At 43.3% G+C, this 72,089-nt stretch overlaps 3 pseudogenes; all 3 read left to right on the top strand.

Moving 5' to 3' along the window:
* The first annotated feature begins 58,695 nt into the window (after nt 1-58,695).
* LOC149157402 (18S ribosomal RNA) lies at nt 58,696-61,699 on the top strand (annotated as a pseudogene).
* A 2,422-nt stretch (nt 61,700-64,121) lies between these two features.
* LOC149157401 (5.8S ribosomal RNA) lies at nt 64,122-64,275 on the top strand (annotated as a pseudogene).
* A 270-nt stretch (nt 64,276-64,545) lies between these two features.
* On the top strand, nt 64,546-66,410 carry LOC149157400 (25S ribosomal RNA; annotated as a pseudogene).
* Nucleotides 66,411-72,089: the final 5,679 nt, after the last annotated feature.

Raw genomic sequence — 72,089 nt, 5'->3', positions numbered from 1 at the left:
GGTATTTTCTTGTCTCAAACCAAGTACCTCAAGCAGATCTTGAAGAAGTATGGCATGGAAGATTCAAAGCCAGTATGTAACCCCATGGTTACAGGATGCAGCATCAGTGCAAATGATGAATCAGCAGCAGTTGATCAACCAACTTATAGATCCATGATTGGGAGTTTGCTTTACTTGACAGGTACCCGACCAGATATTATGCATGCAGTAGGAATTGTTGGAAGATTTCAAGCCAACCCAAAGGAAACTCATCTTCAGGCAGTCAAAAGAATCTTCAAATATCTTCAAGGGACTCAAAACTATGGCTTATGGTATCCTAGAGATACAGATCTCACTCTTCATGCTTACACAGATGCAGATTGGGCCGGAAGTGTGGATGACAGGAAAAGCACAAGTGGTGGTGCATTCTTCATGGGTTCCAGATTAGTATCTTAGTTTAGCAAGAAACAGAGTTCGATTGCGTTATCTACAGTTGAAGTAGAATATGTGGCTGCGGCATCTTGTTGCACACAACTTCTTTGGATGATGCAGACCTTGCAGGATTTTCAAATCACTTGCACTCCACCTGTCTCTATCTTATGTGATAATACAAGTGCAATCAGCATTTCAAAGAATCCAGTCATGCATTCAAAGACCAAGCACATACCAATCAAGTATCACATCCTCCGGGAACGAGTGCTTGAACAAAAGGTCAAGTTGGAGTATGTTCCTTCTAAAGAACAAGTTGTTGATATTCTCACAAAACCACTGCCCAGGGAGACTTTTGAATATCTCAGACAAAAGTTGGGAGTAGTTGATGCTTCATCCTGCTGTTGAAGCTTGTCTGTTCTGAAGAAAAGTTTGTGTACGCGTGTTGTATAATGGATAACCGCGTGCATACGCTGATTTATGCAGGTGAGGTCACGTATATGGAGTTCTGAACAACAAGGGCAGACTCTGGTTGGAGAAGGTCTGAGATGGGTATGACAGAGATCTTCAGGCACAGTTTCAGGGGGAGCAGCTTAAAGTCTAATAAAGCATTGTTGGCATTTAGATGCTTTTGGTTCTAGTTCACAACTGTTGTTGGTTTCAGGAGAAGGAGCACAGTAGGAAATCTTGGTTGCTGATCTAAAGGCTGATTATCAGATGTTGCTGGTGACTTTCATAAGTCTTGGTCTAGATTTTTCATCTCTATGTCATGTATCTCTTTTGTGATATCTCTTTTACGGTGTCAAGGTCATGTAACGGCCTATGTTGGTTTCCCCACTATGCCTGGGATGAATGATGTAATGTAATTGGTTATTATATGTAAATTTTTGATGTATCCCCTCTTGGCTGGGAGTATGGATGTATGTATTGAGTCTTTTGGTGATAGGAAGGTCCTTTATGATGTATAAGTCTTGGTTCTTTTTTGAAGAACATCTTTTGCAGATCTTGCCTACAGTCAGGGGGAGCATGTTTAGCACAGCAAAGCAGAGATATCAGCATGTACTCAGGGGGAGCACAGCCCTTTTCCCTTGATGACAAAGGGGAAGAATGATTCTAAGGATCTTGGGGTTGCCATCAAGTCCAAAGGGGGAGATTGTTGGCATTTTGACACAGGTGTGGCGCTACGGTACAGGTGTTGTCCTTGATGGCAACTCTCTTTGATGACAGATCTCAGTCCAGACTACAAGAATGAAGAGAAATTTTATATACGCAGGTTCATTAAGCCCAAGTTGCGTATACACGCTGGTACGCTATATATTAAGTCGCGGATACGCAGGATAGCTATATACGAAGTCGCGTATACACGCAGTTTCATGAACAACAAAGAGCGTACATGTCGAGAAGATTTCTTTTGGTCCGTGGTAGTTAGTCCTCGGTACTTGAGCCTATGTTTTTGGACCAAGGTATCTCGACAGGCGTGTTGATCCCTAGTTTTGAAGTTGATGGTATTGTGTTACTATGGTTTTGGCTCGTGGTATTGTGAAGGGCCTAAGAATATTTAAGGAGAAGAAGATGAATAGGCAATAGTATCAAAAAAGTCTGGAATATCTGATAAAGAAAGAGATCTAGTATGCAGGTTCTGGGTTTCTTGATCTGAGCTAAGGAGAGATCACACCAGTTGATGGAAGACTAGATCTAAGGATAGATCGGGATCAAATGGTTTGAAATGAACTATCTTTATATAGTTGATTATGCGTATTTTTAGATCTGCATACTGACGCGATGTTATGTTCTGAGTATGACTGATGTCTGGTACAGCTGCAAAGTTTTAAGAAAATATTTTTAGATCTGTACGCAGGTTGGCTTCGGTAAAAGCGCGTGTATACGTGGGTTGGTTTCATTGAAGTAGCGTCTATCTTTTGAAGCTTAATTTTTGGGGTTGCAGTTGGGTCTGGCTGTTATTGCAGAGTTCTGTAGTCTGCTCTGTGTTCTGGTGACTGGGTGTTGACAGGGTTTCAGTGGTTCAGTGATTCAAAGATTGATGATGCTAGTATTGGTTGTCTTGTGCTTCAATGATCTGTTATGAAAATTGAATGAATCGTGGTCTTCAGATTGTAATGTTGTGCTTCAGGAGTATTCAGTCTGAAAATTGATACCTGAAGAAAAGAAGATTGTAGGCCAGCACCTACGTACTAGTATCTTAGCTAGTACAAGAGCAAAGGGGGTTGGAGCTCCCTTCAAGGAGAGTCTTGAAAATGAGAGAAGGTTGTAGCCTTCTACAAGTTGTAGCCTGCGTACTGGTATAAGGCTGCACCGGTACAAAAGATTGTAAATTGAAGTTTCTGATTAAAGAAAGATAGAGATGACTTGTAGCAGGTGGTTTTCACCCACATTGGGTTTCCACCTTATATCTTGGTGTTCATGTGTGTGGCTTTTGTGTGATGATATGTTCTGTTATACTGCACCTGTTTACTGTTAATATGGTTAATAATGTTCTGATGCATTTACTGAAAATAAGCTAACTGAATCATAAGATTTCTTGATATACGCTAGTTGCTTTAGACACAGCAGCGTGTACGCGCAGGTTAACTTAATAGAAGTAGCATATATGTTTCTGAGTTGAAAAAGTTTTTAATTGATCTGATAATACTGATTCACCCCCCCCCCCTCTCAGTATTATTTCCAGCACCTTATTATCCCCAAGAGACACAACCCTTGGGTGAAAGGATGCGTATAAGTAAGGAGGATGGCGTTCAATGAAGGGACATTGAACTCATACTTCCACATCGCAGAACAAGTGCGAAGGAAGTAGTTGGGAAAAAAAAGAAGGAAGAGAAGGACGTGGGTAAGAGGGCCACATCGGTGATCAGATTAAAGCGAGCGGGTCAGACTTGGTACTGTGGACAGGAAGTGTAGGGTGGGTTACCGACCGGGTAGGCAGACCACACTGCGTGCAGGCCATGCGCCCTCACCATGGACTGCAATGATAGGTAGAGTTTTAGTGCCATAGAACGAAAAGTTAGGGAGACAGGTTCACAGTTAAGGTGTGGAGTTGTGTCGTGCAGGGCGTGGGAAGTGCAGCACAACCGCAGAACACGATGGGTTAAAAGAATAATTGAAGAAGATAAATTGATGGTAAGTTATTTTCGTTGCATTGTTAAGAACACTTATTGGAAAATTGACTAAGTGTTGAAGTAGGCGCAGACCATGTACTCAAGTATTGGTAAAATGAAAAAGTACGGTGGTGCCACACCCACTTATGTGTGGTTGAAATACTACCACTAGGATAGGAGCGTGACATGGGGTCTCCTAGTCCCTCCTCGAAAAAAGTCACCAAATTGTGGGGAACCTGGGGATTCCGTGTCCCGCCTTGTCAAAGGCATCCCAAGTGCAGGAAATTTGGGGCTTCCATGTCTCGTCGTGATGGAAATCACCCCAGGTGTAGTAAAATTGGTGTACATCGAGTCTGTAACATCACATCAAGAAAAAGGCTCGATTGGTCAATAGAATGAAGGTTTCTACTTTGGTAAAGGATCTCACTAAGGATCAAAGGTTGGAGTCTCTTCTAGAGCTAGTCCACCAAGGACTATCAAAAGTTGAAAGAAGGACACAGTGCCAGGGAACAAAGTGCTGAAGAAACAAAGTGCAGAGAGGAGGAAGGACTTGACTTGTGCTTGGATGATATTCTTGTCAAGGGTCTAGGGCTTCGCAATGACCAATGAGAAGATTCAATAAGAGAAATTTATGAAAGGGTTTTCCTCTCTGAGAGAGAGAGGTTTTGCCCTAGCAAAGAGCCAACATCTTGTATTCTTGTTCTTATGTTTTTGGCACCAGTTTGATGAAGTAAACACACATGCATTAACAAAAAGAGAAGAATATTAAGATAAAAAAATAAATTGTGAAAGAGCTTCACAAATTTTTATCCAGTCTAGAAGAATCCTGATATACCCGATTGCCCCAAATTCTTCAACGTAGTATTAGAGCTAAGGTGACACATCAAGGAAAGGGAATCTCAAGAACATCTGTAAGGTTGAAGCATCAAGCCAAGAAGTCTCAATCACATCAAGGAAAAGAAGGTCTACCATCTATCATTCATCATGGAAGACTACAAAGCAAGAAAAAACGCCTTGTATAAAGACACCTACAAGAAGAGAAAATCAAAGAGGGACCTACATCAAGCTACACCATCTTGAAAAATGAAAGGCACTACAAGTCAAGTCATCAAGCAAGTCCATTTGAAGAAAGCAACTTGAAGAACATCAATATCTAAGGAAGGCAAGCCATCAAGTCTTCAAGAACAAAGCAAGTTCACTACATCTCAAACTCTATCAAGTAAGTATATATCCCCTTTTGAGCATACATCAATGTCCTTTTGCAAGGAAAGTAACAAATTGGTTGGCACCACTACATGTCCAAAGTCCAATGTTTGGATGCCAAGAATATGGACGCTACAAAAGGGATTGTCCTAAACTTAACAAGGACAACAACAACAAGAGTAAAAGGGAAGAAGCTCATGTAACTCAAGAAGTGAAAGAAGATGACAAGAAGCAAAATAAGGAAGATCCTCCCATGACTAAGTCAACCTCTTTGCTTAAATTCTTCTTTCAAAGTTTTGAGTAGTATAGGAGCATATATAAATAAAACAGATTGCATGGTTAAAGTTATCTTCAAGAATATAGGAGAATCACGTAGATATAGCTCAAGATATTCACATAGAAGGTGCATACCTATTATAGGGTCTCATCCACAATGAAAAATGATTGATCATGATCAAAATTCTTATAAGGCCTCCATCATCAAAGTAAGAAACATTTGCAAGGTAAGGGTCTTCAAGATCCTCTGATAGAATCTTCAAATAAGGTTTGTACATAAGGGGGTATATGTCTCATTGGGAGTCCCATTTATGGGATTGAAGAAAGGATGATATACAAGCGAGAGCAAATGAAGCAAGAAAGGCTACACCAATTAAGGAGGACTATAAAATAAAGCTGAGATGAGAAAAGCATAATCAAGATGAGGTATGTAAGCATCAAAGTTTAAGTTATGTCATCATATATACTGGGTCGTGGGAAAAGTTCTAAATTAATGATCAAGAATAAAAGGATCTCTTTCACCAATGATATGCTAGGAGGCATGTACTATAATGGAGTAAAGGTCAACATGAAGAAGTGCTCTCATAAGGAGTATAAGGTGGTTGACTAATCAATCCAACAAGAGGCAAATGAAGAAAGAGATCAAGCATGTGAAGAACATCATGGTCACAAAGAATAACTATTTGATAAGATTCCTCAACATATCTCAAAAGAAGGCAAGGCAACTCTGACAAAGGAAGAAAAAGATCAAAGGACCCTGACACCTATGAAGGCCTTGGATATAGTAAGGTGCAAATAACTGATTCAACTCTACAAATATGTCATGATGAAGAGGCCATCCAACAAAAGCACTATTTGATGTTGAAGAAATATCACGATGAATTCGTGAATGACCACTAAATCAAAGTATGGGAACAAGCAATTACAACTAAGCATCCATGTGATAAGTATTATGAAGGATAGACAAGATGGAAAAGGAGTAGCTAGATGAGAAAAAGGACCTGATATATATCAAGAAGGCCACTTTCCATGAAGGGAGCAATGACATGACAAATGAGGAGGGAAAGTGATTGATGGTCGGCACCCTTCCAAGAAGAAGTTCAAACAAAGACTTCATGACATCGAGGGAAAGAAGGGGATCAAGTAGCTAAAGGACTCATGAAGAAGACTTTTTGATGAATGGATAAGTCCCTAGCTAAGAGGGAGTTCTAACAAGTTCCCAACTAGAAAGGAGCTTGGGAAAGTTCCTTGTCAGAGGAAACTTGGGCATGTGTTCCTCAATCAAGGGGAAGAGATAGACACAACATTCTTGTCTTCACTTGGCAAGAAAGAATGGGAGGATTGGGTAATCATCTAGTATATTATGCTCTTTGAGGATTTGTAGGGCATCCAAGACAAGAGTAGGCAAGAGGAGCGATATTCTTTGAGGACTGGGAACCCAAGACAAGAATTGTCCTAGAAGGTCATACTCAGGGAACACCTGGGTGGGTATATACCTTGAGAGACAATGACTAAGGTGTCTATAAGCCATTGGCCTCGCCAACATTGTGCTCTGATCTTATGAGAGTTAAAGTTGTTAGTCAAGGCCTTATTATGAACAATGTTGGCTAATGTGATGCTATAACAGATGGGTTGCCAATCCAGTTTCTCTTATGTGAATTATTCAAGATTGAAAAATAGACAAACACCTTGTAATGATTTATGAATACCTCCCTAGTTAAGAGGGGGTGTTGAAGAAAGTGTAACTGGGTTTGGCCTTCATAAATGTACTTTTGATATTTGTATTTATTCAAGAAAAGAAATATATATATATATATATATATATATATATATATATATATATATATGATATATATGATATTTATCATTGAGTTTTATGCTCATTGAAATAGGCCTAGCACATGTTATAGTGTTATACGTGAGTCGAAAAGTCAAAAGAAAATGTTGAAGACCTTAAGGGCATGTTACACCAGGTATATTTATGTATTAGAGATAAAGATATTCCTACACTCGTGCCTTCGTTCGGGTTGTGCACCATTCAAACCCTAGATTTCATTCGAGCGGGCTGGTTCGTGCTGTGTCGTGCCATGTGTGGGTGCCTGGGAACACGTGGTCGTGTAGAAAATACTAAATCGTGACCGCCCATCTATCTTCTGAATGTTCATGTGGCACGTTTTCCCAATGCTCCCTCATGCCTTTGTTCGGGTCGTGTGCCCATGGAAACCCCAAATTTCATTCGAGCAGGTCGGGTCGACTCGCCTAGGGTGGGTCGGGTCGTGTCGTGCTATGTGTGGGTGCCCGGGCACATGTGGCCATGCGAAAAATTCTATGTCGTCACCTCCCATGTGTCTTCTACAAGTTTGGGAGGCTCGTTTTCCTAAAACTCCCTCGTGCCTTCGCTTGATTCATGCACCCATGGAAACTCCAAATTTCGTTCGGGTCATGCACACATGGAAACCCCAAATTTCATTCAAGCGGGTCGGGTCATGTCGTGTGTGGGTGCCCATGCAAATGCGGCTGGGCAAGTCGGGTTGGGTTGTGTTGTTCTGTGTGTGGGTGCTCGAGAACATGTGGCTGTGAAAAAAATGCTAAGATGTGACTGCCTATGTGCCTTCTGCATGTTCGTGCGATCCGTTTGCCCAACATTCACTCGTGCCTTCATTCGGGTCGTGCACCCATAGAAACCCCAAATTTTGTTCGGGCGGGTCGGGTCGTGCCATGCGTGGGTGCTCGGGCACACGTGGCAGTGCCAAAAATGCTAAGTAATGACCCCCTTATGCCTTCTACATGTTCGTGCAGCCCGTTTTCCCAACGCTCCCTTGTGCCTTCATTCAAGTCATTCACCCATGGAAACCACAAATTTTGTTCAGGTTGTGCACCCATCGAAACCCCAAATTTTGTTCAAGTCGGGTCATGTCATGCCATGTGTGGGTTCCCGCGCAAACGCATTTGGGCGGGTCGGGTTGGCTCACCTAGGGCTGGTCGAGTTGTGTCGTATCATGTGTGGGTGCGTGGGCACACGTGACCGTGCCAAATATGCTAAGTCATGACCGCCCGTGTGTCTTCTGCACGTTCGTGTGGCCCATTTTCCCAATGCTCCCTTATGCCTTCGTTCAGGTTGTGCACCCATGGAAACACCAAATTTCATTTGGGTCATGTACCCATGGAAACCCCAAATTTCATTCGAGTGGGTCAAGGCGCATCGTGTGTGGGTGCCTGTGAAAACGCGTTGGGGCGGGTCGGGTTAGGTCGGGTCATGTCATGTCGTGTGAGAGCACATAGGGCACACGTGGCCATATCAAAAATGCTAAGTTGTGACAGGGGGTGGGCTTTGTGCACGTTCATGCGGCGCATTTTCCTGACTCTCCCTTCTACCTTCGTTTCGGTCGTGTGTTGCAACCCATGTAAACTCGTTCGGGTGGGTCATTTGCCATGTAAAATCATTTGGGCAAGTCATTTTCTCGTGTAAACTCATTCAGGCGGGTCGTTTACCCATGTAAACTCGTTCAGGAGTGTTATTTGTTGTGTAAACTTGTTCAGGTGGGTCATTTAAGGGCACTCGTGTAAACTCGTTCAGGCGAGTCGTTTGATATGTAAAATTGTTCAGGCGGGTCATTTGAGGTAACCCATGTAAACTCGTTCGGGAGGGTCATTTTCCATGTAAAACCATTCAGGTGCGTCGATTGAGGGTCATTTTCTGTGTAAACTTGTTCGGGTGGGTCATTTTTCATGTAAAATCATTTGGGCAGGTCGTTTGAGGGCACCCATGTAAACTCATTCAGGAAGGTCATTTTCCATGTAAACTTGTTTGGGTGGGTCATTTGAGGGTGGCCATCTAAACTCGTTTCGGCAGGTTGTTTAAGGGTGGCCATGTAAACTCATTCGGGCGGGTCATTTGAGGGCGCCCACGTAAAATCCTTCAGGCGGGTCATTTGAGGGCCGCTGTGTAAACTCATTCAGGTGGGTCGTTTGAGGGTGGCCATGTAAACTTGTTTGAGTGGGTCGTTTGAGGGCGGGTATGTAAACTCGTTCGGGTGAGTCATTTTCCATGTAAACTCATTTAGGCAGGTCGTTTGCAATGTAAAATCGTTCGAGAGGGTCATTTGAGGGCACCTACATAAACTCTTTCGGTCATGTTGTTTAGTGTGAGGGCGTACTCGGACACACAAGCCATATCAAAAATGCTAAGTTGTGACCTAGGGTGGGCTTTGTGCACGTTCGTGCAACTCATTTGCTCAGCTCTCCCTTGTGCCTTCATTTCAGTAGTGTGGATGCCCATGTAACTCGATTAGGTGGGTTGTTTGAGGGTGTCCATGTAAACTCATTCAGGCGGGTCATTTGAGGGCATCCATGTAAACTTGTTCAGGCAGGTCGTTCGACGGAAATCGTGTAAACTCATTCGGGTAGGTTGTTTGAGGGCGTCTATGTAAACTCGTTCGAGCAGGTCATTTGGGCGGGTTGTTTGAGGGAATCCGTGTCAACTCATTCGGGTGGGTCGTTCGGGTGGGTCGTTTGAGGGGATCCATGTCAACTCGTTCTGGTGGGTTGTTTGAGGGTGTCTATGTAAACTCGTTCGGGCAGGTCGTTCGAGTGGGTCGAGTGAGGGTGTCCGTGTAAACTCGTTTGGGCAAGTCAGGTGGGTCGAGCGAGGGCGTTCGTGTAAACTTGTTTTGGTAGGTCGTTTAGTGTGATGGTGCACCTAGGCACATGAGCTCGTATAAAAAAATGTTAAGTTGTGACCTGGCATGGGCTTTGTACACGTTCGTGTAGCTCGTTTACCCAGCTCTCCCTTGTGCCTTCATTTCGGTCGTGTGGGTTCCCATGTAAACTCATTCGGGCAGGTCGTTTGAGGGCGTCCGTGTCAAATCATTTGGGTGGGTCGTTCGGGCAGGTCATTTGAGGGCTTCCGTGTAAACTCGTTTGGGCTAGTTTTTCAGGTGGGTCATTCGGGCAGGTCATTTGAGGATGTCCATGTAAACTCGTTTGGGCGGGTCATTCGGGCGGGTCGTTTGAGGGCATCCGTGTAAACTCGTTTGAGCAGGTCAGGCGAGGGCATCCGTGTAAACTTGTTCGATCGGGTTGTTCAGTGTGAGGGCATACCCGGGCACATGGGCCCATATCAAAAATGATAAGTTGTGACCAGGGATGGGCTTTGTGCACATTCATGTAGCTCATTTTCTTGGCCTCCCTTGTCCCTTCATTTCGGTCATGTGGGCACCCATGTAAACTTGTTCAAGCAGGTCATTTGAGGGCATCCATGTCAACTCGCTCGGGCAGGTCGTTTGAGGGCATCCGTGTAAACTCGTTCGGGCAGGTCGTTTCAGGGCATCCGTGTAAACTCATTTGGTCAGGTCATTTGAGGGCATCCTTGTAAACTCGTTAAGGTAGGTTGTTTGGGTTAGGTGAGGGCGTTCGTGTAAACTCGTTTTGGCGGGCCATTCAGGTGGATCGGGTGAGGGCATCTGCGTAAACTCGTTCGAGCGGGTCAAGCGAGGGTGTCCGTGTAAACTCATTCGGTTGGGTCGTTCAGTGTGAGGGCGCGCTTGGGAACATGAGCCATATCAAAATTGATAATTTGTGACCCGGGGTGGGCTTCGTGCACATTTGTACAGTTCGTTTTCTTGGCTCTCCCTTGTCCCTTCTTTTCGGTCGTGTGGGTGCCCATGTAAACTTGCTTGGGCGGGTCGTTTGAGGGCATTTGTGTCAACTCGTTCGAGTGGGTCATTTAAGGGCATTCATGTAAACTCGTTTGGGTGGGTCAAACAAGGGCATTCATGTAAACTCGTTTGGGCTGGTCCGTCGAGGGCATTCATGTAAACTCATTTGGTCGGGTCGTCCAGTGTTAGGGCGTGCCCGAGCACACGAGCCCGTATAAAAAATGCTATGTTGTGACCTGGGGTGTGCTTTGTGCATGTTCGTGTAGCTCGTTTTCCCGAATCTTCCTTATCCCTTTGTTTCAGTCAAGTGCGCACCCATGTAAACTCGTTCGGGCAAGTCATTTGAGGGCATCTATGTTAACTCATTTGGGTGGGTTGATCAGGCGGGTTGTTTGAGGGCATCTGTGTAAACGCATTCACGCAGGTCATTCAGGCGGGTTGGGCAAGGGCATCCATGTAAACACGTTTGGGTAGGTCTGGTGAGGGTGTCTGTAAACTCTTTTGGTCAGGTCGTTCAGTGTGAGGGCACGCCCAGGCACACGAGGCCGTATAAAAATGCTAAGTTGTGACCCAAGGTGGGCTTTGTGCACGTTCGTGCAGCTCGTTTGCCCAGCTCTCCCTTATGCCTTCATTTCTGTAATGCCTTGAGGTTGTGCGAGGGTCGAGCGACGTGGGTGACTTGTTGGGCAGGCTCGATGACGTGTGGACAGGATTGCGGTTGTCCGTGCAAAGGTGCTCTGGGGAAGGGCGTGGACGTAGTAAACGATTTGCAGGATTTTGAAGATTATGCGATGGAGTTTTATTAGCGTGGAGACTTATACTTGTATGGGTGGTCCTGTGTGCCTCGACCGATGGGCAGGCCAATGGGTGGATTGATGGAATGATGGGGTGGATGAACGATGCTAGGGAGGGCCAACGTTTTGAATTATGAATGAAGCCGAAGGGCATGCGTTTGATGCCAAGTCGGCTGGGTGACCACACAAACGTATAAGTAGGTGAATGAGTTGTGGTGGATGGAGAATTTGAACTTGAAGAACTCGCAAGTCATTTGGAAGTGTGAGCTAAGAGTGTGAGAGTTTTTTAGTTAGGAGTGCGGATGTGCACGATGGGCAGAAAAAGTGAAGGAAACGAGGTGGATTAAATGGATAGGTCAAACAACCTGTGGAGGGTGGTGGGTGGACAGGTGCATAGGATGACCGGGTGAAGGCTTGATTGAGTTAGGCATCCATGTGGTGGGTCATGCGAGGTGTGCGGAGGGTGCACCCACCGAATGACAGATAGACCAAATTTTCGGGTGAGTTGAAGTAACCAAGTAGGGCATTCGGTTGAAGGATTTTGCAAGGCGTGAGGAGGGCGTGCCCGTCAAATGACGAGTAGGCCAAATGTTGAAACGAGTTGGTGAGCCAGGTGAGGGCAACCCACGGTTGGGTGTGTTAGGCGCTAGGTGGAAATGAAACGAAGTGTGGGTTTGTTAACGAAGGTGTGATGGGGATGTGTGGAGGGCACCCAAGGTGGGTGACTCGGGCATGATGAGCATGCCCGAGTTGGGAAAACGACATGAGACGTGTGACGGGTGAACGGAGAGTTGGGCGAGTCATGCGGTGACAACTCAAAGGTATTGATGAGCTGGGAAACCGAGTTTTCCGAGGTTGTAAAAATTTGGCTAGCTATAAATTAGGGATTTCCTCCAAGATTTAACTTATGTTGTGAAAATTGAAGATTATATATATTTTGATTCAGGCAGACTCACATTGGGGAGTTTCCCCTCCCTTTATACTATTGTGCAATTGTTCATGTTAGTGTTGTTTATGATGAATGTTCATGGTTTTCATCATGTGTAAAGGATAAACTAATACATGGTAACGAAAAATAAACTAAGTTTGAATTTTAGGCATAGTCCACAATCGTAAGTATTGGTGAAAAGAAAGTGGTTGGTGGTGCCGCACCTCACTATAGTGTAGTTGGAAGAGTACCGCTAGTGTAGGGGCATGATAATTTCAATGGTGTTAGCGCCCATGTTAACTCATTCAAGCAGGTCGTTTGAGGGCATCCGCGTCAACTCGTTTGGGCAGGTCATTCTGGCGGGTTGTTTGAGGGTGTCCGTGTAAACCCGTTCAGGTGGGTCGCGCGAGGGAGTCCGCGTAAACTCATTCAGGTAGGTCGGGTGAGGGCCTTCGTGTAAACTTTCTCGAGCGAGTAATTCAGTGTGAGGGTGTGCCCGGGCACACGAGCCCATATAAAAAATGCTATGTTGTGACCCAGGGTGGGCTTTGTGCACATTCGTGTAAATCGTTTGCCCAACTCTACCTTGTGCCTTCGTTTCGGTCATGTGGGCACCCATGTAAACTTGTTCAGGCAGGTCGTTTGAGGGAATCCATGTCAACTCATTCAGGCGGTTCATTTGAGTGCGTAGGTGTAAACTCATTTGGGCGGGTCATTTAGGTGGGTCATTTGAGGTCATCCATGTAAACTCATTCCAGCGGGTCGGGTGAGGGCGTTCATGTAAACTCATTCGGACGGGTCGAGAGAAGGTGTCCATGTAAACTCATTCGATCGGGTCATTTAGTGTGAGGGTGAACCCGGGCACACAAGCCCATATAAAAAATGGTATGTTGTGACCCAAGGTGGCCTTTATGCACATTTGTGCAGCTTGTTTGACCTACTATCCCTTGTCCCTTCGTTTCGGTCATGTGGGCACCCACGTAAACTTGTTCGGGTAGGTCATTTGAGGGCATCTGTGTGAACTCGTTCGGTTGGGTCATTTGAGCAAGTCATTTGAGGGCATCCATGTAAACTCATTTGGGTGGTTCATTTGAGGGAATCCTTGTAAACTCGTTCGGGCGGGTCATTTGAGGGCATCCGTGTAAACTTGTTAGGGTGGATCTTTCAGGTTGGGCGAGGGTGTTCGTGTAAACTCGTTCAGGTGGGTCGGGCGAGGATGTCCATGTAAACTTGTTCAGGTGAGTTGGGCTAGGGTGTCCGTGTAAACTCATTCGGTCGAGTCATTCAGTGTGAGGGAATTGCTGGGCACACGAGCTCATATCAAAAATGGTAAGTCGTGACCGGGGGTGGGCTTTGTGAACATTCGTACAACTTGTTTGCTCGGATCTCCCTTATTCCTTCATTTTGGTTGCGTGGGCACCCATGTAAACTCGTTCAGGCGATTCGTTTGAGGGCATATGTGTCAACTCGTTTAGGCAAGTCATTCTAGTGGGTCATTTGAGGGTGTCCATGTAAACTCGTTCTGGCGGGTTGGGTGAGGGCATCTGAGCAAACGCGTTCAGGTGGGTCGAGCGAGGGCATCCGTGTAAACTTGTTCGGGCGGGTCGGGCGAGGGTGTCCGTGTAAACTTGTTCAGTCGTGTCATTTAGTGTGAATACGCACCTAGGCGCACGAGCCTATATCATAAATGCTAAGTTGTGACATAGGGTGGGGTTTGTGCATGTTCATGCATCTCGCTTGCGTGGCTCTCCCTTATCCCTTTGTTTCGATCATGTGGGCACCCATGTAAACTCATTCAGGTGGGTCGTTTGAGGGCGTCCATGTAAACTCAACTCGTTCCAGCGTATCATTCGGGTGGGTCATTTGAGGGCGTCCATGTAAACTCATTTCAGCAGGTAGTCTGAGTGAGTCCGGCAAGGGCATCCGTGTAAACTGATTCATGTGGGTTTGGTGAGGGTGTCCGTGTAAACTCATTCGGGCGAGCTAGGTAAGGGAATCCATGTAAACCCGTTTGGGCGAGTCAGGCGAGGGCATCTGTGTAAACTCGTTTTCTTGGGTTGTTCAGTATGAGGGCGCACCCGAGCACAAGAGCCCATATCAAAAATGCTAAGTTGTGACCCGGGGTGGGCTTTCTGCACGTTCGTGCAGCTCGTTTTCCTACCTCTCCCTTATCCCTTTGTTTCGATCATGTGGGTGCCCATGTAAACTCGTTCGGGCGAGTCATTTTAGGGCATTCGTGTCAACTCGTTTGAGGGCATCCGTGTAAACTCATTTGGGCGGGTCATTTAGGTGGGTTAGGCAAGGGCATCCATGTAAACTCATTTGGGCGGGCCTAGTGAGGGTGTCCATGTAAACTCATTCGGTCAGGTCATTCAGTGTGAGGGCACGCCCGGGCACACGAGCCCGTATAAAAAATGCTAACTTGTGACCCAGGGTGGGCTTTGTGCATGTTCATGCAACTCGTTTGCCCATATCTCTCTTGTGCCTTCATTTCGGTCATGTGGGCGCCCATGTAAACTCGTTCGGGTGGGTCATTTGAGGGCGTCTCTGTCAACCCATTCGGGTGGGTCATTTGAGGGCGTCCGTGTAAAATAATTCAGGCAGGTCATTTGGGCGGGTCGGGAAAGTGCATCTGTGTAAGCTCCTTCAACTGAGTCGGGCAAGGGTGTCCATGTAAACTTGTTTGGTTAAGTTGTTCAGTGTGAGGGCGCGCCTGCACACAGGAGCTCATATAAAAAATGCTAAGTTGTGACCCATGGTGGGCTTTATGGATGTTCATGTAGCTCTTTTGCCCATCTCTCCCTTGTGGCTTCATTTCAGTCGTGTGGGTGCCCATGTTAACTCGTTCGGGCAGGTTGTTTGAGGGCATCTGTGTCAACTCTTTCGGGCAAGTCATTTGGGTTGTTCGTTTGAGGGTGTCTATGTAAACTTGTTCAGGCAGGTTGTTTAATCGTGTCCGTGTAAACTCATTCAGGCAGGTCAGGTGAGGGTATCCGTGTAAACTTGTTCGGTTGGGTCGGGCAAGGGTTTCCATGTAAACTCATTCGGTCAGGTTGTTTAGTGTGAGGGCACGCCCGGGCACATGAGCCCATATCAAAAATGCTAAGTTCTGACCTGGGGTGGGCTTTGTGCATGTTCCTACAACTTGTTTTCCTGACTCTCCCTTGTGCCTTCATTTTTGTAATGCCCTGAGTTCGTGCAATGATCGAGCGACACAGGAAACCTGCTGGACGGGTTGGACGACATGCGGTCAGGACTGCTGTTGGCCGTGCAAAGTTGCTCTGGGTGAGGGCACAGACATAGGAAGCGAGCTACAGGAGTTTGAAGATTATGTGATGAAGTTTTATGAGCTTGGAGACTTATACCCATATGGGCGATATCGTGTGCCCCGACCGATGGGCAGGCTGACAGGTTGACCGATGGAATGATGGGGCAGCTAAACAATGCAAGGGAGGGCCGACGTATTGAATTATGAAGGACGCTGACAGATGTGCATTTGATGGCAGGTCGGCTCGGTGACTAGAAAAACGTATAAGTAGGTGAACGAGTTGTGGTGGATGGACCATTTGAACTTGAAGAACTCGCAAGTCATTTGGAAGTGTGAGCTAAGAGTGCAAGAGTTCTGTGGTTAGGAGTGTGGATGTGCCCGCATGACGAGCAGAAAAAGTGAAGGAAACTAAGTGGTGTAAACAGACAGGTTGGGTGACCCGCAGAGGGCGTCGAGTGGACAGGTGTATATGACGACCAGGTGAAGGTGCGACTGAGTTGGGCGTTTGTGTGGTGGTTCATGCGAGGTGTGCAGAGGGCGCACCTACCGAACGACAAACATACCAAACATTCAAGAGAGTTGAAGTAACCGAGTAGGGCGTTCAGTTGGAGGATTGTGCAAGGCGTGCGGAGGGCATGCTCGCTATAGAGTTATAAAAAGGGTCTCTTTCACCTCTAATTACCTCACATTAATATGTCAATCCGGGAGTGTTTGGTTATTTCAAAGAGTGACTCTATATGAGGCTATTTGTCATAGTAATGCTAGTAGTACAGTGCTTAAAAAAAATACAAGAGTAAACGGATGCTTGTCTATAACTAAGTTACTCCAAATGACTAAATCACACACTCTTAAAACTAGGTAACTTTATCAGTCAAGGGTTCGACAAAAATAGCCCATCCCTTTGGAAACTGATGGAAAGGAAATTATAGCATCGACCACGGGTCTGGGAGCTAGGCAGTAAATACCAAAGCTCACTATAGCCACAGGTCGTCTCTCACACCAAAATAACAAATGCGAGTAAATGAAATGGCAGGTAGAAAAATGGAACATCAAATAAGAAATCGAACAACAAATCTGGAATGGAACAACAATGCTAAAATGGAACAACAATTCTGAAATGGAACAACAATCGAATAACTAAACCTCGCGAGCAGTAATCAAGCTTTATCCTACCAACTCAAATGCACTCGTTGAAATCAAACATCAATCTTTCATTCTCCATGCAAATCAAGCAGCAAGCACTAATGGAACATCATTAATTCCTAATAAGTGATGGAACAGCGTTTGGAAATCATACACACACACAACACACTTGGAGAGTAGTCTGATTTAGCACCAATCGTCATCAACAAGAATACAACTGCGTTTCAAAATGAAACAGCATTACTCCTGAATCATAAAGAATACAACTTTCAGATAAATTCCTCAACATGAATATATAGCATAAGAGCTCTGTAACAAAATAACAATGTTCAATTAAGTCTAATAAGATTCAATCAACTCTGAAATGGTTAGTGACATAATGCAGAGTCAATATAACAGTTATTGTCTATAAAAACCTTAATGAACGAATCTTAACAGAGCATATGATGTAACTTATAAAGCATATCAGATTACCAACTAATGATGATAAACAAACCACCCAGAAATCAAATCGTAGTGATACAAAAGCAAGTGTCCTCCGGGGCCAGGCCCTTAGCCTCAAGGGTACACCGCTTTAAGTTAATCTAGATGCAGAGATGAGATAATCACCAAGTTTATATTAATGCATAAAATAGAAAGTACAATGAGCCAAGTTCAACGAGACTCAATGATCAAAGTTCAATCTTTAACATAAAGTTACATAAAAGCATAATCCCCCCAAAGCTAACAGTGTCGTCCCTTTATATAAGGGTGATGGCGGAGATGTCTAAGCAATAAGATAAATAAAGCAGTGATCCCTCAGGATCGAAGATCCTGAGGGATTCACCAAATTGTTAATCCTTAATCACTTCTTTTCTCCTCTGCCGAGCTAGTTCCTTCTCCTCCTTTTCTGGACCGGTTTGCTTCAACCTGCTTAGCCTCGTTTGCACTCAGTCCTTCATCAAACGGACAGTAGTTACCCTGTTCTTGTCTTTTTCTTTGGAAAAAAAGCTCCTCGTTTTTACCCCTTCCTGCACAGGAGAATGACAACTATCAGCAGTTAAGTCTTGCATACTAATCCCACATGTTTTGTTATTATCTTTTATTGTTTTCCACATTCATGATGCAAAAAGGTTCACAAGTTCCACTAAAAAGCCATTGAAATGATCATCAAAAACATACCTTTTTAGTACTCCACACACCCCCCTGCTTACCTTGTTTCATGCTCTCATGAAAACATTGTAGTTGACATGCAAAGCAGTGAGAGAATAGGCTAGAGAAGGAATCTCATGCAGAGGCCTACAGCCATGGTGAGTGACTAGGTAGTCAAAGAACTGGCCTGTTTGACCCTCAGGCATCTCATATAGGGCTTGATATCCGGGTGCAGGGTGCCAGATAATTGAACTGCGGAATCTATATCCTAACCAAGATGGCCCTGCCCTCAAAATTCTTTCGCCATAGAGGTTCAAACGGTTGGAAGCTAATTGAAAATTCTCATACTTAAATGGCTCCCTGAGCTGGATTTTTGGATTAGAGATTTGGTACCAAAATTTAGCTGCATCGTGGCAAGGTCTTTGATAGAAAGAAAATATTCTAAACTTTGTCGAATGAGTGCCTCGTGCATGGGTCCTAACGTTTCGATGACACCCGGAGTTCTCATGAGGTTTCTATGTGCTTTCCACAACTGTACTGGGTCCCTAGGCTCAGCCCTTACCCACAAGTCTAGGCCATTTTCCTGCCTCTGGAAAGTATTATAGGCTTTGAGCCATTTAATCTGATTAACCCCGAATGAAATGAATGCTTGCAATTGGATGTCTCCAACAAAAGGGCCAGGGTTCAGTTTAGTCTCCTAGTCTAGCACGGCGTTATGCAAATAGAATTCACATAGCAATCTCTGGACCTTCACCCCATAATGTTCACAACAGTCTATAAAGTCATGGACAGTGTTAATTTGTATCGGGGCGCCTGCTTTAACAGCTTTTCTTTTTAATTGTAAGTACCGTTCCAGTAAAAACAGAGCATAGTTTTTGGCAGGGGCCCTACATGCTAAAACGTCATTGTATAAAGAACACAACGTATCCATCTGCTTGATAACAGTATCTAGCCTACTAGTTACCTTTGCAACTTTCTCTTGTTCCTTTCGCCACCCTTCAAAGGCCTGGCTTTCGGATTGATTAACGTTCCTTAGTTGCTGTTGTAGTTCTTCATACTTCTCGCGAGGGACCATTTGCTCTCTAAGCCTTTCTGCTTCTTTCTGAGCCTGTTTCAATCCCTTGCGCAAGGTCACTGTCTTTGGATCTCGTCTCCATGCAGTAGTGGAGGCCGGGAGTTTTACCTCAACTTTCTTATTGTGTTGTTTCGAGTTCAGAACCCTTATCACCCCTGAGGGTGGTGCCTCCGTCTGAATTTTCTTGTTGTCCATTTCTTTTTTAACACGAATATTAGCTTGCTGCTATTCCTTTTCAAATGGAACAACACTCTGTTCCTCAGCATCATTCGGAATAGCAGCTGGATCTTCAGCATCATTTGGAACGGCGGCTGGATGTTTAGCAGGGTTTTGAACAGCAGGGCGATTTTTGGTCCTCCGCCTTTTTATCTTGCAGATTTTTACTTTAGTGGTCATCTTTTTCTTCCCTGTATTCTTCCTTACCCTCTGCCTTGCTTTCAGGATCCTGATCTACTAGTGGAGCTGGGATATTATGCTCAATAATCTTCGATGTTCCTGTTATCACTGAAAATTTTGTTGCTAAAAAATTTTTTAGCCTAGCTTAAAGACAGGGTGTTTTCGCAGCGCATGAATTCTTTTTAGCAGTTTCGCAGCGCTACATGTTTAGGTGTTTTCGTAGCATGCTACGAAATGGGGGATTTGTTCGAATCCATAGTAGCTGTCATGCAAAATAGTTCTGGGCGGATACATTTTACAGGTGGCATGTTCTCAAGAAGTCATTATCAATGCTTGTCATTAAGTTGTTGATGGTGGTTTTAATGTCTCTCAGTTAAGCTTTGTAGTCAATGTCTTTTGCCAAAGAAGCCCGAAGAAGAAATGGCCTCTCATTTTATAAAAAACAGAGAAATAAACATAATAAACAGCTGATTGAGGATTGGAGAAAAGCTGGTGCCTTGTGTACAACACCAGCTGGGTCCAGATGATTATTATGACAGATACTTCTCTATGAACCAGGTAAAATCTATCAGGTGGAATGTGTTTGCCGGGGCTGCGAGGCTTAATCCACAGGGGTTTTTCAAATGGATCTATCAATGCCACTCTGGTCTTTGTGTTGAAAAACAAGCCACTAGAATTGGTCAATGGGAAACGACGTTGCACTTTGAATGGGATTTCCTACCAAGCTCCTGCAACTCCACTCAAGGTTGCTGATCATTTTAATTTAACCGGAGACTTCAAACTTGATTTCCCAGACAGACAAATGAACAGGACATCAAAGCTTGATATGTCAATAATTAACGGCACCTATAAAGGATTCATGGAAATCATTCTACAGAATAATGATACAACTGTGCAAAGTTATTACATGGATGGCTATGCCTTTTTCGTTCTCGGGATGGACTATGGAGATTGGATCGAAGACAGCTGAGGAACATACAATAAATGGGATGGAGTTGCTCGTGCCACAGCACAGGTTTTCCCCAATGCCTGGACAACAATTCTAGTATCTCTAGATAATGTTGGCATGTGGAATCTCCGAGCTTAAAATCTAGATACCTGGTATCTGGGTCAGGAAACATATGTAAGGGTTGTGAATTCAGAGATAAAACAACAAAACTGAGTTGCCTCTGCCTAGCAATGCTCTTTACTGTGGCGCCTTCTCGCGCATACAGAAACCACAATCCCATACAAATGATTAAAAAAGCGTCGTTGTCATCTATCAATGTTGGCATGGTTACATTGCTTGGCTTCTCAAGCTGTGTGGAGAACATATCACCAAATAAACTCAACTAAGCTGTGACGATGCTACACCTTTGGACGCTGTCACCATGACATATGTCTCAACTATGGAGGCCTTCAATCATCCAGTGACTGCTGTACAGTGGCATCCAGAGAAAAATACAGTTGAATGGGAAATACCAACAATTCCTCACTCTGCAGACGCAATTCAAGTAACTCAAAGCGTTATATATATCTGCAATGATTCAGCAAGAGAGAGATGACAAGATGTACTGTTGTTTCTTTGATTAACTTTGGCATGAAACTGAGGGATATTAAAGTTGAGCTACTAAAGGGTTTTGAGGAATGACGGCCTGAACATAAACCACCAACACAAGATGAGGAATTTTATTCGCTTACTGGAGAAAGTGAAGAGAGTCTTTCTGAAGGGAAGGTTGTACAAGCAAAGGTTGCGGTGGTAATAAAGTGGACATAATGCACTTTTCAATAGGAACCGAAATTTCAGGTCGTTTGTTTGGCACCAACATAAGTGATAATATAGATGGCGCTGAAGGAGATAGGCTTTGGCCATTTGGTTGATCTATATGCGTCCACATAATCGGTATCATGATAGATCAGATCCTCATGACCGTGAACGGTGTACGAGAGCTAAATTCTTAGACTTTACAACAGATAATATGTTTATTTATTCATCACCCACTGGTGTTATGATTGCAATCGATCTTGCTTACAATTTACATTCTGCATTTGGTAATTGCTTTCTTGTTTCAAAGCCGCCTCTTTCGGCCCAAGCTATGAACAGAATAATGAAGTTAGATCCTGCTTTGTATGGGTTAAGGAGCGCATAAGAAAGGGCCTGCAATTTTATTCTCCGGAGCCTACAGAATCGTATTTGTCAACTCCAAACTTTGGAGAGGGTTTACAAGTAACTGTTAGTGTGTTTGAGGGCTCTTCGATTCATATGCGGGACGCTTGAGCGTTGCTCACAAGATGATTCTCGAAAAATCAGAGTTGTCTATGAGTTGCAGTTACCGGGGATCCTAATGAAGTTGTTTCAGATTTTCTGAATTTGGTCTCATATGGTGCTGAAGGTGTTGTCAAGCTTTGCGACTTTTGGATTTGCAAGAGCTATGTCTTGCAATACGATGGTGCTTCGTTCAATCAAAGGGACCCTGCTTTATATGACTCCTGAACTAATACGCGAGCAACCATACAATTATACAGTAGATGTCTTGAATTTGTCTGTTGCTGCGCGCCCAGGAGATAATAGATAGGATCCCGAGAACTCATTTCATCAAGTGTTTTGCAAAGTTGGGTTGTATTTTTATGCACATAGAGTAGGATGGGGGAGAGTTCAAGTAGCAGACAACAGAGGAGGTTCAGTAATGAAGACTGTGAAGTGGAGCGAGCCCTGTTGTTGTAGGCCTGGGAAGTAGATCAAGATAAGAAAATCAGAGTGTTACCTTCTTCAAGCCACATTCTAGGATGTGTTTCAAGGTTCACGTTCTTCATAGTAGCATTGATATTGAACAAATAACAAGAGAAACTACAGGTCAATTTGTTTTCTTTCTATTGAAAGTTGCAGCTTTAGAGGTGGTATGAAGGACTTCTGAAGCAAAATTTCCAGTAGTATGGAGGGGTATACAAGGACTTGGGTTGCTTAAATGCCCACCTTTTAGCTGTTTAGCTGTTTGTTAAGAGCACACAGGAATTCCCAAGATTCTCAAGCAAATCATTTACCAACTACAGATTCATTTGCTACGGAACAAATAGAGGTTGTTAACAGCAGTTTCGTAGCGCGCTACGAAACTGCTGTAGGTGATGATTTTAGGCGCAGAGCAGCTATTGTGATATTGTGAGTGGGAGTTGAGGAAGAGAAACACCTGTCTATCAATACCACCTACAGCACATCAGAAACATGGCAGCATTCCATACCTGGGGTTATTAAAAGATTTAGGAACATGCTGCTACACTTTCGGAGAATGTTGGGAGACAGAGACCGTTAAAATAGAGCACATCTCTTGGTCAATTAATGAGCCATCCACGCAACTAGAATCCAAAGCTAGTTCGTTCAGTGTACTTTCCTTCAAGATACCTCAACCCAAGCAGCAAAAGGACATGTGTCAAGAGCCAGAAAAGCATCATGCTACGAGGAGCAAAGATTTTGGATTTTGATTAAATGAAAACCATTTGTAATTTCAGTTTAGCCATTATGTAATTAATAAATTAGTTATGCACTAGATAGGGATAGTCAATAGCCACCTTCGAGGCTCCCCTCATGCTGGAGGAGGAAGCTCGAGGTGGTTAAGCTTGTTTGCCTATATATGGATCAATCTTGGATGTAGAAAGGGTTGGATATTTTATACAAAAAACAGAGTTTTATTTGGGTCATTGTAAAGACTTATTACAGTAATAGTAAAACAGTGGTTGTTTCTTCTCAAGATTCTCAATGGATTATTTTGTTCAAATGTGATGGTGGTGTATTCTCTTAATGTTCTTTTACAGCCTTGTTATAGCACAATCACTCAGAATTCATATCTTATGCTCTGACTTCCTGTGTGTTTGGCAAGCTGTGGTTTTTGTGAAGTATGTTTGAACATTTAATGCAAAGAGCCTTGACTTCCATGAAATGACTGTACTTCTGTTTATTAAATGTGTGAGACTCCATAGCCCAATGAAGACCAAATTTGATGTGTGTCCAACCAGCTTTATTTTCATAAGTGTGTGAAGAGTTAGCCCTTTGTTGTTGTGATTAATTTTTATCAAAAGTCTGTGAGAGAGCCCTCTCTGATCAAGGAGGCTAATCCTTGGTCTAAAGTCTGGTTGAAAGAGTTACATGAAATCTTGCTTGGTTGCAGCCCTTAGTACTGATTTTGTGATAACAGTTCCTTTCGTAATTCCCTAATTTCCAGTGTTTTATTAGAAGGAACAACAGGCTTTCTGCTGCATTCTGGGTCGTGACTAGTCCCTGGATCTTTCTCCTGGGGTGCTTCTTCACTGTTTTGTGCTGGCTGTTCTGGGGTAGGAACCCTAACTGGTTCCGTGACTTCTTTTTCTATCCCTACTTCCTCCAGAATTTCCTCTGATGCCTTGGGAACAGATTGTTCCCTTTCATTGTCTCCTATCTTCTCTTCATCATGAACAGGCAGATTTCCTTCTTCTGCCTCTTCTGCATGTGGTTTTTCAGATGCATCTTCTTTCTGGGGTGTGCCGCGGAGGTCTGATGGAGTGGAAGGTTGGCCATAGTCACCCATATTGGCCAAGTTGCAGCCAATTCATCTTCTCCCACTGGGTCCTGTGGTGGGATACCTACCTACTGTCCCATTTCCTCCTCCTACTTGGATTGTCCAGCTTCTACCTCGGAATGCTCAGCTTCTGTCTCAGGATGCTCAGCTTCTGTTTCCAAATGCTCAGCTCCTTCCTCATTTTCCTCTTTGGATTGCTCGGCCTCCTCGGCCTCTCCTTTATTTTCTCCTTGAGCTTGTTCTTCTTCTACTTCTAGCCGTGAGGATTGCTCGTCCTCAATTACCACTGGCTGGCTGGTGCTTTCCCGGAGCTTCTCCAGCCTTCCTCTTATCCGGGCTAACCAGACTGATTTTTTGTGTTTCTCTGGCTATTCAGGTGTACCGGTGTCATGCTTACGCTTTGCTGATTCCTGGCGTGTTTCTGGTCATTCAGATTGTTTTACTAATTCTCTGCGTTTTTCCAGACGTTCTGGTGTGCTTGTAGTATGTTTGCATTTTTGGGATGGCGTTGTTGCCCTCCCTTCAATTATTGCAATTAGCTCTTCCCAGTTTCTTTGCTGCTGGGTGAGGCTATGACTAACTATTAATTGAATTAATCCATGGTGGTTGACAACTAACTCTACATGTTGTGACCTTTTTAGGCTTTGTGCAACGTCATGAAGTAATGAATTCAAAAGTGCAGGCAGATTTACAGAGCGTTTCTGCTTTAAAACAACTAAGAGTTTAAGATGTCGTGGTCTTACCACGTCTTTCCTCCCCTCACAGGTGATGTAGATTTGCACTGTTCTTGCTAATTCCACCCAGGGTTCTCCTAGCATTGCTGGGAGAACTCCCTTCCCCTTAATCGTCAAGCTCTAGCCTTCGTCCTGGAAAATTTCCCTGATCTTCTGTAATCTCTCCTTCTTTAGTGTCCATACAGGTTCGGTGGCTGGTAGTCCCGAGAATTCTACAATTATATCGTCGGTGACCACTATCCAATTCCCCCTTACTGTGGAGTGATCCTCCTACAGGATCTGCAGAAATTCCATCGCCGCTGTTTCATTAGACTCCTGCAGGCGACTTAGATAAGTCACCCATCCTGCTCTTTCTAGGATCTTCCGGGTAGCAGCGGAGACTGTCAACTCTTGAGGTTCGCTTCGAATTGCCCTGCCTCCCATGGTTTTACTGTGGATTCTCAATGGAACAACAACTTCTTGTGCTGTTTGAAACACAGAGGGAGTAATAATCACACGATTTTGAAAAAAACACAGATTATGAAACAGAAATGGCTTATGAACAACAACTTATGTAAAAAAATAGAAATATCATGCCGTTAAGCCATGCCATTCCCTAGTACACTATCTTTCCCGAATAGTGAGCTGACACATAACCCGGCGAATAATGAGGTTAACCTCCCCCCACACAATGCGATAGGTTGTCCCAGTCGTCAAAGAAAGGAGCACCACCCGATCTGCAACCAAGTCATAAAGGAACAACGTACGGAAATATGCCATGTTTAGAAAAACAACGGATTACCGAAATCGAGGCATAAAGTTGGATCGTGTATCACGTAAGAGGCTGCTGTGATATGATGCGAGGCCGGGGGATAGGACGTCTGTCGTACTTGCCAAATCTCAAGTGGTCATTGTCACCTCCTTTGCCATGATTGGTGGTAATAAATGTTCATGCGATATATAAATCAAGAAATAATGTATGATTAGTGCCTAGGATATAAGAAACAAAAGAGTAGTAGTATCCTACCTATTGGTGTAATCAATGTGACTTCAATACCATTAACAGTGCTCTGCTGCCGACAGGTGTCCATAACCTTGGCAGAGTTGTTTATTTCATCCCTGGAACCATGATCCTTTATGTGCATATTAAGGAATGTAATGTCAAAGTGTAGGCCATTATGCTGGCTTGGTAACCAGTGAGCCATAATGCCATTCACGAGGAGGGAGCGAAGAGTGGGCAGGCTGGCTCGTGATGAGAACTCCTGTTCCAAGGTTTGTTTATTTGATATACCTTTTGGACCATATCCCTGGTGTGGTGGCCATAGTGGGAATTCCACTTCACTTCCATCCTCATGATCATGGTAGGTTGGCTCTTAATGAGACCCCCTATCTTGCATTTGACAACTTATAATTCATTTTTTTTTACTTACTTTTTTTCATGAAGCACTTATCCTTATTTATACACAAAGGGTGGTTCAACACTCCTTAAGAGTAGGAATGGTGGAAGAAGTCTTATCATCTCAATAGGAAGATATAAATCCTTTGCTCTTATTCCTAAACAAAAATCAAAGAGGGTTAAAAAGAATGGCATGATAAAGATAACCAATCAAGGTAAAATTAGTAAGACAATGACAACAAAAGATAAGTATGTCCTTCCTTCTATCCTCTTACCAATACAGAGCCTTATAAAGATAGTGATTTATAATTTTCTGATTTCAGTATGTTGCGAGTTTGTGTTCATTACATAAGTGCATAGCTGTCTTTAAAATACTTTGAAAGAACGGGAGCAAGAAGCATCCTCAATTTAGATCAGCAAAAGGGATAAGCTGTTTCACAAGGAGAGAAAACGTATGCTAGAAGTTTTCCTTTTTGGGAGAGGAACAACAGAGGAGCATAGGTCTCCAAAGTGAAAATGCTGTTCCTTTTGAAAAAGGAACAGCCGCCATGAAAAATGTTGTTCCCTTGAAAAAGGAACAGCAAAAATGCAAAAGTGTCGTTCCTTTGAAAAAGGAACAGCAGAAATCAAAAATATGCTGCGCCTTTGGAAAAGGGATAGCAAACACACCGCAGTGCCATTCCTTTTGAAAAAGGAATAGCAAAAATCAAAATGTTGTTCCTTTTAGAAAAGGAACAACAAAACAAGCAAAGGTCGTTCCTTTGAAAAAGGAACAGCAAAAATCAAGAGTGTTGCTCCTTTTGAAAAGGAACATCAGAAAAATCAGGAGTGTTGTTCCTTTTGAAAAGGAATAGCAGAAAAATCAAGAGTGTTATTCCTTTTGAAAAGGAACAACATAAAAATCAAGAGTGTTGTTCCTTTTGAAAAGGAACAATAGAAAAATCAAGAGTGTTGTTCCTTTTGAAAAGGAACAGTAGAAAAATCAAGAGTGTTGTTCCTTTTGAAAAGGAACAGCAGAAAAATCAAGAATGTTGTTCCTTTTGAAAAGGAACAGCAGAAAAATCAAGAATGTTGTTCCTTTTGAAAAGGAACAGCAGAAAAATCAAGAATGTTGTTCCTTTTGAAAAGGAACAGCAAAAACACGCAAATGCCATTCATTTAGAAACAGAACGGCAAAAATCGAAGTCTTTGAGCAAGAAAAAGATGACAAGAACACATTTAGTTCAAGCATATGTACACGAACGACTTGAAGAAAAGAAATTATGTACAAATTGTAAAAAGAAATAAATTTCTCAATGAATTACAGGTGAGGAAGACTTCTCTTCCTCTCCTAAAATCTCCATATCAGTGTCTCTGCATAGCTGTTGGCAGAAGGATTCCCAAGTGAGTGGTTTATGATAGAGACGAACTCGGTGGCCATTCACTTTGAAGGCATATCCAGAATCGTCAATGGTGATTAAAGTGATGGTCCCATTGTCATGTACCTTCTGGATTTCATATGGTCCCAACAAACCAGTCTGGAGTTTCCCAGGGAAGTCCTGAAACCGAGAGTTATATAACAAAGCCCAGTCTCCCTCGTGGAAGACTTTGTTTTTGATGAGCGCGTCATGCCATTTAGCTCGTTGTTGTTGAATTAGTGCTGTATTTTGTAGTGCAGAGAGCCTAATTTCGTCCAATTCATTGACCTGCTGTATTCGATTAATCTGTTCCTCAGTTAGATCTAAGCCAACTTCCTGCGCTGTTCGTAATGTTTGGATTTCAAATTCTATAGGAAAAATGTGTTTTTTTCCAAACACTAATTGATAAGGTGAGTAACCAGTGGTACTTCTCCATGTTGTTCTATAGGCCCAGAGTGCTTCAGGTAGTCGGGCAGCCCAATCACGCCTATGTGACGCAATGGTTTTCGTTAGGATTGATTCTATTACCTTATTGCTGCTTTCTGCTTGTCCATTCGCCTGTGGGTGATATGGAGTAGTGATTTTATGTTGGACATGATAATTATTAAGTGTTGCAGCTAATCTATTGCCAGCAAATTGTGGTCCTCCGTATGTAATTATTTCCCTTGGAAGGCCATAACGTATAAATAGATGGAACAGGAATTGTATGACAGAGTCCTCTGTGTCTCTTGGCAATGCTTCTGCTTCAACCCATTTGGTGACATATTCTGTTGCCACCAAGATATACATTTTTTGATTTGATGAGGGGTTGATGGGTCCAACGAAATCAAGAGCCCATCGCTCAAATGGTTTGATGACTAACTGCGGTTTCAGAGGCATCTCGTCAGCTTGACCAGGATGTCCTGCTCGTTGGCAGCTGTCACATGCTTGGACAAGTTTCTTTGCATCTCTTAAAATTGTGGGCCAATAATATCCTATCTGTAATACTTTATGTCTAGTTATAAGCTCAGCGAAGTGTCCCCCACATGGTCCGTCATGACACGCTTTTAGGATGTCAAAGATTTCATCTTCTCGAACACATCTCCTGCTATGCATGTCTGCCCCTGTGTGAAACAAATAGCCCCCAATCCAGGAGAATCGAGTGCTCTTCTGAACAATCCGTTTTCGTTCATTAGGAATTAGGTGTTTTGGTAGTTTACCTACTGCAAGGTAATTGGCAACATTAGCATACCAGGGTGTTCGAACGGCAACAGCAAATAGATGTTCGTCCGAAAATTGATCTTCAACTGCTACTGCATCAATTGGCTTTGTCATTCTTGAGAGAAAATCGGCTACAGGATTTTCTTTTTCGGGCCGATCCATGATTGTGATATCGAATTCCTGGAATAAGATCAACTATCTAGTTATTCTGGCATTTGTGACAGGCTTATTTGCTAAATATTTTATGGCGGAATGATCCGTATACAAGATAACAGGATAGCCTGTAATATAATGTCTAAACTTATTGACAGCATGTATGACAGCTAGGAATTCTTTTTCAGTAACAGTGTAATTTAATTCAGCAGGGGATAAATTTTTGCTGATGTAATAGATAGCGTATGGTTTTTTATCCTCTTCCTGTCCAAGGATTGCACCAATGGCTATATCTGATGCATGAGATGATATTTGAAATGGAAAATCCCAGTTTGGTCCTCGAAGGACTGGGGCTGTGGATACGAGCTTCTTTAAATCCTTGAAATCACGTTCACATTTTTCTGTCCAAAGAAAATCAACGTTACCAGTTAGTGCATATAAATGGAAGCAGCAATGTGTGAATAATGTTCTATAAATCGTCTATAATAACCAAAAAATCTAAGAAAGTTGCGTACCTCTGTTTGAGTAGTAGGAGTGGGAATAAGCAAAAGTATTTGGATTTTGGCCGGGTCTACCTGAATGCCGGCTGCTGAAACATAGTGTCCTAGAATAAGTCCTTCAGCCATCATCATGTAACATTTTTTGTGGTTTAAGAAAAGCCTGGTAGCTATGCAGCGTTGTAGGACTTTTTCGAGGGTATTTAGTGCTGGATCAAAATCATCTCCATATGGTGTAAAGTCATCCATATATACTTCAAGTCCATCATTTATTAAATCTGCAAAAATGCTAAGGATAGCCCTTTGGAATGTGGCAGGAGCATTACATAGGCCAAAAGGTAGAACTCGGTAGGAAAATGTTCCCCAAGGACAAGTAAAAGTAGTTTTGTCCTGGTCTTCAGGGGCAATCTGAATCTGATTGTATCCACTGAAGCCATCCAGGAAAGAAAAGAATTTATTTCCTGCCAAAGTATCTAGCACTTGGTCTATGAACGGGAGAGGAAAGTGGTCTTTTTGTGTTGCTTTATTGAGTTCCCTGTAATCCACACAAATTCTCCATTTCCCATTCTTTTTTGGTACCACCACAAGCAGAGAGACCCATTTACTGTCAGAAATAGGATAAATAAAATTGAAATCTAAAAGTTTCTGAAGTTTAGCTTTTACCACATCCTTTAGATGAGGATTAAGTCTTCTTTGCGGTTGACGAACAGGTCTAGCATATTTTTCTATATAAATGTGGTGTGTACACAATTGTGGATCGATTCCTTTCATATCAAGGTAATCCCGTGCAAATGCTTCTTGATATTTTCTTAACAGATGGATGAGCTTTGTTTCTTGTTTAGGTGTGAGGTTGGCATTGATATTTAAAGTTTTTCCCGATTCAATTTCCACAATTTTACTATTTGTGACAGAAGTAACAGGTATTGTTTGATCATGTGTGTCTTTCAGAGGATCTTCTTCTAATTCATTATCAAATGCTGCTTCTATCATGTGACATTATGTGTAGGATCCGGATTCAGTTTGACTAATGAAGTTGTTAATGGCATCATCTTCTGTTTGATCTTTAAAATCAAGTGCCTCTTGTATAGTCAATGGAGATCTAATGTTATCAGTAAGGTATGATACAGGATACTTGTTAGTTTTAATTATTGTGACACTTGGTTGTGCTAGAGGGTATAGAACTAAATTCTTGATATCAAGTCCTTTGGTTATGGTCATATTTCCTTGCCGGCAACCAATGTAAGCATCGGCAGTGGCAAGCCAAGGTCTTCCTAGAATTAACGGGTGTCCATCAAGTCGGGTTTTTGGATTAATTATCAGGAAATCGGTTGGATATTCCCAGGAATCTACAGAGACCATGACATCATGTAGAGTACCTTCTGGTCTAACCACAGATCTGTCAGCCAATTCTAACAAAGTAGAGGTGGGTTCTACAGATGTAATGCCAAGCTTTTGACAGGTAGTGGTTGTTAAAATATTGATTGCAGCTCCTATATCAACTAAGGCATTAGACAGGGTCTGACCATAAATTTGAACAGTTACAATTGGATTTCCTGGGTCTTCATATTTAATGGGTGTTTCTTTTCTGGATAATAAATCAGATAAAGTACCGACTACTTTGACTCTTGGATTAGTTGCTATATTCCTCCTTGGTTTCTTTATGCACAATTCATTGATAGTTTTTGCATATATAGGAATGTCTTGAATGGCTTGGAGGAATGGTATTTTTATGTACAAATTTTGTAATTCTCCAAGAATGTCAAAGTCAGGATACTGTAAAGGTCGAGGTATGACTAATCGTTCTGGGAACAGAGGAGAGGATGTGGTTGCTTGATTATGAGTCTGCTGCTTATTTACATCCTCTTGTTGCAACTGATGTTCTCTTGATAACTGATCTTCAATATGAACTGTTTTATCTCCCTCAGTTTCAATGATACGTCCAGATCGTAATTGAAGATCGTTACACTCCCGCAGGTCGGGTCCTATTTCTAGTGATTCTATGATTTGAAGATATTGGACCGGTCTGTTATTTGTATTGGGGTTGGGTTGGGCTGGGAGTTGCGGTCTCAGATTAGACTGGGGATTTTGTTGTAAAGATGGTAGAGTAGGTTGAGGGAGCGGAATAGTTCCTACTGGCTGGTGCATCGGTCTTTGCCAGTTTGTCTGCCAGGGTGAACTTTGTGAAGTAGGGGGAGTCCATTATGGAGGATATGGGTTATTTTGCCAATATGGTGGAGTGTAAGGGAAATTTATCCAACCAGATTGGCTTGCCTGATTCAGCCACGGGTTTGAAGAAGGAAACGACGGTGGTGACCAGCTTGAAAATGGGGGTTGGGACTGACTTTGCCACATATTATATTGTTGAGCATTATATTGTGGAGGCTGAAAAGAAGAGGTTGGGTCTGGAAACATACCAGATTGTCTTGGCTGCCACTGGCGGCGCTGGTTGATCAGGTACACCGATTCTGGTTCTTCCTCTACTTCCTTATATACTGCTTTTAATCCAGGAAGTGAGGAGCAACTTTCCGTAAGATGATCTTTTGTACAGATGGCACATGTTTGGACTGTATCCAGTGGACACTCCTTGTGACTATGCTTTTTCCTGCATCGGGGGCAGAAGATTCCAAATTCTGTTCTACCTCGATCTGCTTCTGTTTGGACTGCATAACATCAAGTTGTGTAGTTAGTGTCCCTGGAATATCAGTTTTAAAATTTTCTAATAAATTTCCAATCTCCACACGTGTTATTCCTTCTGTTGATATTTTGTTGTCTCTTGCAAACCGATCATATTCTGCTGGTTTTACTCTTGTGCTGCCTCTCAAACTCCTGATACATAAATCAATAATGTCAGCAAAATTCTCTTGATAAATATCCCCTTTTCCCATGATGTTTAATGTTTCAATCCACTGTTCCTTCATGCCCCTTATCAATGCAGTTTTTAACACATTATCAGGTAAAGGTAGTGATGCATAAGGAGATCTTTGTAAATTGTACTGGAAATGTTCCACATATTCTTCTAATGTTTTGTTCGGTTTGGCTTTCATTTGGAATATTTCGTCTTTCAATTCTCTAGACCTACAATAATCCTGATATTTTTTTAGAAGGATTCTTTCATTTGATTCCAATTGTTGATGACCCCACCACCTAGTCCCATAAACCATCTTAAAGCAGCCCCCTTTAATGTAGAGGGGAATAATTTCAATTTCTAGGGATCGATGGAGTAATCATATCCCCTGCACAACACATCGAATTCAAATAAAAATGCATCCGGATCTTCTGATGTGAGACCGTGAAATGTAGGGATATGTTGAAGAGGGATAGCTTTCATGGGTGCATTTGCTGCAAAATCCACGATAGGATATTGTAATGTAGAGGTTTGAGTATTTGGCTGGTTCTAAGCCATAGGATCGAATATATGCCAATAACCTTCTGGGATATCTAGGAGGGTATTCCTAGGTTGAGAGGGAACGATTTTAACAGAGATAGTTTTAATGGCACTTCCTTTATCTGGGATAAGGGGAATACCTGATGTCTGAGGAGATTGGACTCCTTCAATGATGATTTTCATAGCACTCCCCTTATCTGGGCTATTTAATGGCTGATCTATTCCAATGGGAGATTTCGGTTCCTCGGTTTCCCCTGTTTCTCCTTCTCCTTCACAAAAGTTGCTGAAATTACCTTCCTGCAATAGTTCTGGAGTAGAATTTTCAATTTCTTGAAATTCCTGCTCTTTATTTTGACTATGCACCTCAGCAAAGGCTACAGATGGTGATCTTGTGGCCTGAAGGGAACTATTAGGTTGTTTAGAGATAATTTTCTTGAGACCTACTAATGGCTGAGATTCTGCTTTCTTATACCGAAGCTCACTATAGCCACAGGTAATCTCTCACACCAAAATAACAAATGCGAGTAAATGAAACGATAGGTAGAAAAATGGAACAGAAAATAAGAAATCGAACAGCAAATCTGGAATGGAACAACAATGCTAAAATGGAACAACAATTCTGAAATGGAACAGCAATCGAATAACTAAACCTCACAAGCAGTAATCAAGCTTTATCCTACCAACTCAAATGCACTCGTTGCAATCAAACATCAATCTTTCATTCTCCATGCAAATCAAGCAGCACACATTAATCGAACAACATTAATTCCTAATAAGTGATGGAACAGCGTTTGGAAATCATACACACACACAACACACTTGGAGAGTAATCTGATTTAGCACCAATCGTCATCAACAAGAATACAACTGCATTTCAAAATGGAACAACATTACTCCTGAATCATAAAGAATACAACTTTCAGATAAATTCCTCAACACGAATATACAACATAAGAGCTATGTAACAAAATAACAATGTTCAATTAAGTCTAATAAGATTCAATTAACTCTGAAAGGATTAGTGATATAATGCAGAGTCAATATAACAGTTATTGTCTATAAAAACCTTAATGAATGAATCTTAACAGATCATATGATGTAACTTATAAAGCATATCATATTACCAACTAATGACGATAAACAAACCACGCAGAAATCAAATCGTAGTGATACAAAAGCAAGTGTCCGCCGGGGCCGGGCCCTTAGCCTCAAGGGTACACCGCTTTAAGTTAATCCAAATGCAAAGATGAGATAATCACCAAGTTTATATTAATGCATAAAACAGAAAGTATAATGAGTGAAGTTCAACGAGACTCGATGATCAAAGTTCAATCTTTAATAGAAAGTTACATAAAAGCATAATCCCCCCAAAGCTAACAGTGTTGTCCCTTTATATAAGGGTGACGGTGGAGATGTCTAAGCAATAAGATAAATAAAGCAGTGATCCCTTAGGATCGAAGATCCTGAGGGATTCGCCAAACTGTTAATACTTAATCACTTATTTTCTCCTCCGCTGAGCTGGTGCCTTCTCCTCCTTTTCAAGACCGGTTTGCTTCAACCTGCTTAGCCTCGTTTGCACTCGGTCCTTTGTCAAAGGGACAACAGTTACCCTATTCTTGTCTTTTTCTTTGGAACAGCAGCTCCTTGTTTTTACCCCTTCCTGCACAGGAGAATGACAACTATCAGCGGTTAAGTCTTGCATACTAATCCCACATGTTTTGTTATTATCTTTTATTGTTTTCCACGTTCATGATGCAAAAAGGTTCACAAGTTCCACTAAAAGGCCATTGAAATGATCATCAAAAACATACCTTTTTAGTACTCCACACTCGCCGAACGACGAGTAGGCCGAATGGTGAAATGAGTTGGTGAGCCAAGTGAGGGTGACCCGTGGTTAGGTGTGTCGGGCACTGGGTGGAAATGAAATGAAGTGTGGGTTGGTGAACGAATGTATGACGAGGACATGCTGAGGGTGCCCAAGGTGGGTGAAATAGGCACGACAAGCACGCCCGAGTTGGGTAAAAGACATGAGACATGTGACAGGTGAATGGAGAGTTGGGCGAGTCATATGACAACCATTTGGAGGTGCCGACGAGCTAGGCAACTGAGTTTACCGAAGTTGTGAAAATTTGGATAAGTGTAAATTTGGGGTTTCCTCCAAGATTTAACTTATGTTGTGAAAATTGAAGATTATATATATATTGATTCAGGTAGAATCACATCGGGGAGTTGTCCTTGCCTTTATGCTATTGTGAAATTGTTCATGTTATTGTTGTTTATGATGAATGTTCATGGTTTTCATCATGTATAAAGGATAAACTAATATTTGGTAATGAAAAATAAACTAAGTACGAATTTTAGTCGTAGTCCATGATCATAAGTATTGGTGAAAAGAAAGTGGTCGGTGGTGCCGCACCTCGCTATAGTATGGTTGGAAGAGTACTGCCAGTGTAGGGGCATGTCACAGTTGGTATCAGAGTTGATGATCAGGAAGTTGATCGGGTTGATGATGAAGAGCTGATCCTGCTACACTATCGTGACATGTGGTATTAGAGCTGGTGAACTGAATCAAGGAGTTGATTCTATAGAAAGACCAAAGACTTGAAAGGAATTTAAAGTTTTGTAGGTGACAGGTGGTATATCAGGGTGATTCAGGGTTGCAAGAAATTGGATGTCAAAGATGGTGGACGGACCTATGGTAGGTGAATCTAGCCATAATGTAGGTGAAGCTTTCTGGTACAAAGTGTTGGAACAAATGAGTAGGTGGAGTTCTGAATGGACTTCAATGAAGACCGAGAACATGAAGATTTGAGAAGGTTGTGCGAAGATCAAAGAAGAACTTGAATAACTCGAGGGCCAATGTAGAGGTATGATGGAAGATGATGAACTCGGGAAACTTGATGAGGAGATCCAACTGAATGGTCTTAGTCTTCAAGAACTCTTGGATGAGAGAGTTTGACTAAGGAAGAAAAGTGCCATGGTGGAGACAAAAGTCAAGCAGCTTGAGAAGGAGATGAAGAAGAGCTTTCTTGGTAAGAAGGTCACTGTAATTGAGCAAGATGAGCTCGATTACATTGACAGACTAGGGGACTACTACCGAAACAATCAGGCAGATGATTGGAAGATTAGTTCAATAGAAGTAGTCAATGGACACTTGGTTGGTGCACTTCAGCAGGATGCGATGGAGGAAAAGCTTGAAGGAAGTCAAGCTGATCCAAGATCGAGTTGCTTAGAAGAGCCAAGCAAGGGAGTGAAGTACCTTAAGAGAGATTTCATGTTGGAACATAAGACAATGGACACCTTTCAGGTCAAATTCTTAAGGGAGGTTGTTGATGTGAGATGCAAGATTAAGCCGATACAAGTAGATAATGCCTTGAAGTTGAGTTTTGTGCAAGTGAATGTGAAATGCAAGAGATTTGTAGCTTTGGTAGATATGAGAGCTACTCATAGCTTCTTACGTAGGAAAGCAGCAAAGTCTTTTGGGAAGAAAGCTGAGATGGAGAAAGAGTGGAGTGCTTTCAACACAGTGAACTCTACCATGAAAGTTGTTACTGGTGTGATGGAGAACACTCAGGTGAGAGTGGGATCATGTTTTGGAAAGTTGTACTTTAGGATTGTGGACGTGGATGATCATTCTATGCTACTGGGGAAAGATTTCATGAAGCTTGCACAAGCCATAACAATGGTGGATCAGGACATTCTCTTGATCACAGCTGAAGGAAGAACTATGTTGGTTTTGATGAATAGGAGGAGTTGCTTGGGGTATAGACCAAGGATGAATTATATCACTCTGTATCCAAAAAATATAGATGTGGAGCAAAGAGGACTTGGGAGAATGACTCAAACAACGTTGGTTGGTAGCTACAGTTGATGGTTGGATTGCTGAGGACGACAATGACTTCTGGTGGGGGAGGATGTAATGCCCTAAGGTCATGCGACGGTCGGGCGGCAAGGGCGACTCGCTGGGTGGGTTAGACGACGTGCGAACAGGACTACGGTTGGCCACGTGAAGGTGCTCCGGGCGAGGGCACGGATGTAGGAAGCGAGCTGCGGGAGTTTGAAGATTATGCGATGGAGTTTTATGAGTGTGGAGACTTATACCCATATGGGTGGTCCCATCTGCCCCGACCGATGGCAGGCCAACGAGTGGACCAATGGAACGATGTGGCAGTTGAATGATGAAAGGGAGGCCTGATGTGTTGAATTATGAATGAAGCTAATAGACATGGGTTTGATGGCAGGTCGGTTGGGCGACCACACAAATGTATAAGTAGGCAGACAAGTTGTGGTGGATGGACAATTCGAACTTGAAGAACTCTCAAGTCATTTGGAAGTTCCAGATAAGAGTGTGGGAGTTCTACAATTAGGAGTGCGGATGTGCCCGCATGATGGGCAGAAAAAGTGAAGGAAACAAGGTGGACTAAATGGACAGGTCAGGTGAACCGTAGAGGGCGTCGGGTGGACAGGTGTGTAGGATGACCGGGTGAAGGCGTGACTGAGTTGGGCATTTGTGTGGTGGGTCATGCGAGGCATGCGAAGGGTGTGCTCACCAAACAACGGACAAACCAAACATTCGCGCGAGTTGAAGTAAATGAGTAGGGCATTTGGTCGGAGGATTGTGTGAGGCGTGTAGAGGGAACGCTCGTTGAATGATGAGTAGGCCGAACAGTGAAACTAGTTGGTTTGCTGGGTGAGGGTGACTCGTGGTTGGGTGTGTCGGGCATAGGGTGGAAACGAAACGAAGTGTGGGTTAGTGAACGAAGGTACGATGAGGACGTGTGGAGGGTGCCCAAGATGGGTGACATGTGCATGATGAGCACACCCAAGTTGGGAAAATGACACGAGACGTGCAACGGGTGAACGAAGAGTTGGGTGAGTCATGTGGCGACTATTTAGAGGTGCCGACGAGCCGCCGAGTTTGCCGAAGTTGTAAAAATTTGGCTAAGTGTAAATTTGGGGTTTCCTCCAAAATTTAACTTATGTCATGAAAAATGAAGATTTTATATATATATATATATATATATATATATATATATATATGATTCGGGCAGACTCACATCGAGGAGTTGCCCCTCACTTTATACTATTGTGCAAGTGTTCATGTTATTGCTATTTATAATGAATGTTCATGGTTTTCATCATGTATAAAGGATAAACTAATACTTGGTAATGAAAAATAAACTATGTACGAATGTTAGGTGTAGTCCACGATCATAAGTATTGGTGAAAAGAAAGTGGTTGGTGGTGCCACACCTCGCAATAGTGTGGTTGCAAGAGTACTGCCAATGTAGGGGTGTGACAGTTTCGATCATATGGGCACCCATGTTAACTCATTCAGGAAGGTCATTTGAGGGCATCCGTGTCAACTCGTTGGGGCAGGTCATTCAAGCGGGTCGTTTGAGGGCGTCTATGTCAACTTGTTCGGGTGGGTCATTCAGGTGGGTCATTTGAGGGCATTTGTGCAAACTCGTTCAGGCGGGTTGTGCAAGGGAGTCCATGTAAACTCATCTGGGAGGGTCGGGCGGGTTGGGCGAGAGCGTTCATGTAAACACATTCTGCTGGGTTGTTCAGTGTGAGGGCGCACCCAGGCACACAAGCACATATCAAAAATGCTAAGTTGTGACCTGGGGTGTTCTTTGTCAACGTTCGTGCAACTCATTTTCCCGGCTCTCCCTTGTGCCTTCATTTTGATCATGTGGGTGCCCATGTAAACTCATTTGGGCATGTCGTTTGAGGGTGTCTGTGTCAACTCGTTCGGGCGACTCATTCAGGCAAGTCGTTTGAGGGCATCCATGTAAACTCGTTTCGATAGGTCCTTTGGGCGAGTCATTTGAGGGTTCCCATGTAAACTCGTTCAGTGTGATGGCACACCCAGGCACATGAGCCCGTATCAAAAATCCTAAGTTGTGACCTGGGGTGGGCTTTATGCACGTTCGTGTAGCTTGTTTGCCCGACTTTCTCTTGTGCCTTCGTTTTGGTCGTGTGGGGGCCCATGTAAACTCATTCGAGTGGGTCATTTGAGGGCGTCCATGTCAACTCATTTAGGCGGGTCGTCGAAGTGGGTCATTTGATGACATCCATGTAAACTCATTCAGGCGGGTCGGGAGAGGGTGTCCATGTAAACTCCTTCAGGTGAGTCAGACGAGGGTGTCCATGTAAACTCATTTGGTCGGGTCATTCAGTGTGAGGGTGTGCCTGGGCACATGAGCCCGTATCAAAAATGCTAAGTTATGATCTAGGGTGGGCTTTGTGCATGTTCATGTAGCTCGTTTACCTACTCTCCCTTGTCCTTTTGTTTCGGTTGCGTGGGTGCCCATGTAAACTCATGCGGGTCAATCATTTGAGGGCGTCCGTGTCAACTCGTTCAGGTGGGTCGTTTTGGGCGTTCGGGCGGGTTGTTTGAGGCATTCGGGCGAGTCGGGTGAGGGCATCCATGTAAACTCTTCAGGCAAGTTGGGTGAGGGTGTCCATGAAAACTCATTCGGTCGGGTTATTCAGTGTGAGGGCACACCTAGGCACACGAGCCAGGATAAAAAATTCTAAGTTGTGACCCGGGGTGGGCTTTGTGCACATTCGTGCAGCCTTTTTTCCTGGCTCTCTCTTGTGCCTTAGTTTCAGTTGTGTGGGCACCCATGTAAACTCGTTCGGGCAGGATGTTTGAGGGCATCTATGTCAACTCATTTGGGCAGGTCATTCTGGAGGGTCGTTTGAGGGCGTCCACGTAAACTCATTCGGGTGGGTCGTTCTGGCTGGTCGAGCAAGGAAGTCTCTGTAAACTCCTTCGGGCAAGTCAGGCAAGGGTGTCCATGTAAACTCATTTGGTCAGGTCATTTAGTGTGAGGGTGCAATCGAGCACATGAGCTTGTATCAAAAATGCTAAGTTGTGACCTGGGGTGGGCTTTGTCCATGTTTGTGTAGCTCTTTTGCACGTTCAGTCATGTGGGCACCCATGTTAACTCATTCGAGTGGGTCGTTTGAGGGCATCTGTGTCAACTCATTTGGGTGGGTCATTTGAAGGCATCCATGTAAACTCGCTTGTGCCAACCATTTGAGGGCATCTGTGTAAACACGTTCAGGCGGTTCGAGCAAGGGTGTCCATGTAAACTCGTTTGGGTGGGTTAGGCGAGGGTGTCCATGTAAACTCGTTTGGGCAGGTTAGGTGAGGGTGTCCATGTAAACTCATTCGGTCGGGTCGTTCAGTGTGAGAGTGCACCCAGGCCCATGAGCCCGTATCAAAAATTCTAGGTTGTGACCCAGGTGGGCTTTGTGCATGTTCCTGTAGCTCGTTTTCCCAGCTCTCCCTTGTCGCTTCATTTTGGTCATGTGGGTGCCCATGTAAACTCATTCTGGTGGGTCGTTTGAGGGCATTTGTGTCAAATTGTTATGGTAGGTCAGGCGAGGGCATGCATGTAAAATCATTCGGGCGGGTCAGGTGAAGGTGTCTGTTTAAACTCTTTCAGACGGGTCATTCATTGTGAGGGCATGCCTGGTACATGAGCCCACATCAAAAATGCTAAGTTATGACCCGGGGTAGGCTTTGTGCATGTTCGTGCAGCTCGTTTGCCCGACTCTCCCTTGTGCCTTCGTTTCGGTCATGTGGGCACCCGTGTAAACTCATTCGGGTTGGTCGTTTGAGGGCATTCATGTCAACTCATTCGGGTGGGTCATTTGAAGGCATCCGTGTAAACTCATTCAGGTGGGTCGGGCGAGGCGTCCATGTTAATTTGTTCGGGCGGGTCGGGCGAGGGTGTCTGTGTAAACACATTCGGGCGGGTCGGGCGAGGGCGTCCGTGTAAACTCGTTCAGTCGGGTCATTTAGTGTGAAGTCACACCAAGGCACATGAGCCCATATCAAAAATTCTATGTTGTGTCTCGAGGTGAGCTTTGTGCACATTCATGTAGCTCGTTTGCCTGACTCTACCTTGTGCCTTCATTTCGATTATGTGTGGCCATCCATGTAAACTCATTTGGGCTGGTCGTTTGAGGGAATTTCTGTAAACTCATTCGGGTAGGTTTTTTGAGGGCATTCATGTAAACTCATTTGGGCAGTTTTGTTACACTAAAAAATGTCACCATGACTATTTGCAGTTAGTATGGCTCCATCCACTGTCATGCTATCCTCCTTGGCAAGTCTCATATCTCTGCTCTGCATGTCAAACTCCAGAAAGAAGAGAAAAGTGATTTAAAGTCAATTATCTCTGGTACGCAGTTTCTCTTAGCCTTACCTGCGGGTACGCAGTCCAAATTCACAATACCTGCGTACATGTACGCTCTGTATGTAAAGGGGTGGGTGCGTACCACTGTAAAGGTCAAAAGGCGCAAGTTTCATCTTAAAAAAGTTACTTGTGGTTATTTCTAGAGCATTCTAGAAGCTTGTTTGACGTGTATGAAGCGCCTCCAGATGGTTCATGTACCCAAAGAAAGAGGAACTTATCCCATGAAGAGGGGAGCCTATCCCATTGAAAGAGGGGCTTATCCCATCCATGGTGGAGCTAATTAACTTCCTCTAGAACACTATAAATACAGGCATTGGGTCAGAGGGAGGGAGGTTGAAAGCTGAACATTCCTAAGGGTAAATGCTGCTGGAATTAGGACTTCCTTGTGAGAGCTTGTGAGGAGAGATTACCATCTATACTTGTTTCCATTGGGAGGTGGGTGAGCTGATCAGAGTAAAGAACGACTCTTGTGGACCCTGGGAGGAGCTTGCACAACACCAAGGCTCAGGTTGTAATGGTTCCTTTTGTTACCTTTAATACAAATTAGTCCATTCTTCTCAATAACTTGTTATTTATGAGTTGTTTCATATACTCCTTGGTCTATATGTTGAATATGCTTTGTTTAATGTTATAATCAGGTGCTATTTAATAGTTTGACTGTTGGTGAATGCAGGTTTTGAAGAGAAGGAGGAGCTCATCCGGATCAACGAAACTGGGCTACGAAAACAGCGTTGGGTTAAAGGTAAGAGCTAAACACTTGATCTCTCATATTGTAATGCATATTTAGAGAAGGATTTCTCTCTTTTGTCTTGTTTGTCATTAGAAAGTCTTAGACTTCTAGGAAGGTCGGTTGTGTCTGCACTGTCGACTGATTCCGTGTGACAGGTTCATTTGTGGGCAGCCATGTAAAATCGTTCGGGCAGTTCGTTTGTGAGCGCCCGTGTTAACTCATTCGGGTGGGTCATTTGAGGGCACCTGTGTAAACTCGTTCAGGCGGGTCGTTTGAGGGCATTCATGTAAAATCGTGTTTGAGGGTGCCCATTTAAACTCATTTGGTTAGGTTGTTCAGTGTGAGGGCGTGCCTAGGCACATGAGGTCGAATCAAAGTTACTAAGTTGTGACTCAGGGTGGGCTATGTGCACATTCGTGTAGCTCGTTTTCCCAACTCTCCCTTCTGCCATCATTTTGGTCATGTGTGGGTGCCCATGTAAACTCGGTCAGGTCGGTTCGAGTCAGTTCATGTGTTGTGTGAGGGCACCCATGAAAACGCATTTGGTTGGGTTGGGTTGGGTCCTGTGAGGGTGCCCATGTAAAATCATTCGGGCGTAGTCTTGCTTTTCGTTTGAAAAGTGGGATGGTAATTGAGATGTTTGTTTGGTTTTGCCTAAAGGATGGCCTTGGGTCATTTGTAGGATGGGTAATTCTCATTTACTCTCCATCCCCACTTGGGAGCACATGAGCAGTAATGTTAGCCATGCTCGTCTTGGTCCTTGGGTTGAATTTTCGTATGAAAGGTGGGTTGCTAATTGAGTTTTTTTCTCGGGTTTGCCTGAAGAATGTCCTTGGGTCATTTGTAGGGTGGCCAATTTTCATCTTCTCTCCATCCCCACTCGGTAGCACATGAGTGGTAATGTTGGCCATGCTCATCCCGGGAGGCATATGTGAACAATTCCCCTTCTTCTCTCCAAGTTCTTGCAGTTGTCTGGGTTGTTGTGGTGCGACTCCCGGGCTCGTCCTAGTCCCTTGTTACCATCCAAATGATACAGGTGATAGGTTTTATTTTCATGTGAAAGGTGGGTTGCTAATTGAGTTGTTTTTTTGGGTTTTCTTAAAGAATGGCCTTGGGTCATTTGTACGGTGGCTGATTTTCATTTTCTCTCCATCCCCACTCGGTAGCACATGTGTGGTAATGTTGGCCATGCTTGTCCCGGGAGGCATATGTGAACAATTCCCCTTCTGATGTCCAAGTTCTTGGAGTTGTATGGGCTGTTGTGGTGTGGCTTCCGTCCTCATCCTGGTCCCTCATGCCCATCCAAATGATACAAGTGATAGGTTTTCTTTTCATGTGAAAGGTGTGTTGGTAATTGAGTTGTTTTTTCGAGTTTTGCCTGAAGAATGGCCTTGGGGCATTTTTAGGGTGGACGATTTTCATTTTCTCTCCATCCCCACTCGGTAGCACATGAGTGGTAATGTTGGCCATGCTCATCCTGGGATGCATATGTGAACAATTCCCCTTCTTCTCTCCAAATTTTTTGAGTTGTATGGGCTATTGAGGTGTGGCTCTCGGGCTCGTCTTGGTCCCTCTTGCCCATCCAAATGATACAAGTGACAAGTTTTATTTCCTTGTGAAAGGTGGGTTGGTAATTGAGTTGTTTTTTTGGGCTTTCCTAAACGATGTCCTTGGGTCATTTATAGGGTGGCTGATTTTCATCTTCTCTCCATCCCTACTCGGTAGCACATGAGTGGTAATGTTGGCCATGCTCGTTTCGGGAGGAATATGTGAACAATTCCCTCTTGCTCTCCAAGTTCTTGGAGTTGTATGGGTTGTTGTGGTGTGGCTCCTAGGCTCGTCTGGGTCCCTCATGCTCATCCAAATGATACAAGTGATAGGCTTTATTTTCGTGTGAAAGGTTGGTTGGTAATTGACTCAATTTTTTGGGCTTGTCTGAAGGATGGCCTTAGGTAATTTGTAGGGTTGCCGATTTTCATCTTATCTCCATCCCCACTCAGTAGCACATGAGCAGTAATGTTATCCATGCTCATCCTGGGAGGCATATGTGAACAATTCCCCTTCTGCTCTCCAAGCTCTTGGAGTTGTATGGGCTGTTTTGGTGTGGCTCCCAAGATCGTCCTGGTCCCTCATTCCCATCCAAATGATACAAGTGATAGGTTTTCTTCTCTTGTGAAAGGTGGGTTGTTAATTGAGTTGTTTTTTTAGGTTTTCATGAAGATATGGCCTTGGGTCATTTGTAGGGTGGCTGATTTTCATCTTCTCTCCATCCCCACATGGTAGCACATGAGCGATAATGTTGGCCATGCTCATCCTGGGAGGCATATGTGAACAATTCTGCTTCTACTCTCCAAGTTCTTGGAGTTGTATGGGCCGTTGTGGTGTGGCTCCTGGGCTCATCTTGGTCCCTCGTGCCCATCCAAATGATATAATTGACAAGTTTTCATTCCATGTGAAAGGTGGGTTGGTAATTGAGTTGTCTTTTTGGGCTTGCCTGATGATGGCCTTGGGTCATTTGTAGGGTGGCCGATTTTCATCTTCTCTCCATCCCCACTCACTAGCACATGAGCAGTAATGTTTACCATGCTCATCCCGAAAAGGCATGTGTGAGCAATTCCCCTTCTGCTCTCTAAGTTATTGGAGTTGTATGGGTTGTTGTGTTGTGGCTCCCTAGCTCGTCCTGCTCCCCTTGTGCCCATCCAAATGATACATGTGACACATTTTCTTTTCGTGTGAAAGGTGGGTTGGTAATTGAGTTTTTTTTTTGGGTTTGCCTGTACGATGGCCTTGGGTTGTTTGTAGGGTGGCCAATTTTCATCTTCTCTCCATCCCCACTCAGTAGAACATGAGCAGTAGTTTTGGCCATGCTCATCCCGGGAGGCATATGTGAACAATTCCCCTTCTACTCTCTAAGTTCTTGGAGTTTTATGGGTTGTTGTGGTGTGGCTCCCTGGCTCATCCTGGTCCCCTCATGCCCATCCAAATGACACAATTGACATGTTTTCCTTTCATGTGAAAGGTGGGTAGGTAATTGAGTTGTTTTTTTGGGTTTGCCTGAACGATGGCCTTGGGTTGTTTGTAGGGTGGCCGATTTTCATCTTCTCTCCATCCCCACTCGGTAGCACATGAGTGGTAATGTTGGCCATTCTCATCTCAAGAGGCATATGTGAAAAATTCCCCTTCCGCTCTCTAAGTTCTTGGAGTTGTATGGGTTGTTGTGGTGTGGCTCCCTAGCTCGTCCTAGTCCCTCATGTCCGTCCAAATGATACAAGTGATAGGTTTTCTTTTCATGTGAAAGGTGGTTTGGTTATTGATTTGTTTTGTCACGTTTGCATAAATGATGGCCTTGGGTCATTTGTAGGGTGGTCGATTTTGATCTTCTCTCCATCCCCACTCGGTGGCACATGAGTGGTAATGTTGGCCATGCTTGTCCGTATCCCTCTTGCCCATCCAAATGATAAAAATGTTAAAGTTTTCTCGGCACTCCTTTGAGCCTTCATTGTTGTGGTCCCCGATGGAAACCCTAAAACTCCATTGTTCCTATGTCTCTATCATGCCCCTCTATTGTTGCAAATAGAAAATTTTGATTGGGCTTGGTAGCCATGTGTGGCTCCATTGAAATTGGCTCCTCGTTATATTGTTCACCTCCTCCCTATTTGGTGGGGAGGGTTTTCTTTTCGTGTGAAAGGTGGGTTGGTAATTGAGTTGGTTTTTTGGGTTTGCCTCAAGAATGTCCTTGGGTAATTTGTAGGGTGGCCGATTTTCATCTTCTCTCCATACCCACTCGGTAGCACATGAGCGGTAATGTTGGCCATGCTTGCCTTGGGAGGCATATGTGAACAATTCGCCTTTTGCTCTAAGTTCTCAGAGTTGTATGGGTTGTTATGGTGTGGGTCCCTATGATGGCTAGCCTCTTCATTGTTTGGTTGTTTTTGGTGCCTGTTTCTTATGCTTGTACTCTTTTTGTGTTTGAATTTTAAGTTGAGATGCATACATTTAAGAGGAACGTGGAAGGGTTTTGGTTGTAAACCACCTACCCTCCCTCTTGCTTGCTTTTTCTATCAAGTGATGTGAGGCACTGTTCTCCTTATTGTAAAGCTATGGGTTGGCATTCCTTTCAAAGTGCACATCATCCATGGTTGCATTGGCTTTAAGGTTTTGATAGATGTGTTGCCCAATATGTTTGATTGAGTGGTCGACTTTCTCCTTGCATCTCACATGCATGGTAGTCTTTTGCAGTTGGAAATGTTAAGTCACAACGTTTATGGGCATTTGTTGTTTCAATTGTGTATGCACTTGTGGTCTAATGGGGAGATGGCTTGCTACGTCGATGGTGGGGGATATATGGAAGAAGGATTTTGAGGTGGAATGCTTCGACCTCCCTCCTTTGTGTGGAGGTGGCCATAGGTGAAAATTATCCATTGTCCAGTTGGTAAAGCTGTGGGAAATATCATAGGTTACCTGTACGTAGGGTGTGTGGGGTGTGGAGCTGCCCAATCCCTCCTCATGTTTGGATATGTTCTTGTATTGTGTACTGAGCCTCTCGATTTTCATTTATTTCCTTCCTTTGCCTTTGCATCGTGGTTTCCACAAGTGGTCAAGTGATCAAGGTCCACCATTGCTACTGTCCAGGTGGACTCCCATGTCGCCTCAGTACGGGGCGGGGAGGGTCAGGGGGGAATTTCTAAGAGAGGTCGTGGGCTCAGTTGGTCTTGGGCTCAGTGGGTCTTGGCATTGAGGCTAGCATCAGCAATCATGCAATTGAGGTCCATCGTTTTTGTTGTCCGGGTGGACTCCTAGGTGGCCTCTGTGTGGGGAGGGGAGGGTTAGGTGGCATTTCTAGGGGAGGTTGTAGGCTCAGTGTTACACTAAAAAATGTCACCATGACTATTTGCAGTTAGTATGGCTCCATCCACTGTCATGCTATCCTCCTTGGCAAGTCTCATGCCTCTGCTATGCATGTCAAACTCCAAAAAAGAAGAGAAAAGTCATTTAAAGTCAATTATCTCTGGTACGCAGTTTCTCTTAGCCTTACCTGCGTGTACGCAACCCAAGTTCACAATACCTGCATACTTGTATGCTCTGTATGTAAAGGGGTGGGTGCGTACCCCTGTAAAGGTCAAAAGGCACGAGTTTCATATTTAAAAAGTTACTTGTGGTCATTTCTAGAGCATTCTAGAAGCTTGTTTGACGTGTATGAAGCGCCTCCAGATGGTTCATGTACCCAAAGAAAGAGGAACTTATCCCATGAAGAGGGGAGCTATCCCATTGAAAGAGGGGCTTATCCCATCCATGGTGGAGCTAATTAACTTCCTCTAGAGCACTATAAATATAGGCATTGGGCCAGAGGGAGGGAGGTTGAAAGCTGAACATTCCTAAGGGTAGATGCTGCTGGAATTAGGACTTCCTTGTGAAAGCTTGTGAGGAGAGATTACCATCTTTGCTTGTTTCCATTGGGAGGTGGGTGAGCTGATCAGAGTAAAGGAGAACTCTTGTGGACCCTGGGAGGAGCTTGCACAACACCAAGGCTCAGGTTGTAATGGTTCCTTTTGTTACCTTTAATACAAATTAGTCCATTCTTCTCAAAAATTTGTTATTTATGAGTTGTTTCATATACTCCTTGGTCTATATGTTAAATATGTTTTATTTTATGTCATAATCAGGTGCTATTTAATCGTTTGATTGTTAGTGGATGCAAGTTTCGAAGAGAAGGAGGAGCTCATCCAGATCAACGAAGCTGGACTGCTACAACAGCGTTGGGTTACAGGTAAGATCTAAAACACTTGATTTCTCATAGTATAACACATATTTAGAGAAGGATTGTTCTCATTTGTCTTGTTTGTCACTAGAAAGTCTTAGGCTTCTAGGGAGGTCGGTTGTGTCCGCACGGTCGACTCTTTCCGCATGACAAAATGGCGACTCCACTGGGGATCTAACCCAGAATCCTTGCGGTTAATTATTTTACTAAGTGGGCCGAGGCGATGCCTACATTCGAGGCAGACAGTAAGACAGCAGCGATTTTCATATTCAATCACATTATTGCTAGGTTTGGTGTCCCACAAGCGATAATCACTAACCATGGGTGCCATTTTCGAAACATTATGATGACAGAACTTACAGGCCAGCTTGGTTTACGTCATGATAGCTCTACTCATTATCCCCAAGCGAACAGTCTGGTTGAGTCTATCAACAAAGTTCTCATTATCATGATCCGACGGATCATTGGTATTCATCGATCGAATTGGCACAACATGTTATTTTCGGCGCTGTGGGCATACCGAACCTCAGTGAAAACATCAACAGGGTTCACTCCTTTCCAACTAGTTTATGGTTTGGAAGCCGTGCTGCCCATTGAATACGAAATCCCGTCACTGCAAATGGCCATCGAATTACTTCCAGCTACTTCCGAAGAGGAGAAGCGTCTGTTATACTTAGCTAAATTAGATGAGACTCGACGTGAAGCTGCTTTAGCAATCGAGACTCACGCAAAACGAATGAAAGCTCAGTATGACCGGAATGTGACCCCTCGAAATTTTTCGGAAGGAGACCTAGTGTTGTTATATGATCAAGCTAATGATAAGTTAGGTGCTGGAAAATTCGTTCCTATGTGGCATGGGCCCTACATTGTCAAGCGAAAGCTAGCAAAAGGGGCCTATGAGCTGGTAGACTTTGACGGGGACTGTTTGGGTAAACCCAGAAATGGACTTTACCTAAAGAGGTATTATGCTTAAGTGATGGGTATGGAGATTTTAGTTAGGATTATTTTTCTCTTTCTAGCTGGTATGTGTGCTTATTTTAGACTGTGTGCTTAGTTTAAACTGTGTGTTTAGTTTAGACAGTGTGCTTAGCTTAGAGAGTGTGTTTTCGTCGTTATTCTGGCTTATCTTGGTTTTACTCTTGATATTGCAGATGTCGACGCCTCTCCAAACGTACATTGGGTTTACTGATAGTGCTTATCGTAATACACGGAATATCTCTTCCGCAGCTTGGGTTATCTATTCGCCCTCTGACGGGTTAGTTTCTATGCATGGGGTGAGCCTCAGTCAAACAACAAACAGCATTGCAGAATACAGTGCAGTGATTGAGTTATTATCTGAATCTATTTCATTTGGGATTCGGAGTTTGATAGTGAGGTTAGATTCTGAACTCGTTGTATTACAGCTTGATAGAGTCTATGCCATTAGAAATCCAGTGTTATTCAGGTTGTTTTTGAGGGTGCGTCTCTTGGAACGTGAATTTGATTACATTGAATATCAACATATTCCAAGGTCTTTAAATACATTAGCAGATGCAATGGCGTCTCGAATGTTAAATAGACATTTATAACAATCATAAATGTAAATTTATAAACATTTCATCGCACATGTTTAACAAAATAAGCCGGTAATAATGATATATATAGATAGGAGTGTGTCAAAAAATATACATCGTCTTCAATCATAGGTTGAAAAACACCTTATGATCGGCAAACATGATAAGTACAAAAAGTCAAAATGTCACATGTGTCTACAACAGTGACCATCCGATCACTGGTGGTGCTCTCTATACGACCCCACTGCACGGGCTACCCTACACAGAAACCTCCTAAAAGGTCCCGGGACTGCGACTACATAGCGCTGCAGTCTGATAGGAATATCATCTATGGTCATCTCCGGTATATCCACCGTAAGACGCTCTAGATCCTGCTCCAACTCAGTTAGTGTCTCTGTAGCCGCGTCCTGTGGGGCCGGTGCCGGTGCAGCTGGATGTCTCCTCTCAAAAGCCCGGAGATTGGCTGGACGTCGTGGGCCTACATCTGCATTTTGAACATTTTTACTATCAGTTTGAGACGATATATATAAAAAACAAAAAAAAAAACAGATAATTTAAAAACTTGTGAAAAATGAAGTACCTTTGTCATCCCATTGTTCTCCCTGTGGAAGAACCATGTCCGGATCATTCCGAAAATCCATTCGGGCATAAGGAAAATCCTGAATCGCAAAGACCTGGTTCTCTAACCAGTGAAAGTAACCATCAGGAAACCGAACAACCACTACTCCCTCATCAGGATGCCGGGCCATCATGGCAACCCACCGCGTCAACTTAGGATCCCAAGGAGGCCCAACTGGAACTGTAAGATGCTGGGGTATCAGCATTGGAACTCTCTCTAAGGCAAAGCTCATAACTAAAGGCCCATATCCAAAGGTCTTCAGTTGTCCGTTCTTTGCCCTAGTTAGTTGGCCCTTCATATTGGCCAAGACAGCATCGCACCAGTTGAAAATGGTGCCTTGGAAGAAATCTATAGCCATCCACATTTGGGAACTAGTGGCTGTGTGCAAAGCGGCAACACCGCAAAGTCTGGTAACAGCAAAGGCTATCACCATAAGTTCAGGATGGGATATGTATTTTATTTCTATCCCCTTCTCCTGCTTTTGATTGTTGCACCACTCTAGCCGGAGACTAGCAAGGGATTGGCCACCCGGCCTAGTCCTGTATAGAGAGAGTTGCTCGCCCCTGTTAGGCAAGCCAGTGAGAAAATATATGTCGGAGGGCTCTATCTCGAGCTGGTGATCTCCGATGTAGAAACACTGATCCTGAATGTTCCACCTTTCAACCAGCCACTCTAAGAATGGCACCTGGGCCCTCATGCCAGGTATGGCCCAGTACTTGTAAAGACGCATGCCTTTAAAGCATCAATAGAAGGTTGATGACCTATTGCGGCCAAATCAACGTCTTCGTGTTCTCTTTCATGCCAATCTAGCATGGTGGACAATCTACACACCAAAAAACACTGATTAGAATTCATAAAATAAAAATTTGATGGTTGATTTTTGTGTTTGGGGTTTGAAAATCCGCTTTGTGCGGAGTACGCACCCCGCGTTCAGAAAACAGAGCATGGGTACGCAGCTGTTCTGAAGGTGGGCTGTGTACTCCAACCTTTTTCCTATATACGAAAAAGTCGGGGTACGCAGGTCACCCATGGGGCACCTGCGTACCCCGAAAAGCGGACCCTGAAACCCAAAACCCTCTAAAAAATCAAACTAAGACTAAAAATGAAATTCTAAACAGTTGAAATTGAAGAGGAAGATGTTGTGAAATACCTAAAAGAGACGGTGCTCGATTCTGACGGTCGGATTCTCCGCAATGTCCACGGGAAGTTTCTTGTCAAAATCCCTTTTCTCAACCTCAACAGTAAAATGGTAAAAATGACATGGTAAAAAGTCTTTTTATAGGTTTTTTGGATAAATGAATGCTAAGTTTGTTTATTTTTCACCATGAAAGGATATGTTTTCAAAGGGTTTCACCCGGTTGTTAAAAAAAAATGCTCAATTCTCTTGGGATGAGACAGCCCAGAAGTCTTTTGATGCACTTAAGCACGCGTTGACCCATGCACTGTTGCTGCATCCTCCCAACTACAACCAGGATTACTTTTTGTATCTCGCCGCCTCCCACTCGACCATTGGAATGGTCTTAGTTCAGGAAGATGAATTCGGAACGGAACATGTGATATATTATCTTAGTCGAACCTTAAATCCAACCGAGTTAAAGTACTCACATGTGGAAAAGTTGGCACTGGCAGCCGTTCAAGCTGTCCAGCGTTTTCGTCACTACATTCTTCTCCGTAAAACTACAGTGATTTCGGATTGCAACCCTATGATTTATATTCTGACTAAACAATTGCTAGGGGGCAAGTACTCCAAATGGATCGTTATCTTGCAGGAGTTCGATTTGGAGTTCGAGAAATCCAAGTCTAAGAAATCCTTAGTCTTTGCTGAGTTAATGTGTGATTTCCCGCGTGCTGACACAGAAACAGTGGCAGAGGAGCCCATTGCAGACGAATCTTTGTTTCTTATCAGCACTCTAGATCCGTGGTATGGGGACATAATCGTCTATCTCCAGACCCAATCCTTTCAGCCCGAAATCTCAAAGTCGGAACGTCGGAAAATTCGATTCCAGTCCCAACAATACAAAATCATTGGAGATACTCTTTATCGTCATGGGGCGGACTTGATTTTTCGACGTTTCTTAACTCATGAGGAAGCTGAAAGGGTTTTGAATGACTGTCACTCTGGAGCGTGTGGCAGTCATATGTCTGGGTATGCCACTGCCCAAAAGATATTGCGCGCTGGCTATTTCTGGCCGTCCTTATTTAAAGATTGTATTATTGCGGTCCAAAAATGCCACAACTGTCAGGTGTTTGATCGAAAGATGCGTGCGCCACCTGCTCCTCTCCACCCTATAATTGTCGTTGGTCCTTTCGCCAAATGGGGTATCGACTTTATTACTTGTAACTCTCACTCGGCCGGGGGGCATGTGTGTATCATCCTTGCGGTTGATTATTTTACTAAGTGGGCCGAGGCAATGCCTACATTCGAGGCAGACGACAAGACAGTAGCGATTTTCGTATTCAATCACATTATTGCTAGGTTTGGTGTCCCACAAGCGATAATCACTGACCATGGGCACCATTTTCGAAACATTATGATGACAGAACTTACAGGCCAGCTTGGTTTACGTCATGATAGCTCTACTCCTTATTATCCCCAAGCAAACGGTCTGGTTGAGTCTATCAACAAAGTTCTAGTTATCATGATCCGACGGATCATTGGTATTCATCGGTCGAATTGGCACAACATGTTATTTTCGGCGCTATGGGCATACCAAACCTCAGTGAAAACATCAACAGGGTTCACTCCTTTCCAACTAGTTTATGGTTTGGAAGCCGTGCTGCCCATTGAATGCGAAATCCTGTCACTGCAAATGGCCATCGAATTACTTCCAGCTACTTCCGAAGAGGAGAAGCGTCTGTTATACTCAGCTAAATTAGATGAGACTCGACGTGAAGTTGCATTAGCAATCGAGACTCACGCAAAGCGAATGAAAGCTCAGTATGACCGGAATGTGACCCCTCGAAATTTTTCGGAAGGAGACCTAGTGTTGTTATATGATCAAGCTAATGATAAGTTAGGTGCTGGAAAATTCATTCCTATGTGGCATGGGCCCTACATTGTCAAGCGAAAGCTAGAAAAAGGGGCCTATGAGCTAGTAGACTTTGACGGGGACTCTTTGGGTAAACACAGAAATGGACTTTACCTAAAGAGGTATTATGCTTAAGTGATGGGTATGGAGATTTTAGTTAGGATTAGTTTTCTCTTTCTAGCTAGTATGTGTGCTTAGTTTAGACTGTGTGCTTAGTTTAGGCTTTGTGCTTAGTTTAGACTGTGTGTTTAGTTTAGACAGTGTGCTTAGCTTAGAGAGTGTGTTTTCGTCGTTATTCTGGATTATCTTGGTTTTACTCTTGATATTGCAGATGTTGACGCCTCTCCAAACGTACATTGGGTTTGCTGATGGTGCTTGCCGTAATACACGAAATATCTCTTCCGCAGCTTGGGTTATCTATTCGCCCTCTGACGAGTTAGTTTCTATTCATGGGGTGAGCCTCGGTCAAACAACAAGCAACATTGCAGAATACAGTGCAGTGATTGAGTTATTATCTGAATCTATTTCATTTAGGATTCAGAGTTTGATAGTGAGGTTAGATTCTGAACTCGTTGTATTATAGCTTAATAGAGTCTATGCCATTAGAAATCCAGTGTTATTAAGGTTGTTTTTGAGGGTGCGTCTCTTGGAACGTGAATTTGATTACATTGAATATCAGCATATTCCAAGGTCTTTAAATACATTAGTAGATGCAATGGCGTCTCGAATGTTAAATAGACATTTGTAACAATCATAAATGTAAATTTACAAACATTTCATCACACATGTTTAACAAAATAAGCCGGTAATAATGATATATATAGATAGAAGTGTGTCAAAAAATATACATCGTCTTCAATCATAGGTTGAAAAACACCTTATGATCGACAAAAATGATAAGTAAAAAAAGTCAAAATGTCACATGTGTCTACAAAAGTGACCATCCGATCACTGATGGTGCTGTCTATACGACACCACTGTGCGGGCCACTCTACACAGAAACCTCCTAAAAGGTCCCGGGACTGCAAGTACATAGTGCTGCAGTCTGATAGGAATATCATCTATAGTCGTCTCTGGTATACCCGTCGTCAGACGCTCTAGATCCTGCTCCAACTCAGCTAGTGTCTCTGCAGCCGCGTCCTGTGGGGCCGGTGCCGGTGCAGCTGGATGTCTCCTTTCAAAAGCCCGGAGATTGGCTGGACGCCGTGGGCCTACATCTGCATTTTGAACATTTTTACTGTCAGTTTGAGACAATATATATAAAAAACAAAAAAATTAGATAATTTAAAAACTTGTGAAAAATGAAGTACCCATGTCATCCCATTATTCTCCCTATGGAAGAACCATGTCCGAATCATTCCAAAAATCCATTCCGGCATAAGGAAAATCCTGAATCGCAAAGACCTGGTTCTCCAGCCAGTGAAACTAACCATCAGGAAATCGAACAACGGCCGCTCCCTCATGAGGATGTCGGGCCATTACCGCAACCCACCGCGTAAGCTTAGGCTCCCGAGGAGGCCCAACTGGAACTGTAAGATGCTGGGGGATCAGCATTGGAACTCTCTCTAAGGAAAAGCTCACAACTAAAGGCCCATATCCAAAGGTCTTCAGTTGTCTTTTCTTTGCCCTAGTTAGTTGGCCCTTCATATTGGCCAACGCAGCATCGCACCAGTTGAAAATGGTGCCTTGGAAGAAATCTATAGCCATCCGCATTTGGGAACCAGTGGCTATGTGTAAAGCGGCAGCACCGCAAAGTCTGGTAACAATAAAGGCTATCACCATAAGTTCAGGATGGGATATGCATTTGATTTCTATCCCCTTCTCCTAGTTTTGATTGTTGCACCACTCTAGCCGGAGACTAGCAAGGGATTGGCCACCCGGCCTAGTCCCGTATAGAGAGAGTTGCTCGCCCCTGTTAGGCAAGCCAGTGAGAAAATATATGTCGGAGGTCTCTATCTCGAGCTGGTGCTCTCCGATGTAGAAACACTGATCCTGAATGTTCCACCTTTCAACCAGCCACTCTAAGAATGGCACCTGGGCCCTCATGCTAGGTATGGCCCAGTACTTGTACAAACCGCATGCCTTTAACGCATCAATAGAAGGTTGATGACCTATTGCGGCCAAATCAACGTCTTCGTGTTCTCTTTCACGCCAATCTAGCATGGTGGACAATCTACACACCAAAAAACACTGATTAGAATTCATAAAATAAAAATTTGATGGTTGATTTTTGTGTTTGGGGTTTGAAAATCTGCTTTGCGCGGAGTACGCACCCCGCATTCAGAAAACAGAGCGTGGGTATGCAGCTGTTCTGAAGGTGGGCTGTGTACTCCGACCTTTTTCCTATATACAAAAAGGTCGGGGTACGCAGGTCACCCATGGGGCACCTGCGTACCCCGAAAAGCGGACCCTAAAACCCAAAATGCTCTAAAAAATCAAACTAAGACTACAAATGAAATTCTAAACGGATGAAATTGAATAGGAGGATGTTGTGAAATACCTGAAAGAGACGGCACTCGATTCTGACGGTCGGATTCTCCGCAATGTCCACGGGAAGTTTCTTGTCAAAAGCCATTTTCTCAACCTCAACAGTAAAATGGTAAAAATGACATGGTAAAAAGTCTTTTTATAGGTTTTTTGGATAAATGAATGCTAAGTTTGTTTATTTTTCACCATGAAAGGATATTTTTTCAATGTATTTTTGCCTATCTTAAACAGGTATGAGTGATGTGTTGTTTTTGTGCAGGACAAAGGGACTTTAGGGTAAAATCATCATTTTTTCACGAACCAAGAAATCAGAGTTATCTTTTAAGCCCTTTTCTGACTCCTAAAATATGAAAGGATTGCCGAGCATTTCTTTTACACTCATTAAAATGGAATTAAAAGACGGTCCTCTTATAGCCCTTTTCTGACTGTAAAAACAAGAAAAGATTTCCGGGTTTTTGTCGTTTCAAACTCGATACTGGAAATAAAACGACGTGCCCTTGATCACTTTTTACTTTTCAGGTCAGAGGCACTAATCATGAAAGTACTCCTTGATCGCAAGATCAAGCGGTTCTCTCAGGTATGATTTTATACTTTTTCGGGCTTGAGAGACACAAATTTACGAAAAAGTTCACCTTGGAGTCTTCTTTAGTTTTTTCAGACTCTCTAAAATTGAAAAACGCCGAGTTTCTCCTATACTGGACTCGTTAAAATTTCACAGTAAAGGACCTGTTCGATTACAAACAGGAACGGACCACTCCTTCTTAGGGTCTGAATCTAAACTAAGTTGGACTCATCCGAAGGATGAGCTTATAATCAAGCATATGTTATCCTCCTCAAGCTTGTAAAAAATAAAGAGGTACTTGCCAGAAATGGTGGGGGAAAAGAGAGGAGAATGAACCTATTTGTTATCCTTTGTTACAGAAGAACCTTATCACCGCTCTTGAACACGACACTTTTCATTCACCTGGGTTGGGAAATCCTTTGCCTTAAAGCTGATCAAACCTCTTTGAAAGTCTTCAACCGTTTCTGGGTATTAACTTTGGGTCAATCGTCGCCAAGCCATCTCTGTGTCGTTATGTGTTCAAGAGGTCTCTGCAAATAAACCATTCATATGCAAAATACTTGTCATCCATTTTGACCATCCCTGAGTCAGTCCTTACAACAACATTTCTTCAACTTGAACAATGATTTCGTGTTGTGGGCTTGCCTGCGACGGGTCGCTTTCTATCGACATCAACACATTATCTAGAAAGATGACTTATAAATCGTCAGTACCTTGAAGTTTGCATGCATCAATGGCAGGTTTCTCGCCTTTGACGACAGTTTACATCATTGACTTTCGATCAAAGGATTCCGTGACATGTTCGACATCAACCCATTCATTTACATTTCATGGATTGTACTGGGTGCTTTGAGAACCATTGACATCACTGGTGGTCTCTCTCACACTTGTTAACAGTTTACATCATCGACTGGTAATCAAGTGGTTTCTACCATGTTCGACATCAACTCATTTATTCGCATGGATAGAATCGTACCAATTCGGGAAGTAGAAATGAAGACCTTGGATCTAGTTTCCACCATCCAGGCTGCGAGGATTTTTGTATTCATTATATAGTAGACTTATCATAAACAGATGGCTGCGTCCATACTGTGTCTACAAAAGTCTATGATTGTGATGTACTGCAAAATCATTCTTGTATCAGAGCAGTAGTTAGATTGTTAGTTAAAGTTTTCAATCTGAGTATGGGAATGCCTACCTCAGCGATGATATCATCTTATATATGTATTTTGTGTTGAATATTTGCAGGTTCTGACCGGGCTCTCCGCAAGATACTCCTTGAAATGATAAAGTACTTCACCCTTCCTAGATCATATGAAACCCTAATCTACTACAGGCTTCGCACTTTAGGGGGCAATCTGTTACACTAAAAAATGTCACCATGACTATTTTCAGTTATTATGGCTCCATCCACTGTCATACTATCCTCCTTGGCAAGTCTCATGCCTCTGCTCTACATGTCAAACTCCAAAAAAGAAGATAAAAGTCATTTAAAGTCAATTATCTCTGGTACGCAGTTTCTCTTAGCCTTACCTGCGTGTACGCAACCCAAGTTCACAATACCTGCGTACTTGTACGCTCTGTATGTAAAGGGGTGGGTGCGTACCCCTGTAAAGGTCAAAAGGCGCAAGTTTCATCTTTAAAAAGTTACTTGTGGTCATTTCTAGAGCATTCTAGAAGCTTGTTTGACGTGTATGAAGCGCCTCCAGATGGTTCATGTACCCAAAGAAAGAGGAACTTATCCCATGAAGAGGGGAGCTATCCCATTGAAAGAGGGGATTATCCCATCCATGGTGGAGCTAATTAACTTCCTCTAGAGCACTATAAATACAGGCATTGGGCCAGAGGGAGGGAGGTTGAAAGCTGAACATTCCTAAGGGTAGATGCTGCTGGAATTAGGACTTCCTTGTGAAAGCTTGTGAGGAGAGATTACCATCTTTGCTTGTTTCCATTGGGAGGTGGGTGAGCTGATTAGAGTAAAGGAGAACTCTTGTGGACCCTAGGAGGAGCTTGCACAACACCAAGGCTCAGGTTGTAATGGTTCCTTTTGTTACCTTTAATACAAATTAGTCCATTCTTCTCAACAATTTGTTATTTATGAGTTGTTTCATATACTCCTTGGTGTATATGTTAAATATGTTTTATTTTATGTCATAATCAGGTGCTATTTAATCGTTTGGTTGTTAGTGGATGCAGGTTTCGAAGAGAAGGAGGAGCTCATCCGGATCAACGAAGCTGGACTGCTACAACAGCGTTGGGTTATAGGTAAGATCTAAAACACTTGATTTCTCATAGTATAACGCATATTTAGAGAAGGATTGTTGTCATTTGTCTTGTTTGTCACTAGAAAGTCTTAGGCTTCTAGGGAGGTCGGTTGTGTCCGCACCGTCGACTCTTTTCGCATGACACTCAGCTTGTCTTGTATTATTTCCTTCCCTTGCCTTTGTGTCGAGGCTGCCGCAGGTGATCATCCGATCGAGGTCCACTATTGCTGCTATCCGGGTGGACTCCTAGGTGGAATCCGGGTGGCATCCGGGTGGACTCCAGGTGGACTCGAGGCTGCCATAGGCAATCGGGAGAGCAAGGTCCATCATTGTTGCTGACTGGGTGGATTCCTAAGTGGCCTCAGTGTGGGGCAGGGAGGATTGGGGCTCATTTATAATATAGAGGTTCCATGGTTGGTCGTTCTCCATTTATTTCCTTTGCATCGAGGCTGTCGTAGGCGATCAGGAGATTGAGGTTCACCATTGCTGCTATCCAGGTGGACTCCTAGGTGGCCTCGGTGTTGGGCGTTGAGGCTTTTGGAGGCATTTCTAAGGGAGTGGGTCAGTGATCACTCATTTTCTTGTTGATTGGGGTGTGGTTGCAAACTCAGAATTGGCCTTGGTGCCTTGTGGCTCGACAGGTCTACCCATTTGTTCACCATGTCCTTGGCATGTTGCATGTGCTTCCTTCTTGGGATGTAAGAGGTGTAAGGCATAAAAGTTTTACATGATATTTTGATATCTCTTTGAGTTGATGGGTGTTTAGGTTGGATCTTGGTAAGAGAGCACCCAGAATGCCCTTTGATGTTTGAGGGTGCTACTTGGTTGATCCTGCTAGTAGTCATATGCTTGTCTCAAAGATTAAGCGATGCATGTCTAAGTGTGAACTAATTTAGACTGTGAAACTGTGGATGGCTCATTAAACCATTTATAGTTTTTTTGATGGTACCATACTACTTAGATAACCATATTAATTCTAGAGCTAATACATGAACCAAGTCCTGACTCTTTGGAAGGGATGCATTTTTTAGATAAAAGGCCAGCGTGGGCTTGCCGGCTTCACCGGTGAATCATGATACTTGACGATCGCACAACCCTTGTGCTGGTGATGCTTCATTCAAATTTATGCCCGATCACCTTTTGACGGTAGGATAGAGGCCTACCATGGTGGTGACAGGTGACGAAGAATTAGGGTTCGATTCTGGAGAGGGAGCCTGAGAAACGACTACCACATCCAAGGCAGCAGGCGCGTAAGTTACCCAATCCTAACATGGGGAGGTAGTGACAATAAATAACAATACTGGGCTCATCGAGTCTAGTAATTGGAATTAGTACAATCTAAATCCATTAATGAGGATCCATTGGAGGGCAAGTCGAGTGCCAGCATCCACAGTAATTACAGCTCCAAGAGCATATTGTGATGCAGGAAATTGTTCCCTCTGCAGACAAAGGCAACCCCTCTAGCCCTAGAGTGGGTCTAGTCACAAACAAGGATAGATCAATAATAGCTTTCCTTAAACAATCATAGTTGGAGGCCTACGTCAACCTGTGGCCGATGGAGTTTCGTTGCGCTGCTCCAGCTTCCGCTTCCTCAATGAGTAATCAACTTGAAATAATGCAAAGGAAATACAACAAAGCATGTAACCAGAAAACAACAATGATCTATTTACTCACAAAGTCAAGAAGTCATGAGCTATCAAGTAAATTACATACAAGACATAGGAAAGCATCATTGATTGTATTAATAATGAAATAAGAGCAAGCTTACAACCAAAGTCTTGATGTCACATGCCTTCTTAGAGGGATCCAGCCAGCATGTTCCTCAAGCATTCACTCTTTGAAGATGGATCTCCCAACATACAAGATCTCTCTCACTCATAATTTTTACACAAAATTAAGGGCACTTCACAACCTTCCACAAGCTATCAACAATCCCACACTTGTCACACTCACACCAGCTATACTAACAAACTCACAAACACTAACAACACTGCTAAACTAGCCAAATTTCCAAAAACTAGCAGTGCATAGCAATGGTGAGAGTTTAAATAGGAGAAGGAGTCTCCATGAAAGGTGGAAGACTAAGCTTATCTCCAAGGAAAGTAGCACAATTGATGGAATTTCCATGCCAGAGAAAGGAGGGTGATACAAACTATGCCAAAAACCTGGTTTGGAGTCATCTAGAAGGCCGACTGTTGGAACAAATTCGCCCAATCTGGATCATCGCAGGTGAACAACTGAGCTTTAGCACTGAGATCGCTAGTGAACAATGTAGCCTGTCAGATCATCGTTAAAGATCATAAGTAACCTCGCGCTAGAGCATAAAATCGGACCATCATAGGAATCAGATGTACTTTCGCACTGGTAGTGCATCTGGACTATTTGTGAACGCCCTTCAGCGCATATATTAAGTCCACAGTCGCGATGAGGAAGATAACTTAGGAAAAATGGGTCATTTGGTAGCACAAGGGAGCATTTGTTCAATATGAGCATGTTTGACTTCGACACATGACACAGTAGAAGGACTGGAGTGAAGGTAGTGACAAATTACTATGTAACATGTATATTTAAGTTGTTATAGTTAAAAATATCATAGTTTGATCTTGGGTCATAAAGGTTGGTCCGCCTACTCGGTGTGCACCTGCCCTTCCATCCCTTTTGTCAGCTGCGTGCTCTTGGCCTTAATTGGCTGGGTCGCGGCTTTGGCGCTGTTACTTTGAAAAAATTAGAGTGCTCAAAGCAAGCTTATGCTCTAAATACATTAGCATGGAATAACGTGATAGGAGTCTAGTACTATTGTGTTGGCCTTCGAGACAAGAGTAATGATTATAGGGACTGTCAGGGCCATTCGTATTTCATTGTAAGAGGTGAAATTCTTGGATTTATGAAAGATGGACCATTGCAAAATCATTTGCCAAGGATGTTTTCATTAATCAAGAATGAAAATTGGGGGCTCGAAGATGATCAAATAATATCCTAGTCTCAACCATAAATGATGCCGACCAGGGATTAGCAGATGTTGCTCGAAGGACTCCGCCAGCACCTTCTGAGAAATCAGAGTGTTTGGGTTCTGGGGGGAGTATGGTCACAAGGCTGAAACTTAAAGGAATTGATAGAAGGGAACCACTAGGAGTGGAGCCTGCGGCTTAATTTGACTCAACACGAGGAAACTTACCAAGTCCAGACATAGTAAGGATTGATAGACTGAGAGCTCTTTCTTGATTCTATGGGTGGTGGTGCATGACTGTTCTTAGTTGGTGGAGTGATTTGTCTAGTTAATTCCGATAATGAACGAGACCTTAGCCTATTAACTAGCTACATGGAGGTTCCCCTTTGTGGCTAGCTTCTTAGAGGGAACTATGGCCATTTAGGCCATGAATGTTTGAGGTAATAATAGGTTTGTGATGCCCTTAGATGTTCTAGGCCACACACGTGCTACACTAATGCAGCAAACGAGTTTTTCTTCCTAGTTTGAGAGGATCAGGAAATCTTCTCAAATTGCATCATGATGGGAATAGACCATTGCAATTATTGGTCTTCAACGAGGAATTCCTAGTAAGCACGTGTCATCAACTTGTGTTGGCTACATCCTTGCCCTTTGTACACATTTCCCATCGCTCCTACCGATTGAATGATCCGGTGAATTTTTTGGATTGTGTCTTCAGATGCTTGTACTTGTCCCACCCATCCTTTATTTTTCTTTCCACCAATGTGTTTCTGTAGGGGGTTCAGAAGCTTGTTTCTTGGGAGCCCTTCCAACGATTTGTTTGGCCGGGCATGGTTGATGAAGTTGAGGTGCTTGGGGAATACGATGGATAAATTTAGACTCATTCGTAATGGCGGTGCTCGGTCTTCTTTTCATTGGAAGGAATGGGCCAAGGATGCAGGCTTCCATAGTAGGTTCTCTCGAAAAGGTGGCAGTGGTTGATGTGTTTCTTTCGTGAGCGTTTTTGCTGGTGGTTGGGTCGAGGGAGTGGTTACGTGTGTTTATGGTAGCTCAAACCTTCTGTGAGGGGAAATTGTTGAGGTGGGGTCAGTATGGGATGGATGAAGAGTGGTTCAACCCATTAGGCTAACCACCCTAGTCCTCCTGACTGTTCATCGATATGCCCTCGCGGAAGGGTTGGGTGTCCAGGTAATGAAAAACCCCTCCCTCAGTCTGAGCTCCATTGAGATCACAATTTTCCCCACCAATGGGCATGACGGTGGCAATCTTATCTCGTGCCCTTGCCATCGAGGGAATTCCTCGTCCTCTCATGAGCCACTCTCCTTCTAAGGAAAAAATAAGTAGCGGGTTATGTCATTGTTCCTCCCTTTGGATTGTGGGTTTTTTGTGGGACTTAGTCATTTCTTTGTTTCGTGGTGTGCGCTTTGCAGATGTCTCTCTTTAGTGGCCTTGCACCATCGATGTATTTATGGCCCATGGCTTTCTCCAGCATTAAGTGTCAGCCCGTGACACCTCCTCTTTGGATTTTGATTCTTGACCCCCATTGACTTTCTCACTTGAAAGGTTGTTGAGTGTTTAGTACATGGAGGGGTGCAATAGCAGGGTGGGTTTGTTATTAGTAGTCTATTTGTCTTTTGAAGCCTTGTGCCAGGTTGAGGGGTTGTTTACCTCTTAGTAACATGCTCTAGACACTGGTCTCATCGTGGCCCTTGTCTTTTCTAGTGGTAAATTTTAGGTTGTGATTTATTTGCTTTGTTGTTTGGTTGTTGTTTGTTATGTTGTAAGATAGAAACGGTGTTGCATCATAATTTATGTGGGAGGGTGTGAAGAGGTGGGATGCTCATTGATTGGGTGCCTTGTTTGATTTATTTTTAGTTAGCAGACATCTACTGAGCATGCTGTTGAGCTTCTCTCTTTACTTGGGATCTTTGTTTCTTTGGTGTTGTTTTTTTCCCTTCTTCCTTTTGCCCCTAGCTTTATGGAGAAGAGGTGGGATTGTTGTGGATTGGTGTTCAGAAAGAATGAAAGGCAGTGCGAGTTCTCGAGGTGGCCACCCTAGTTATTCTCGATCGTCGTCCCCTATAGTTCCCACCTTTTCGTGAAGGCACAGGCTTTGGGAAGCTTGCTCTTTGTTTGAGCCTCCCCTTGTGAGCTAGTAGCCATGTTTGATATCTCTTTCTTTCATGTTTTTTTCTTCCCCTCTTACTTTCATGTTGTTTTCTTCCTCTCTTGCTTTTGGCACCTAGATTTATGGAGAAAAGGTGGGATTGTTGTGGATTGGTGTTCAGGAAGGACAAAAAGTAGTGCGAGTTTCAGGGGTGGCCACCATAGTCCTTCTTGATCATCGTCCCCTATAGTTCCCCCCTTTTTGCGAAGGCATGGGGTTGGGGAAGCTTGTTCTCTATTTGAGCCTCCCCTTGTGAGCTAATAGACACATTGGATATCTCTCTTTATTTTGTGTTGTTTTCTTCCCTTCTTCCTTTTGGCCCTTAGCTCTACGGAGAAAAGGTGGAATTGTTGTGGATTGGTGTTCTGGAAGGATGAAACACAGTGCGAGCTCCAAGGGTCACCACCCTAGTCCTTCTCGATCGTCGTCCCCTACAGTTCACCTCTTTTTTCCAAGGCATGGGGTTGGGGAAGCTTGTTCTCTATTTGAAGCCTCCCCTTGTGAGCTGGTAGGCACGGTTGATATCCCTTTCTTTCATGTTGTTTAATTCCCTTCTTCCTTCTGGCCCCTAGCTTTACGGAGAAAAGGTGGGATTGTTCTGGATTGGTGTTTGGGAAGGATGAAATGCAGTGTGAGCTCCTGAGATGGCCACCCTAGTCCTTCTTGATCGTCGTTCCCTTCAATTCCCTCGTTTTTGCGAAGGCATGGGGCTTGGGAGGCTTGTTCTTTGTTTGAGCCTCCCCTTGTGAGTCGGTAGCCATGTTTGATCTCTATTTCTTTCACCTTTTTTTCTTCCCTTCTTCCTTTCTGTCCCTAGCTTTATGGAGAAAAATGGGAATTGTTGCGGACTGGTGTTTCGGAAGGATTAAAATTAGTGCGAGCTCCTGGGGTGGCCACCCTAGTTTTTCTCGATTGTTGTTCCATGCACTTTCCCCCTTTTTGTGGGGGCCTAGGGATCGAGGGGATTGTTCTCTATTTGAGCCTCCTCCTATGAGGGGGGTAGACACCTTTGTTTCTCTTTCTTTCATGCGTTTTACTTCCTTTCCTCGTTTTGGCCCTTAGCCTTACATTTGTCGTGGGGGGTGCCCCTATTTAATGTTGTGGCAGATTTTTCGGTAATACGTGGAAACAAATCTCGGCAATAGATATCTCGACTGTTGTTATGATGAAGAATGTAGCAAAATTCGATACTTAGTGTGAATTATTGGATCCCATGAATCACCAAGTTTTTGACCGCAATTTGTGCCCGAGGCCTTGGTCAAGGGCATGTCTATCTGGGCATCACATCCCCTTCAAATGTGCTCCCTACAATATGTTAGTGAGAAGCGGAGCTGGTCGTCCATGCCGAATGTGGTGCGGTTGGCTGAAATACCTCAAGTGATGTTTCATGGCATGCGTCGGCGAGCAATGATCTTGTCCCCTTAGATGGGCAGTCGGCGTTAGTTGATGCAATCTTTGTGTGGCATTGCTCGAACTTGCTTTGCTCTCTCCTATCCTCCTATCAGGTAGGGCAGATTTAGCTCCAACTTTGTGACCTCAGCTCAGGAGAGAACACCCGTTGAGTTTAAGCGTATAATCAAGCGAAGGAAAAGAAATTTACAAGGATTCACCTAGTAGCGGCAAGCCAACCGGGAAGAGCCCAGTATGAAAATCGAGTGGCAACATCACTAGAATTGTAGTCTGTAGCAGCGTCCTCAGTGGTGGACCTGGGCCAAGTCTGTTGGAAGGAGGCACCTGATAGGGTGACAACCCCGTCGGGTCAGGACCCTGCCACATCACAAGGCGTTGTCGGTGAGTTGGGTTGTTTAGGAATGTAACCCTAATTGGGTGGTAAATTCCATCCAAGGCTATTTACGAGTGAGATATGGATAGCGAACATGTGCCATGAGGGAAAGATGAAAAGGACTTTGAAAAGAGAGTTAAAGAGTGCTTGAAATTGCTGGGAGAGAAGCGGATGGAGGCTATTCATGCATCTTAGTCGGATGTGGAACAGTTCAGGCTGGTCCGCCGCTTGACTTGAGGTGCAAACCAACACAGGCTGTTGCATCATCACAAGTGCAAGTGGATTACTACATGTCGGTTTGCCTTTGCGGTGGTCAAATAATGAAGCATGTGCCCTTGTGGCGGGCCGTGTACACCTACACACTCATGGTGTTGGTTGGCGGGCTTTCCATTCGACCCATATTGAAACATGGACCAAGGAGTCTAACATGTGTGCAATTCGACGGGTTTGAAAAACTGCGAGGTGAAAAGAAGCTGACAGGAGAGATACCCTCTCTGGGGGGGTGAATCATCGACTGACCTTGAGCTTATGCAAAGGGTTTGAGTGTGAGCACCCCTGCTGGGACCCGAAAGATGGTGAATTACGCCTGAGTAGGGCGAAGCCAGAGGAAACTCTGGTGGAGGTTTGTAGTGACACTAACGTGAAAATCGTTCATCTGACTTGGGTATAGGGATGAAAGACTAATCGAACCATCTAGTAGCTAGTTTCCTTTGAAGTTTCCCTCAAGATAGCTGGAGCTCACATGCAAGTTTTATCTAGTAAATAAAATGATTAGAGGCATCAGGGGCTTAACGCCCTCGACCTATTCTCAAACTTTAAATAGGTAAGAGGGTGTGGCTGCTCCATTGAGCCACACCATGGAATCGATAGCTCTAAGTGGGCCATTTTTGATAAGCAGAACTAGCGATGCAGGATGAACCGAAAGTCAAGTTACGGTGCTGAATTGTACACTAATATAGATCCCACAAAGGGTGTTGGTTGATTAAGACAGCAGGACGGTGGCAATGGAAGTCAAAATCTGCTAAGGAGTGTGTAACAACTCACCTGCTGAATCAACTAGCCCCAAAAATGATAGCGCTGAAGCGTGCAACCTATACTCGACCATTAGAGAAATTACCTGGCTTCAATCAGTAGGAGGACACGGGGGTCATTGAGAAACCTCGGGCATGAGCTTGGGTGGATCGACCCCCAGTGTAGATCTTGGTGATAGTAGCAAATATTCAAATGAGAACTTTGAAGACTGAAGTGGGGAAAGGTTCCATGTGAACAACACTTGGACATGGGTTAGTCGATCCTAAGAGATGGGTAAGCCTTGTATCAAGGGTGCACTCTACATGAGCATCAAAAGGGAATCGGGTTAATATTCCTGAATTGGGACATGGCGGCGGGCGGAAACGTTAGGAAATCTGGAGACATCGTTGGGGGCCCCAGGAAGAGTTATATTTTCTTTTTAATAGCTTCCCCATCCTAGAATCGGTTCACCGGGAGATAGGGTCTAGCAGGTGGAAGAGAAATACACATCTTGTGGTTTCTAGTGCACCCTCAGGGACATTTGAAAATCTGGAGGACCAAGTACCATTCATGCACGGTCGTACTCATAACCGCATCAGGTCTCCAAGGTGAACATCCTCTTATCAATAGAACAATGTAGGTAAGGGAAGTTAACAAAACAGATCCGTAACTTTGTGAAAAGGATTGGCTCTGAGGGCTGGGCCTAGGGGTCTACCTCCTCAACTTGTGGGCTGTTGGCATTCTACCCGATCTACTCTTATGGCGAGGGCGGGCAGTCACGTGTTGATTGCACTACGAGTGTAGAATGCCCCTGTCGGGGGCTTTTCCCTAGGTTTCGAATAGTCAACTTAGAACTAGTACAGATAAGGGGAATCCAACTGTTTAATTAAAACAAATCATTGTGATGGTCCCTGCAGAAGCTAACGCAATGTGATTTTTGCCCAGTGCTCTGAATGACAAAGTGAAGAAATTCAACCAAGTGCGGGTAAACAATGGGAGTAACTATGACTCTCTTAAGGTAGCCAAATTCCTCGTCATCTAATTAGTGATGCACATGAATGGATTAATGAGATTCCCACTATCCCTATCTACTATCTAGTGAAACCACAGCCAAGGGAATGGGCTTGGAAAAATCAGCAGGGAAAGAAGAGCCTGTTGATCTTAACTCTAGTCTGACTTTGTGAAATGACTTGAGAGGTGTAGAATAAGTGGGAGTCGTTTTCAGCACAAGTGAAATATTCTACTTTTAATGTTATTTTACTTATTTCAAGGGGCAGAGATGGAGCACTACCCCTGTTTTTGGCCTTAAGGCACGTTTCAGTGGGTCGATTCGGGTGGAAGACATTGTCAGGTGGGGAGTTTGGTTAGGGCATGTTGGAAATAATACTGGGGGGGTGAATCAGTATAATCAAATCAATATAACCTTTTCATTTCCATATTAATATTCATATACGCTACTTCAGTTAAGGCAAATCGCATGTATACGCAACTGTGTGTAATGCAACAAGCATATATCCAGTAAACTTATGATTTAGTTAGTTGATCCTTAATGAGTGCTTCAGAACATTGTTAACCATATGAACAGTAAATAGGAGCAGTAAAACAGAATAGATCATCACACACAAGAAGCACACATGAACACCACGATGTAAGGTGGAAACCCAATGTGGGTGAAAACCACCTGCTGCAAGTCGTCTCAATCTTCTTTTTAATAAGAAACTTCTTTTTACAATAGTTCTGTACTGGTTTAGTCTTATACCAGTACACAGGTTTCTACCTGCAGAAGGCTACAACCTTCTCTCATTCTCCAGACTCTTCTGGAAGGGAGCTACAACCCCCTTAGCTCTTGTACTAGCCAATCCATTTACTAGTACGAAGGTGCCAGCCTACTGAAATGCTCCAACCATTACTCGTTTTCCCGCTGCTACTAGAAGGGAGATACCACCCCCTTAGCTCTTGTACTATCTGATGTACTAGTACATAGGTGCTGACCTACAGAAGGCTACAACCTTCTCTTTCTTCCTCTAGGTACCACGTTTCATAAATTTTTAGACTGGATACTCCTGAAGCACAACACCATAATCTGAAGGCCACATTTCATCCAATTTTCATACTGGACCCATCAACAACATTGAAGCACAAAATCAATCACCACTGCAAAACACCCATCAACTACACCTGCATCATCAATCTCTGAAAAACTGAAACCAAACTGAAACCCTATCAACAACACAATCACCAGAAAACAGAACAGACAACAGAACTCTACAACAATAACCAAATCCAACTGCAACTTCAAATATCATGTCTCATAATGTATATGCTACTATGATGAATCAAACTAGCATACATACGTGCTTTCACCAAAGCCAACCCACGTATAGATCTGCAAATATTTACTCATAACTTTGCAGCTATTATAGACATTAGTCATACCCAGATCATAACATTCATACAATAAAACATGCGTCAATAACTCAGATCTAGTCTATCCATAATCAAACCATATAATGATAAAACATTCAAAGCCTTAAGATCTCAATCCACCATTCATCATCATTCACATAGGTGCATCCCTGGTTCAGATCAATCGCAGCATCACAAACCCATAACCAACATACTAGATCTCACACTTCATTAGATATTCATCACTTCTCAAAATTGCCTTTGCCTAATGATCTTCTTCTTCTTTTATAGTCTTAGGCCTTACTCAATACCATGGTCCAAAACCGTTTAGAACCAATACTAGGGACCCAATACTTGGTATCAACACTTTGGATGCAATACCAAGGACCAAAACCATAGGTCTAAATATCACGGACCCAAAAATAAGCTTTCCCACATGTACGCACTTTTTCGTGAATGAAAGTGCGTGAAAGTGCGTGCAAGTCGCGTGTATATGCGCCTTTGTATATAGTGAACCTGCATGTATAAGCTACGTGTATACCCTACTTTTTATATAGCGAACCTGCGTATATACGCAACTTGGTACATAGTGAACTTGTGTATAACATGCATATGTACGTGACTTGGTATATGCGTATATACTCTTCTTTCTTCATTTTTGTAGTCTCATCATCAACTCTTTGCTACTGACCTGCTGCACTATAATCTGTCGTCTTGCCATCAAGGACAACACTTGTATCATAATGCCAACAATCTCCCCCTTTGGACTTGATGGCAAAGCTAACTTGTCATACTGAGAACTGTCATCTGATTCCTTTGAGTGGTCCTGCATCCCATGTATTCTGTCACATCTGATATCTCTTCTATAGATTCATCTAGATATATATAAGTGAGTTGTTCTTCTACGAGTGGGTTTCCATCAAGGACAACACTTGTATCATAATGCCAACAATCTCCCCCTTTGGACTTGATGGCAAAGCTAACTTGTCATACTAAGAACTATCATCTGATTCCTTTGGGCTGTCCTGCATCCCATGTATTCTGTCACATCTGATATCTCTTCTATAGATTCATCTAAATATATATAAGTGAGTTGTTCTTCTACGAGTGGGTTGCCATCAAGTACAACACATGCATCATAATTCCAACAATCTCCCCCTTTGGACTTGATGGCAACAACACCAAATCACTCTCCCCCTTTGACATCAAGGGCAAAGGGCAGACCAAGATATTCTCTTTCCTTGATAAACATTCCGCTGTCCATACTCCCCCTGAGTACCTACCGAAATCTTTGAATGAGCTCCCCCTTTGTATATACCAATGTGTACCAATCTGACCATGCTTCCTTTGAGTACATGCTCAAGTCTCTGCTCTGCTGAAGTGTGCCGTTCATGCTCCCCCTGACTGTAAGCAAGGTCTGTAAAAAGATGTTCTACAAGAAGAACATGACTCTATCGTAAATGACCTTCCTATCACCAAGGACTCATACATACATCCATCTCCCAACCCAGTGGGGATATAACAATATTGACTCATCCACCCAACCAAGTGGGGATACGCCAGATACCAAATGTTTATACATGACTGAACTATTACATCATCCTTCCCATGCATAGAGGGGGAACAAATTACATCATATGACCAAAAGGGATTCATCAAATGACTACAATAGATAGAGACAAACTGTTACATCATGAGTCTTGATATGACCTTTACATGACATTTATAAGAGAGATCAAACATCTAAATAAGATCATGATAGTCATTAGCAACTATCATACACAATGTATGATCTGCTCCATAATCATCTGACAACAACATCTAGACCAGCAACAAGGTATGTCTAAATCAACTCATCCTTTTGAACAGAATTCTATATATGACATATAGAATCATTCACATTATATCATATGTGAAAAACACCATAGCCATCTCATCAACATCAAGATCTGCGTGATCCAAGTATCATCACTTGGGAACATTTGCATCAATCAACATATGTAAGTATCAACCTATCATCATATAGGTAAGAACTTATCATCATCATGTCTCCAACAATGCAACTTTGAGTAAACATTCATGTATCCAACACTATGTATCTTGAGCTCAAGATCATTTTTCAAGACTTCTTGATATTATCAACAGAAACAATCCTCATCCACATGAGCGCCAAGAACTATAGGAATCCTGCATCATAATTTTATTATATGATCTTTATGCATATGATGACAGCAACATATGAGTGACTCATCATCAAGTAATGAAGATGTGTATTCAAGCTTTGTACTTCTCTTTATCCTTATGAAGATCACCATGTAAGCACCATATATGCATCCACAAATCATAATGCCAACAATGTATTATCAAAAGCATATGCTCCCCCTGAACCGGTGCCATCTTGCTTACTGTCAGATCTGATCATGCATATATCAACAAGAAGTATCATCATCCACAATTTAAGATCAAATCATTCCTAAACATCTTACAAGTATCAAGACATTTCCACACAACACCAATAGATTGTAACCATTATGAAACATAGAAAATAATGGACTGAATCATATCAGACCCCTTTTCTTGAGCCTGTCCCACTGCTTTTCCTCAAACTAGCATATACACGACTGTGCAGTAACCAACTCACTTATATACGCGACTTCCCTTTATGAAACTTGTGTATGAGATTTAGGACACTGAAGTTTTGCAATCTCAGGTCCCTCTGAGTCTGTTATGTTTATATATTGTGCTGTGCCACATCTTTCTAACTGTACTTCCTTCTTCTTCCATATCTTCAAGTGTGATGATGTTTTCTCCTTTTGGTATGGTGCCCGTACTTTGTTCGTGCATTCCTTTGCTGTATGTCCAAGCTTGTTACATGCATAACATCTTACATGTTACATATTCCTTCTATAGCAATCAAAAGCTCTGTGACCAAACATATTGCAAGCAAAGCAATATCCCTTAAAGTACCTGGAATGTGATGATCTTTCTGAGTGATAGTCTTGAACCATTCTTCTTCTGCATCTGGCTGCAACATGTCCAAGATTATGACATACATAACATTCAACATTATTCATTTTAGGAAATGACCGACTATTATTTCCATAGTTAGGAATAAAAGATTTTCTTTGAAGAATTTCTTTCCTTGGTTGTTGATGGGATTGACCTCTCATCTCCTTGTTGAGAATTTTAGATTTTACATTAGAGTCCCTGGTCTTACTTTGTGAACTAGATTCTCCTTCAATAGATTCATGAAAACCAAGAGCCGTTTTGATAGCAGGAGACCTTTGACTACTAAGAGTATCATCCAAGATCTTAGTACTATCTTGAAATTGTAAGAGCTTATCCTTTTCTTCTAAGTTATCTTTAAGAATATTTACCTCAACCTGATGTTGCTCCTCCTTTTCATGATACCGCTTCTTCATGTTTTCTTTAGCTTTTCTTCCTTCTTCCAACTGATGTCTTAGTTAAAGAACTTCATTTTCTTGTTTTTCAAGAGCTTGGAGTAGTTCTTTATTCTGCCTTTTTGATTATTCAAGATCTTCTTTTAGCGAGAGGATCGTAGCTTCAAGACTTTCATAGTAACCGGATCTATCTATGAGTTTCTTGATTTTTTGCTCCTTTCATTGACTTCATTTCTTAATGATGTCACTTCAACCTGCAACTTGTGACATTGATCTTCCTTGTCCTTGAATAACTTCCTTACCTTGTTTCCTTCATCTAGTTGAGCTTTTAGTTTGGTAGCTTCTTCTTTAAAGGCACATTCCCTTTTGTTCAATAGATCTTGTTGATCTCTAATCTTGTCTGTAAGCATTTTAAATTCTGCCTCTATTTGATATCTTTCTTGCTCACCCATAAGAGAAAATTTAGTTGTTTCACTATCACTTTCATCATCTTCAAA

The sequence above is a fragment of the Pinus tabuliformis genome, chromosome 5_2 (assembly GCF_031772625.1).
Source record: "Pinus tabuliformis cultivar Carrire ecotype Pingquan chromosome 5_2, CPIR1, whole genome shotgun sequence".
Classification (NCBI taxonomy): domain Eukaryota; kingdom Viridiplantae; phylum Streptophyta; class Pinopsida; order Pinales; family Pinaceae; genus Pinus; species Pinus tabuliformis.
The sequence above is the reverse complement of the archived record's forward strand: the minus strand, read 5'-3'. Positions and strand labels throughout refer to the sequence as shown.